The sequence below is a fragment of the Oncorhynchus clarkii genome, chromosome 5 (genome assembly GCF_045791955.1).
Source record: "Oncorhynchus clarkii lewisi isolate Uvic-CL-2024 chromosome 5, UVic_Ocla_1.0, whole genome shotgun sequence".
NCBI classification, from domain to species: Eukaryota; Metazoa; Chordata; class Actinopteri; order Salmoniformes; family Salmonidae; genus Oncorhynchus; species Oncorhynchus clarkii.
This window is the reverse complement of record NC_092151.1, coordinates 78,395,056-78,467,144: the sequence shown is the minus strand read 5'-3', so window position 1 is coordinate 78,467,144 and position 72,089 is coordinate 78,395,056. Positions and strand designations below refer to the sequence as shown.

Genomic DNA, 72,089 nt, shown 5'->3' with positions numbered 1-72,089 from the left:
TCCCACTGGGCATGGATCACTGATTGTCAACTTGATGAAATTCAAAGGACCGTACCCACCTGTCGCGGTCGCACTCAAATCACCCAAGCACATTTGGTGTATGCTAATGGTGCGACGCTACCGTCTGTGGGATTATTACTGAACGCCTCTAAGTCAGAATCCCCCCTAAACGTAACGATACCGTAGTGTAACAGTATAGACTTTACGTCCGTCCCCTCGCCCCGACCTGGGCGCGAACCAGGGACGCTCTGCACACATCAACAGTCACACTCGAAGCATCGTTACCCATCACTCCACAAAAGAGCAAGAGCAAGGGGAACCACTACTTCAAGGTCTCAGAGCAAGTGACAAATGGCCTGTCCCATGACGCCAGACTATAACTGTGCTCATGGGTCGTCCACTGATTTAGTTAAACTCCAAAGGGAATTGGAGTTTCCTTCATTAAACAGTCCAAAATCACATTACACAATTTCACAAACAGTATCATCCTCACTCATTCATCTTATACAACAATTAGATGTTATCCTCATAACTGGGGCTATTGTATAAACAGCGTTATGGTAATGTGGCCGTATTGTCTCCCATGAGTTTCACAAAATTGTACCAAACGGACCAGTTCGTAGCTGGATTCTTCACCGATCTTTTATACCTTCTCCAGAACATAAATGTCGTTCGGTTCTCCAGTTCTGTGAGGTGGAAGAAATTCCTTTGTTCTCTCTATGAAACTCACTCTCTCTCTATACTGTGGCCATGAGGATTTAATCTCCTCCAGGAATTTACGACTTCTCTGACAACAGCAGCCTGGTTGTAGGAGACAGAGAGAGATGGTGCCAAGGTAGGGAGATGGTGCTCGCGGTGTCCAAAGAGGGCAACGTCATGACAGTGGCCATTCTGAACCTTGGTTGAGGTCAGCAGGTCACATGACCAAGGAGCTATTGAAATGTAAAATTTAGAAAAATTAATGTAAAATTGAGTGAGATGAAAATGGAAAAATTAAAGGGTGTGCAATGTGTAGGCCCACTGAGTGTACATTCTAAACCTTGTTTGAGTCAAGTTGGTCACATGATCAAGGAGCTATTGAAATGTACAATTTTGACAAATTCATGTAAAATCACCTGACATGAAAATGGACAAACAAAAGGGTGTGCAATATAGAAGGGTCATTAGTGGCCATTCTGGACCTTGGTTGAAGTCAGTAGGTTACATGACCAAGGAGCTATTGAAACGTAACATTTTGAAAAATTAATGTAAAATCGAGTGAGATGAAAATGGACGAACTAAAGGGTGTGCAATGTGTAGGCCCACTGAGTGTACATTCTGAACCTTGGTTGAGGTCAATAGGTCACATAACCAAGGAGCTATTGAATGTAACATGTTGAAAATTAATGTAAAATCAAGTGAGATGAAAAGGGACAAACTAAAGGGTGTGCAATATAGAAGGGTAGTTCATTGCCATTCTGAACCTTGGTTGAGGTCAGCAGATCACATGACCAAGGAGCTATTGAAATGTACAATTTTGAAAAGTCTATGTAAAATCACCTGAGATGAAAAGGGACAATCAAAAGGGTGTGCAATATAGAAGGGTGGGTTAGTGGCCATTCTGAACATTGGTTGAGGTCAGTAGGTCGCATGACCAAGGAGCTATTGAAATATAAAGTTTTGAAAAATGCATGTAAAATCGAGTGAGATGAAAATGAACAAACTAAAGGGTGTGCAATGTGTAGGCCCACTGAGTGTACATTCTGAACCTTGTTTGAGGTCAGTAGGTCACATGACCAAGGAGCTATTGACTGTAACATGTTGAAAATAAATGTATAATCGAGTGAGATGAAAGTGGATAAACGCAAGGGTGTGCAATGTGTAGGCCCACTGAGTGTACATTCGGAAACTTGTTTGATTCAAGTAGGTCACATGACCAAGGAGCTATTGACATTTTAAAAAGTGAAACATTAATGTATAATTGAGTAAGATTAAAATAGACAAACTAAAGGGTGTGCAATGTGTAGGCCCACTGAGTGTACATTCTGCACCTTGTTTGAGGCTAGTAGGTCACATGACAAAGGAGCTTTTGAAATGTTTTATTTTGAATAATGTATGTAAAATCACCTGAGATGAAAGGGACATACAAAAGGGTGTACAATATAGAAGGGTAGTTGGTGGACATTCTGAACCTTGTTTGAGGTCAGTAGGTCATATGGCCAAGGAGCTATTGAATATAACATGTTGAATATTCATGTATAATCAAGTGAGATTAAAATGGACAATCTAAAGGGTGTGCAATGTGTAGGCCCACTGTGTACATTCTGATCCTGGTTTTAGGCAAGTAGGTCACATGACAACGGAGCTATTGAAATTGAAATGTATAAATGATTTTAAAATCGAATGAGATGAAAATGGACAATCTAAATGTTGTTTAATGTGTTGGCCCTCTGAGTGTACATTCTGAACCTTGTTTGAGTCAAGTAGGTCACATGACCAAGGAGGTATTGAAATTAGAAAGTTTACATAATTAATGTAAAAATGTGTCAGATGTAATGAGACAAACCAAAGGGTGTGCAAAATAGAGGGGTAGTCAGTGGACATTGTGAAAATTGTTGTGTCATGTAGGTCACATGACCAAGGATCTATTGAGGAGCTATTGACATTTTAAATGTAAACAATGTATGAATAATCGAGTGAGATGATAATGGACAAACTAAATGTGTGCAATGTGTAGGTGCACTGAGTGTACATTCTGAACCTTGTTTGAGTCAAGTAGGTCACATGACCAAGGAGCTATTGACAATTTAAAAAGTGAAAACAATTATGTATAATTGAGTGAGATTAAAATGGACAAACTAAAGGGTGTGCAAATTGTAGGCCCACTGGGTGTACCTTCTGAACCTTGTTTGAGGCAAGTAGGTCACATGACCAAGGATCTATTGAAATTTAAATATAAAAAATGCATGTAAAATCGAGTGAGATGAAAATTGACCCACTGAGTGTACATTCTGAACCTTGTTTGACTTCAGTAGGTCACATGACCAAGGAGCTATTGAAATGTAACATTTTGAAACATTTATGGAAAATCGTGTGAGATGAGAATGGACAAACTCAAAGTTGTGCAATATGGAAGGGTAGTCATTGGACATTCTGAAACTTGTTTGAGTCCAGCTATATATAAGGCTTGTCAGTGGATATTCTGACAGAAGTTTGAGGGTTGTAGGTCACATGACCAAGGAGCTATTAAAATTTGAATGTTTGAAAACTGTCAAATCGTTTGAGATGAAAATGGACAAAGAGGGTGTGCAATATGTAAGGCTTGTCAGTGGATATTCTGACAACAGTTTGAGGGTTGTAGGTCACATGACCAGAGAGGTATTGAAATCCAAAACAATAAAAACATAGAAAAATGTATGTAAAATCACCTGAGTTTAAAATTGACAATTCAAGGGTGTGCAATTTAGTGACTGGATGTTCTGAAAGTAGTTTGAGGGTTGTAGGTCACATGGCCAATGAGATATTGAAATGAGCAACAATGAAAAACATTGAAAATTAAAGTAAAATTGTGTGAGATGAAAATGGACCAAAAATATTATGTACTACATCATTTCAAGGGTGTGCAATTTAGTGACTGGATATTTTGAAAGTAGTTTGAGGGTTATAGGTCATAAGACTAAGGACCTGTTGATAAAAAATATCATAAAATCTCATGAGATGCAAATGGACAAACAAAAGGGTGTGCAATGTGTAGGCCCACTGAGTGCACGTTCTGAATATTGTTTGAGGTGTGTGGGTCACAAGACCAAGGCACTATTGAATTAAATGTTTTTAAATCAATTATTTAAAATAGTGTGAGATGTAAACCAACAAAAAAAGTGTGTGCAATGTGTGTCTATGCCATCTGGTTAGCTAGAACCAGTTTTTAAAGTTTTAGGAGTAATTGTTAAAGAGCTATTGAAATTAGAAAAAATTGTTGACGGTCCCTAACTGCTGTTGGTGGATTTAAGGAAAACTGCCGGTGAATAGTTGAATATCCAACCTGAATGTTCTCTTTACCTTGTTCAACCACAAAGGTGTTCTAGTGGTAATTGCACGTAACGATGCTTTACTTGCTGAACATATGGAACTTTCTACTGTCTTCTATGTAATCATTCAGAATAATTTGATAGCTTCCATCGCATCAACGATTAAAAGTTAGAGGTTGATGCAGCACATGTTTTTAACGCGGCTCAAGTAGGCTTTCCACTTTCCATCACTTCGGACAGACACAAGCAAAAACAAATGAAATAAATGCAGCAGCAGCCTAGGCTACACCTAAACATTCAAGATTTGACTTGCTGCATGGGATGACAACGAGACCATTTTTCCATCTGATCAACTGTAGGCTACAAATAAGAGCATATGCATACAGCCTATGTGCGCTGTCCATTTGGTCAGGGTAACTAATTGGTAACGTTATATATTTATAGTCCATTTGTGTGTCAGGAGAAAATGTGAATGTGATCAAATTTGGTTTATATTCAAAATTAGGTTGGCTAGGCTGCCTATACGTTTTCAATCCCAAATTATTGCCCCCCCCCCTGTTTTGAGCCCCAGGTTTGCAAATAATGTAAAAGATATATATATACTCTACCATTCAAAAGTTTGGGGACACTAAGAAATGTCCTTGTTTTTGAATAGAAAAGCACATTTTTTGTCTATTAAAATAACATCATACATTGTAGACATTGTTAAAACCTGTTGGGGCTAGGGGGCAGCATTTTCACTTTTGGATGAAAGGCGTGCCCAGAGTAAACTGCCTCCTACTCTTTCCCAGATGGGAATATATGCATATTATTATTACTGGTGGATAGAAAACACTCTGAAGTTTCTAAAACTGTTTGAATTATGTCTGTGGGTATAACAGAACTCATATGGCAGACAAAAACCTGAGAAGAAATCCAAACAGGAAGTGAGAACTCAATTTTGAAAACAGTGCCATTTGATGTCCATTTTAGATATGGATGAGCATGCACTTCCTAGGGCTTCCACAAGATGTCACCGTCTTTAGATGCTGGTTGTATGATTCTACTATAAAGGATGGGCTCATAATAGCTCTTTGAGTGGGTTGTCTGGCAGAACGCCTCGGTCTCATTGCGCACGGTCACGAGAGAGTGTTCTTCCGTTCCAATGCGTTTCTTCAGACAACAAAACTCTCCGGTTGGAACCTTATTGCTGATTAATGTTTAAAACATCCTAAATATGGATTGCATTCATCATTTGACTTGTTTCTACGACCTGTAACGGAACTTTTTTAGTTTTTGTCTGGAGGAATTGCTCGTGCTTTTTTAGGATTGAATGCAGGGCTGAACGAGCTAACAACAAGTGGCTAAATGATGGGCTTTATGGAACTTTATGGAACAAATCAGTCATTTATTGTCGAACTGGGATTCCTGGAACTGCCTTCTGATGAAGATATTCAAAGGTAAGTGAATATATATAGTGTTTTTTGTAGCTTCTGTTGACCCAAAATGGCTGCTATTTCTTTGGCTAGTTTGGGTTCTGAGCGCCATTCTCAGATTATTATTTTTCCTTAAAGTGTTTTTGAAATCTGACACAGCGGTTGCATAGAGGATACATTTATCTTTAATTATGTGAATAACACTTGCATCTTTTATCAATGTTTATTGTGAGTATTTCTGCAAAATCACCAGATGTTTTGGAATCAAAACATTACTGCACGTAACCCGCCAATGTAAACTGAGATTTGTTATATATATATATATATATATATATATATATATATATATATATATATATATATATATATATATACAGTGCCTTGCGAAAGTATTTGGCCCCCTTGAACTTTGCGACCTTTTGCCACATTTCAGGCTTCAAACATAAATATATAAAACTGTATTTTTTTGTGAAGAATCAACAACAAGTGGGACACAATCATGAAGTGGAACGACATTTATTGGATATTTCAAACTTGTTTAACAAATCAAAAACTGAAAAATTGGGCTTGCAAAATTATTCAGCCCCTTTACTTTCAGTGCAGCAAACTCTCTCCAGAAGTTCAGTGAGGATCTCTGAATGATCCAATGTTGACCTAAATGACTAATGATGATAAATACAATCCACCTGTGTGTAATCAAGTCTCCGTATAAATGCACCTGCACTGTGATAGTCTCAGAGGTCCGTTAAAAGCGCAGAGAGCATCATGAAGAACAAGGAACACACCAGGCAGGTCCGAGATACTGTTGTGAAGAAGTTTAAAGCCGGATTTGGATACAAAAAGATTTCCCAAGCTTTAAACATCCCAATGAGCACTGTGCAATATTGAAATGGAAGGAGTATCAGACCACTGCAAATCTACCAAAACTTGGCCGTCCCTCTAAACTTTCAGCTCATACAAGGAGAAGACTGATCAGAGATGCAGCCAAGAGGCCCATGATCACTCTGGATGAACTGCAGAGATCTACAGCTGAGGTGGGAGACTCTGTCCATAGGACAACAGTCAGTCGTATATTGCACAAATCTGGCCTTTATGGAAGAGTGGCAAGAAGAAAGACATTTCTTAAAGATATCCATAAAAAGTGTCATTTAAAGTTTGCCACAAGCCACCTGGGAGACACACCAAACATGTGGAAGAAGGTGCTCTGGTCAGATGAAACCAAAATTGAACTTTTTGGCAACAATGCAAAACGTTATGTTTGGCGTAAAAGCAACACAGCTCATCACCCTGAACACACCATCCCCACTGTCAAACATGGTGGTGGCAGCATCATGGTTTGGGCCTGCTTTTCTTCAGCAGGGACAGGAAAGATGGTTAAAATTGATGGGAAGATGGATGGAGCCAAATACAGGACCATTCTGGAAGAGAACCTGATGGAGTCTGCAAAAGACCTGAGACTGGGACGGAGATTTGTCTTCCAACAAGACAATGATCCAAAACATAAAGCAAAATCTACAATGGAATGGTTCAAAAATAAACATATCCAGGTGTTAGAATGGCCAAGTCAAAGTCCAGACCTGAATCCAATCGAGAATCTGTGGAAAGAACTGAAAACTGCTGTTCACAAATGCTCTCCATCCAACCTCACTGAGTTCGAGCTGTTTTGCAAGGAGGAATGGGAAAAAATATCAGTCTCTCGATGTGCAAAACTGATAGAGACATACCCCAAGCGACTTGCAGCAAAAGGTGGCGCTACAAAGTATTAACTTAAGGGGGCTGAATAATTTTGCATGCCCAATTTTTCAGTTTTTGATTTGTTAAAAAGTTTGAAATATCCAATAAATGTCGTTCCACTTCATGATTGTGTCCCACTTGTTGTTGATTCTTCACAAAAAAATACAGTTTTATATCTTTATGTTTGAAGCCTGAAATGTGGCAAAAGGTCGCAAAGTTCAAGGGGGCTGAATACCTTCGCAAGGCACTGTATATATAAATGCACATTATCGAACAAAACACACAATACATGTACAACATGATGTCCTATGAGTGTCATCTGGTGGAGATAATCAAAGGTTAGTGATTAATTTTATCTATATTTCTGCTTTTGTGACTGTGAAAAATGGCTGTGTGTGTTTTTGAATTTGGTGGTGATCTAACATAAATATATGTTGTGTTTTCGCAGTAAAACATTTTAAAAATCGGACACGATGGGTAGATTAACAAGATGTTTATCTTTCATTTGCTGTATTGGACTTGTTAGTGTGTGAAAGTTACATATTTCTAAATAATATTTTTTGAATTTCCCGCGCCACCTTTTCAGCTGAATGGGGGGGAGGGGGGTGTTCCCCTAGGGGAACGCTAGCCATAACAGTTATAAATGACTAGTGTAGCTGGAAATGTCTGATTTTTAATGGAATATCTTCATAGGCGAACAGAGGCCCATTATCAGCAACCATCACTCCTGTGTTCCAATGGCACGTTGTGTTAGCTAATCCAAGTTTATCATTTTAAAAGGCTAATTGATCATTAGAAAACCCTTTTGCAATTATGTTAGAACAGCTGAAAACTGTTGTCCTGATAAAAGAAGCAATAAAACTGGCCTTCTTTAGACTATTTGAGTATCTGAAGCATCAGCATTTGTTGGTTCGATTACAGGCTCAAAATGGCCTTTCATCTGAAACTCGTCAGTCTATTCTTGTTCTGAGAAATTAAGGCTATCCCATGCGAGAAATTGCCAAGAAACTGAAGATTTCGTACAACACTGTGCACTACTCCCTTCCCAGAACAGCTCAAACTGTATCTATCCAGAATAGAAAGAGGAGTGGGAGGCCCCGGTGCACAACTGAACAACAGGACAAGTACAATAGATTGTCTAGTTAGTTGTGTTGTGTAGTGGCTTTGCTGGCATGCATCCCACATAGTTTATTTTTTTCCCCACCAAGATGTACATGCTAAAATCACCACTGGTCATACGGGGATGATAGCTGGTCTGTTGATCCCTAGCCTAGTTTCGTGGTCCCAAATAGCACCCTGTTCCATACATAGTGCACTACTTTTGACCACAGCCCTATAGGAAATAGGCTGTAATTTGGGACGCAGACAAAGTTTCTCTGATCTGCTGGATAAAGTGGACAGATCAGCAGTTGCGTTTCAAATGGAACCCTTTTCCCTACACTATGAATGGAACGTAGTGCCATTTCAGACAGACCAGTAGTTGAGGTTTTCTTTCAGTTTCCTCCTTCTTCCTGCTAATGTAATTGGACACCATTGTGGGAGGTTGTCCTCTCGTCGCCCCTAGTTACAAGCTACAAGTCAGAAGGGTGGAGGCCCCGGGGTGGGAAGCTAAGGGTGGAGTTGGACCTGAGGGAAGGAAGGGAGAGAGAGAAGAGGGAGGAGGGAGACACTTCCCAAATATCAGAGTAGTGATACATTCCAGGCTCTGCTGGGGCCGCACCCTGTGAATCCTGCGGCTCTGCCCTGGCAAATCTGTGTGTGTGTGTTTACCGTCGCATTTATTGTGTGTGTGTTCTCTTCAGCTGTGTGATGATATATGCTTCAGAATGACTGGAATAAAATGTTGTTGGGAAACAAATTGGATTTGCAGGCGCAGTGCCAGGATTCACACACCATCTCCTCGACCTCAACTGAAAACCTGTCAATCTCTCAGTTATAATTTTCGCAAACAACCATCTGGTTAGATAATATGTTCCAGACAGTTATTTGGACCAGGCTGCTGTGATGATTGTCATGCAGATTGCTGTTCTTGTGTTAATACTTTTTCATAATGAAAGGACAACTTTTTTGCCGGACAACAACGATAGAATGTTAAAGATATGAGTCAGAAACATTTTGACTACAAGGTGTAAATAGGATCATTTTGGTCATAAGTTCAGCCTCGTCTGAAACAAAGTTTGGAACCTTAGTTCGTCACAAGAGTAAATGAAGGTTGGGTTTGGATTAAAATCATGTCAAAAAATCATGCCCCCTTTTGCTAAGCTCCACGTTCAAATCGCCCCTCCGCCCACTTTGCTTCCCATCATTTAATGGGGCTCCGTTGTTTCATGGCCCCCAACGCATTCAAAGGACGGCAGATTGAAAAGCGCTAAACAGATTGACCATGCCTCCACAGCCAAAGTTCTATTTTTAGCATGCCATGCCGAAGGACCCTAGTACGCAGAATAGGTGGTTGGAGTTGGTCAGCCCCCAAGTCTGCACCAGTAACGGTAGCTTTGTGTGCAATGACCGGTGGTGGTGAGTATAATCAGAGATACTGGAATATAATGACCTCTCTGGTATAACTTAAGTAACGACGTAAGCTACCTACATAACCAGCAATAACATTATCTATCTTTTGATAAAGCAGGCAGGCTTGCTAACGTTAGCTAGCGAGGCAGGCTAGCTAATGTTTTATTTAACGTTAGCTACCTAGCTAGCTCATTACAACTTAGTTGGGTCGTAGCTCATACAAGTTTATTGTATATTATCTAGATACTGCTGGTTATGTAACGTTATCATTTGATAATGCTAGCGAGGCAGACTAGCTAGCTAGCTACAAGGTAGTTCGTTGCTCATAAAATGTATTCTGTATTGTCTAGGGCAAAACAAAATAATAGATGCAGCTATGGCGGCAGCCAATTCATGTCTGAGTCTGACTAATACTAGACAAAAGCCCCAAACGATGCCAAATCAGCGGGTGCAGTTCCCCTTTAATAATTGAATGCGTGCTAACGACGGTAATATGAAAGTTTACATTTATACATTGGAAAATACAGTGGAAATAGAAGTACAGGCTCTGTGGTGGGCAATGTTAAAGTTGTCAGGTTCTCGTCTCTGTTTGAAAGGAATATTAGTTTGCTCTCTCTCTCTCTGCTCCCGCCAGTGTCATGCACCCTGATCAGCTCTTCATAAAGAGGTGGGAGTGAGGTCACCATTCTGCTTTCTCACTCCCTCTCAACTCCCCTGTCTGTGCCCCTCACTTAGCCTACCACACACATTGACACACAAACACACACACACACACACGTATATGAATTTAGATGCGCACACATATTCCTCACACACACTCCTCAAGGGCCTGGAGTGGTGGATGTGCATTCCTGGAGTCTGGGCTATGAGGTCTAAGTGGGCTAGGTGGTTTATTTTCAAGGATAACAACTACTTCAAGGTCTCAGAGCGAGTGACGTCGCCGATTGAAACGCTATTAACCCGCTAACTAGCTAGCCATTTCACATTGGTTACACTGTAATGACACATAATAATGAATTATAATAATTGATTGGAATAACTTTTCCACCTAGGTGCTCAAAGCACTTTACATAGTAAGGGGGAAACTCTCGTCATCCACCACCAATGTGTGGCACCCACTTGGGTGATTCATGGCAACCATTTGTGCCAGGACTCTCAGCACACATCACCACACATCACATTTGTACTCTCCCTCAGCAGGCTTCTGTTTGTCTGTATGTCAAGGTGTAGACTAGACTGTAACTCATGTATTATTGTTCTGTCTGATACACCTGTATGAATGAATTAAGTAAAGGTCAACCTGTTTATGTCTGTAGATAAAGGTTTTATTATGACTTCACTCTCTCTTTCTCACACATGCATACCGTACGTTATTTTATCCTCGTGGGGACCTAACGTTCATTCAAATCCTAGTTTCCCTAACCCCTAACCTTTACCATAACCTAACCTTAACCCTCCCGAGTGGTGCAGCAGTCTAAGGCACTGCTTCACAGCACAAGAAGTGTCACTACAGTCCCTGGTTCAAATCCAGGCTGTATCACATCTGGCCGTGATTGGGAGTCCCATAGGGTGGTGTCCAGTGTTGTCTGGGTTTGGCCGGGGTCGGCTGTCATTGTAAATACGAATTTGTTCTTAACTGACTTGCCTAAAGGTTAAACAAATTAACCTAACCCCTTAAGGTGTCTGCATGCTTGCCAGCTGGAACATTTTGGTAGAGTTCATATTATGACTTTTTGTTTGTTTTGGACTTACGTGAGGTTTATATTGGTTGTTCGGGCACACACATTTTTATCTGGAGTCAAGCCGAAGTTCGGAGCGGAAGTCTATGCCCTTCGTCTGTGATTGGTCAACAGTATGAATTCTTCAATAAAGTCTTTGTTGTCATTCAATGAGAGACAACTCATTTTCTTGCACATTTTTTCATTGAAAAAACACATTTTAGTTAGATGTAAAATTGCACGATTACGATCTCTTTGGCAAAAACATCAAAATGAATGCCTGATTTCTTTAGTTATCTTAGATTAATTGGGACTTTTGAGGAACTGTATACTGGCTACGGCATCTCAAAATGGTGTGGGAAATGTCCCCACGAGGGAGAATTTTCCTTGTTTTCCTATCTTTGTGGGGACTTTTGGGGATTTTAGGTCCCCACAAGGATAGAATAACCAACACACACACCTAACAAGGGAACGATACTTACTATACATGGCTGTCAGACTTCTTACCTGCAAAGAGATAAAATCACACCTCTGGTCTACACTTAAGCCTCTGTTTCCTTTCTGGTTGGTTTGGTCAATGACTCACTCTGTATCCATTAAAAAACATAGGCCTAATATACAGGGTGACACTTTTATTACAATAGCACATTTTGAAATGTTGGATAATAACTTAGATAAACACTTATAGTCAACATAGACAGTAAAGCACACATAGTTGGGAAGGTTTGGCGTGGGTGGAGTCCAGACCCCGAGATAAGACAGGACAGGAGGCGGGACAGTCCCTCCCCGTAAACCTGTAGGTGGTGATCGTTACGGCCAGCCCCAGAGCGGACTCCGTACCCCCTTACAGCCTGTCTCTCTCTGTCTCAATTCTTCCCGACACACCTTGGAATTAATGTGTGAGCTAAAATAATTACCAAGGCTCTAGAGCCAAAACCTCCACCCATCCCTCGCGCCGTGCTGCACCCGGGACTTCACCGAACGACTTCAGTCATTTTAGGTAGGGCGCGATTCTCCAGACTTCTGTTTATTCATCCCGCCGCACAATGGCCCCGGGCGTCTTTTGCGTCAGCCTGCTCACTGTGGTAAGTGACGGTAACCGCAAACAATAGGTATTGTAACTTTCAAGACAAATTTGTCTTGGAGAATAGCGCTGATGTAGGCTAGACTATTTAACACACAAGGCACACACTGGTTGAATCAATTTAGTTTCCACGTAATTTCAATGGAATAGACGTTGAATGGACGTCTGTGCCCAGTGGAACGGTATTCTTCACTGGGATCCGTTGTTTTCGTTATTTTCCTGAATAAAAGTGTTGAGGGACTAAAGTTCAGGTTTAAAAGTAGGTGGGCAGTCCAGTCCTCAATGGCTGACCACTACGCGTATCTCATGCAGACGTTTCGTGAGCAAATCGGTGTGGAATGTAAGCACAGAAATGACAGACGTATGTTGTTGAGCTGAAACTTTGTATAAAATGAGCATGATCCGTGTTCTCTAGTCTCCTGTCCTAGTCTCTTTCTCTGACGTGTGTTTAGGCTATAGGCTACTTATTTGTCAAACTGAGTAGGCCTGTCTAGATCTTTTGCAAATGCATTCATTAGTTATACATTTCACTGATACAGCACTCTCGCTGCGAATGGGGTTAATGATTATCGAAGGCACTACGGGTTATAAAAGAAACAAAGGTCTGGGAAATGCGAATCCAGATAATACTTTTTTGATAAACCCGTAAAGCTCAAATATTTTCAAATAGCGTAGTGAGTGGCGGCCCATGTTGACATTTTGTTTTGAGCCATTATGACCAGGCTACTCCATATAGGAAAATAATAAGGTCATTTGGGGGCCTCAAACAAACAGCATAAGGCCTACTTACTCAATGCTCAACAATGCCCCACCAAAACATCCTATACTGTTTCAGAGACAAATATTAGAAATATTGCTTAAAATAACCCATATCCCAATCTGGGATTAAAAAACAAAGGAGTCACCTCACAACTTGTTTTGATAAACAGTTGATGTGGAAAAAAAATGGATGTACCAATCTCACATTGAAGATTAAACTTGAATAAGTAGTATTGCCTTTGACTCGGGCTACATTTATCATTGTATGTTATTCACACGTCTACTGGTTTCCTCACACTTGCTAGAATTAGTTAGGCACTCTTCAGCAGTAGTATTACTATAGGCCTATTAGTTCAAACACATTTCAATGATGTGAACAGAGTGTGATTGGAAAACTGATCTGTCCAACAAGAGGAGTGTCTTTTTCCTAGCCACCGTGCTTCTACATCTGCATTGCTTGCTGTTTGGGGTTTTAGGCTGGGTTTCTTTATAGCTGCTGATCTAAAAAGGGCTTTATAAATACATTTGATTGGTTAATAAAAAAATGTGACTAGGCAAGTCAGTTAAGAACAAATTCTTATTTACAATAATAGCCTAGGAACAGTGGGTTAACTGCCTTGTTCAGAACGACAGATTTTTACCTTGTCAGCTCTGGGATTTGATCTTGCAACCTTTCGGTAACTGACCCAGAGCTCTACCTGCCACTCTAAAGGTTAGGTATTTTCAGTGAAGCTAGAATCCCTAGTATCTACATCCATTTTTGGACTTATATAATAAATGGTATATAACAGGGGTATTCAACTCTTACCCTACGAGGTCCGAAGCCTAATGGTTTTCTGTTCTACCTTATAATTAATTGCACCCACCTGTTGTCCCAGTTATAAATCAGTCCCTGATTAGAGGGGAACAATAAATGCAGTGGAACAGGTTTCGAGGTCCAGAGTTGTGTTTGAGGGAAATATACCCTTTCATTCTTGAAGAATATAACTTAATATAACTATCATGAGCGAAGTTCAACTGTCATACCCCATCAGAATCCAAAATATAAGCTTGTTTTATTTCAATGTTTGTAAACAACAGAAATGTGAACAAACATCGTACAGCCTCAACTAAAGATGGGGAAAGAAATTGATGAAGTTACATATCAAAATATTATTTGGGATGATATTATATCGATACTTTGACTGCAAGTATAGATTTGTAGATTATTATGTTTTGGCTTGGTAGCGTTAGCAAGCACTAGTCGGCTGTATCTATGCCAAAACTGAAGTATTTTTCATCCTATAGCTTTTTAAATAGTGATCCAACAAGTTTTCAGCACTTATATTTCCATGACTGATCAATACTCATTTTTGTTATGGGTCTCACTTGTCTCTCTGCAGTAGACATACACTGAGTGTACAAAACATTACAAACACCTAATATTGAGTTGCACCCCCTTTTGCTCTTGGAACAGCCTCAATTCACCAGGGCATGGACTCTACAAGGTGTCAAAAGCATTCCACAGGGATGCTGGCCCATGTTGATGCCAATGCTTCCCACAGGTGTGTCAAGTTGGCTGGATGTCTTTTGGGTGGTGGACCATTGTTAATAAACACGGAAACTGTTGAGCATGAAAAACTCGGCAGCATTGCAGTTCTTTACACACTTAAATCAATATCTCAAGGCTTAAAAATCCTTCTTTAACCTGTCTTTTCCCTTTCCTCTGCCACGAGTCACATCAACAATAAGGGATCATAGCTTTCACCTGGATTCATCTGGTCAGTCTATGTCATGGAAAGAGCAGGTGTTCCTAATGTTTTGTACACTGTGTACAATGAGCAGTACATATCGTATCGGCACCTGCGTATTGTGATAATATCATGAGTTCCCTGGAAATTGTATGGTCAGTCCATGCATTTGTATGGTCAGTCCATGCATTTGTATGGTCAGTCCATGCATTTGTATGGTCAGTCCATGCATTTGTATGGTCAGTCCATGCATTTGTATGGTCAGTCCATGCATTTGTATGGTCAGTCCATGCATCCATAGATCTGTCTGAATTTGAGTGGTTACATTTCTCCAGACCAATCCCTAATCGTTTTAGGAAAACAGAGGCAGTGTGCCTGCTTTGTTATTGTTTTAATGAAGGATTATAGCTTTAAGGTTAGGGTTAGAAGACATGCATCTGTAGCCAGTCTGTCTGCTCTCTTGACAAGGAGTTGGCAGATAGCAGAAATGGATTTGGGGGTTAATGCATCACTGCCAATAATGAATTGAAAATATGGACTGTAGGAGAAGGAGAGTGACAAAGACAGGATGAAAGACACGTGTAAACCCTGTTCTCTCTGTTCTCTCTCAGATCATAGCTCAGTCTGAGTGCTGTGTTCCTCATTCCATCCAAGCCCAGGTCCCAGTGGAGGTCAGGCCTGGCTATGTCATCTCTCAAGGTAGGCCTATAACACCTGCCTATCTGTGTGTAGCCTAGTCAATGTAAACTTCAAAAAAGAAATGTCCTTTCACTGTCAACTGTGTTTATTTTCAGCAAACTTAACATGTGTACATATTTGTATGAACATAACAAGATTCACAACAACTGAGACATAAACTGAACAAGTTCCACAGACATGTAACTAACAGAAGTGGAATAATGTCTCTGAACAAAGGAGGGGGGGGGGGGGGGGGGGGGTCAAAATCAAAAGTAACAGTCAGTATCTGGGGTAGCCACCAGCTGCATTAAGTACTGCAGAGAATCTCCTGCTCATGGACTGCACCAGATTTGCCCGTTCTTGCTCTGAGATGTTACCCCACTCTTCCACCAAGGCACCTGCAAGTTCCCAGACATTTCTGGAGGGAATGTCCCTAGTCCTCACCCTCCGATCCAACAGGTCCCAGACATACTCAATGGGATTGAGATCCGGGCTCTTCGCTGGCCACGGCAGAACACTGACATTCCTGTCTTGCAGGAAATCACACACAGAACGAGCATTATAGCTGGTGGCATTGTCATGCTGGAGGGTCATGTCAGGATGAGCCTGCAGGAAGGCTACCACATGAGGGTGGAGGATGTCTTCCCTGTAACGCACAGCGTTGAGATTGCCTTCAATGACAACAAGCTCAGTCCGATGATGCTGTGACACACCGCCCCAGACCATGACGGACACTCCACCTCCATCACCCCTGATGAGACAAAACCACGACTCGGAAGTGAAGAGCACATTTTGCCAGTACTGTCTGGACCAGCGACGATGGGTTTGTGCCCATAGGGGGCATTGTTGCCAGGTCTTTTTATTATTTTACCTTTATTTAACTAGGCAAGTCAGTTAAGAACAAATTTGTATTTTAAATGACAGCCTAGGAACAGTGGGTTAACTGCCTTGTTCAGGGGCAGAATTACAGATTTTTACCTTGTCAGCTCGGGGATTCGAGCTTGCAACCTTTTAGTTACTAGTCCAACCCTCTAACCACTAGGCTACCTGCCACCCCTCACTCAGCCTATTGCGGACAGTCTGAGCACTGATGAAGGGATTGTGCCTTCCTTTGTGTATCTCAGGCAGTTGTTGTTGCCATCCTGTACCGTAAGTGTGATGTTCGGATGTACCGATCCAGTGCAGGTGTTGTTACACGTGGTCTGCCACTGCAAGGACGATCTGCTGTCCGTCCTGTCTCCCTGTAGCACTGCCTTAGGCGTCTCACAGTACGGACATTGCAATTTATTGCCCTGGCCACATGTGAAGTCCTCATGCCTCCTTGCATCATGCCTAAGGCACGTTCACGCAGATGAGCAGGGACCCTGGGCATCTTTCTTTTGGTGTTTTTCAGAGTCGGTAGAAAGGCCTCTTTAGTGTCCTAAGTTTTCATAACTGTGACCATAATTGCCTACCGTCTGTAAGCTGTTAGTGTCTTAACGACCGTTCCACAGGTGCATGTTCATTAATTGTTTATGGTTCATTGAACAAGCATGGGAAACATTGTTTAAACCCTTTACAATGAAGATCTGTGACGTTATTTGGATTTTTACGAATTATCTTTGAAAGACAGGGTCCTGAAAAAGGGGTATGTTTTTTTTTTTTTTGCTGAGTTTAGTTAGTGACAGTGTTTTATGTGTGTGTGAGTTATGTCTGACTCACTGCCTGTAGTTACCGTTGCCTGTATTCACAAAGAGTTTCAGAGTAGGATATAGGATCAGATTTCCCCTTTTAGATCATACTGAATAAGTTTATATGGATAGAGAAGACCTGATCCTAGATCAGCACTTCTACTCTGAAACTATTTGTGAATACGAGCTTGAGTGTTCTGTCCAAAGTTCTATGTTTTGTTCCGAGTGTGTGTGTGTGTGTGTGTTGCCCAGTGTAGTAACTGTCATGATGTGCACTGTGGGAGCCCCCCCCCCCCTCTCAATTCAATTCAAGGGGCTTTATTTGCATGGGAATCATATGTTAACATTGCCAAAGCAAGTGAAGTAGATCATATCCAAAAGGGAAACAAATAATAAAAATGAACAGTAATCATTACACTCACAGAAGTTCCAAAAGAATAAAGACATTACAAATGTCATATTATTTTTATATACAGTGGGGCAAAAAAGTATTTAATCAGCCACCAATTGTGCAAGTTCTCCCACTTAAAAAGATGAGAGGCCTGTAATTTTCATCATAGGTACACTTCAACTATGACAGACAAAATTATATATTTTTTTCTCCAGAAAATCACATTGTAGGATTTTTAATGAATTTATTTGCAAATTATGGTGGAAAATAAGTATTTGGTCAATAACAAAAGTTTATCTCAATACTTTGTTATATACCCTTTGTTGGCAATGACAGAGGTCAAACGTTTTGTGTAAGTCTTCACAAGGTTTTCACACACTGTTGCTGGTATTTTGGCCCATTCCTCCATGCAGATCTCCTCTAGAGCAGTGATGTTTTGGGGCTGTTGCTGGGCAACACGGACTTTCAACTCCCTCCAAAGATTTTCTATGGGGTTGAGATCTGGAGACTGGCTAGGCCACTCCAGGACCTTGAAATGCTTCTTACGAAGCCACTCCTTCGTTGCCCTAGCGGTGTGTTTGGGATCATTGTCATACTGAAAGACCCAGCCACGTTTCATCTTCAATGCCCTTGCTGATGGAAGGAGGTTTTCACTCAAAATCTCACGGCCCCATTCATTCTTTCCTTTACATGGATCAGTCGTCCTGGTCCCTTTGCAGAAAAACAGCCCCAAAGCATGATGTTTCCACCCCCATGCTTCACAGTAGGTATGGTGTTCTTTGGATGCAACTCAGCATTCTTTGTCCTCCAAACACGACGAGTTGCGTTTTTACCAAAAAGTTATATTTTGGTTTCTCCCAATCTTCTTCTGGATCATCCAAATGCTCTCTAGCAAACTTCAGACGGGCCTGGACATGTACTGGCTTAAGCAGGGGGACACGTCTGGCACTGCAGGATTTGATTCCCTGGCGGCGTAGTGTGTTACTGATGGTAGGCTTTGTTACTTTGGTCCCAGCTCTCTGCAGGTCATTCACTAGGTCCCCCCGTGTGGTTCTTGGATTTTTGCTCACCGTTCTTGTGATCATTTTGACCCCACGGGGTGAGATCTTGCGTGGAGCCCCAGATCGAGAGAGATTATCAGTGGTCTTGTATGTCTTCCATTTCCTAATAATTGCTCCCACAGTTGATTTCTTCAAACCAAGCTGCTTACCTATTGCAGATTCAGTCTTCCCAGCCTGGTGCAGGTCTGCAATTTTGTTTCTGGTGTCCTTTGACAGCTCTTTGGTCTTGGCCATAGTGGAGTTTGGAGTGTGACTCTTTGAGGTTGTGTCTTTTATACTGATAACAAGTTCAAACAGGTGCCATTAATACAGGTAACGAGTGGAGGACAGAGGAGCCTCTTAAAGAAGTTGTTACAGGTCTGTGAGAGCCAGAAATCTTGCTTGTTTGTAAGTGACCAAATACTTATTTTCCACCATAATTTGCAAATAAATTCATTAAAAATCCTACAATGTGATTTCTTTTCTCATTTTGTCAGTCATAGTTGAAGTGTACCTATGATGAAAATTACAGGCCTCATATTTTTAAGTGGGAGAACTTGCACAATTGGTGGCTGACTAAATACTTTTTTGCCTCACAGTACAGTGTTGTAACAATGTACAAATGGTTAAAGTACAAAAGGGGAAATATGTTTATTTATATGGCTTGTATTTACAATGGTATTTGTTCTTCATTGGTTGCCCTTTTCTTGTGGCAACAGGTCACAAATCTTGCTGCTGTGATTGCACACTGGTATTTCACCCAGTAGATAAAAGAGTTTATCAAAATTGGATTTGTGGATCTGTGTAATCTGTGGATCTGTGTAATCTGAGAGAAATATGTGTCTCTAATATTGTCATTCATTTGGCAGGAGGTTAGGAAGTGCAGCTCAGTTTCCACCTCATTTTATTGGCAGTGTGCACATAGCCTGTCTTCTCTTGAGAGCCAGGTCTGCCTACGGCTGCCTTTCTCAATGGCAAGGCTATGCTCACTGAGTCTGTACATAGTCAAAGCTTTCTTTAAGTTTGGGTCAGTTACAGTGGTCAGGTATTCTGCCGCTGTGTACTCTCTGTTTAGGGCCAAATAGCATTATAGTTTGCTCTGTTTTTTTTGTTAATTACTTGACACATTGGAAATAATTATCTTTTTGTTTTCTCATAATTTGGTTGGGTCTAATTTTGTTGCTGTCCTGGTGCTCTGTGGAGTCTGTTTGTGTTTGTGAACAGAGCCCCAGGAACCATTTGCTTAGGGGACTCTACTCCAGGTTCATCTCTCTGTAGGTGATGGCTTTGTTATGGAAGGTTTGGGAATTGCTTCCTTTTTTGGTGGTTGTAGAATTGAACGGCTCTTTTCTTGATTTTGATCATTAGCGGGTATCAGCTTAATCCTGCTCTGCATGCATTATTTGGTGTTTTGCATTGTACACTGAGGATATTTTTTTGCAGAATTCTGCATTCAGAGTCTCAATTTGGTGTTTGTCCCATTTTGTGAATTCTTGGTTGGTGAGCAGACCCCAGACCTCACAACCATAAAGGGCAATGGGTTCTATATCTGATTCAAGTATTTTTAGCCAGATCCTAATTGGTCTGTTGAATTTTATGTTCCTTTTGATGGCATAGAATGCCCTTCTTGCATTGTCTCTCAGATCGTTAACAGCTTTGTGGAAGTTACCTGTGGCACTGATGTTTAGGCCAAGGTATGTATCGGTTTTTGTGTGCTCTAGGGCAACGGTGTCTAGATGGAATTTGTATTTGTGGTCCTGGCGACTGGACCTTTTTTGGAACACCATTGTTTTGGTCTTACTGAGATTTACTGTCAGGGCCCAGGTCTCGCAGAATCTGTGCAGAAGATCTAGGTGCTGCTTTAGGCCCTCCTTGGTTGGTGACAGAAGCACCAGATCATCAGCAAACAGTATACATTTGACTTCAGATTCTTTTAAGGTAAGACTGCAGGTTGTTCAAGTGCCCTTGCCAATTCTTTGATATATATTTTGAAGAGGGTGGGGCTTAAGCTGCATCCCTGTCTCACCCTACGGCCCTGTGGGAAGAATTGTGTGTGTTTTTTTGTCAATTCTAACCGCACACTTGTTTGTGTGCATGGATTTTATAATGTTGTATGTTTTTTCCCCCAACACCACTTTCCATCAATTTGTATAGTAGACCCTCATGCCAAATTGAGTCGAAGGCTTTTTTGAAATCAACAAAGCATGAGAAGACTTTGCCTTTGTTTTGGTTTGTTTGTTTGTCAATTAGGGTGTGCGGGGTGAATGTGTGTCTGTACTACGATAATTTGGTAAAAATTACAATTTGACATTTTTTCAGTACATTTTTTTTCACTGAGGAAATGTACGATTCTGCTGTTAATGATAATGCAGAGGATTTTCCCAAGTTTGTATATCCCACGGTAGATATTGGGGTTAAATTTGTCCCCACTTTTGTGGATTGGGGTGATCAGTCATTGATTCCAAATATTGGGGAAGATGCCAGAGCTAAGGATGATGTTAAAGTGTTTTAGTATAGCCAATTGGAATTTGATGTCTGTATATTTTATAATTTCATTGAGGATACCATCAACAACACAGGTGTTTTTGGGTTGTAAGGTTGTTTAATTTTTGTCCTGTTGTTCATTCACGGTAATTGGAGAATCCAGTGGGTTCTGGTAGTCTTTTTTTAGTTGATTCGAAGATTTGTATTTGATTATGTATATGTTTTTGCGGTTTGTTCTTTGTTATCGAGCCAAAAAGATTGGAGAAGCGTTTTACCCATACATCTCCATTTTGGATAGATAATTCTTCATGTTGTTGTTTGTTTAGTGTGTTCCAATTTTCCCAGAAGTGGTTAGAGACTATGGATTCTTCAATTAATTTGAGCTGATTTCTGACGTGCTGTTCCTTCTTTTTCTGTGGTGTATTTCTGTATTGTTTTAGCGATTCACCATAGTGAAGGCGTAGACTCAGGTTTTCTGGGTCTCTATGTTTTTGGTTGGACAGATTTCTCAATTTCTTTCTTAGATTTTTGCATTCTTCATCAAACCATTTGTCATTGTTGTTCATTTTCTTCGATTTTCTATTTGAGATTTTTAGGTTTGATAGGGAAGCTGAGATGTTAAAAATTTCTACTTGGATTTTCATTTGTTGTTGCCTAATTGATTTTTGGTAGGTTTCCAAACTACATTTCTTCCATCTATAGCATTTCTTAATATTACTCAGTTCCTTTGGCTTTGATGCCTCATGATTGAGTATTGCTCTGTTCAAGTAGACTGTGATTTTGCTGTGGTCTGATAGGGATGTCAGTGGCCTGACTGTGTACGCTCTGAGAGACTCTGGGTTGAGGTCAGTGATAAAGTAGTCTACAGTATTACTGCCAAGAGATGAGCTGTAGGTGTACCTACCATAGGAGTCCCCTAGAAGCCTACCATTGACTATGTACATACCCAGCGTGCGACAGAGCTGCAGGAGTTGTGACCCATTTTTGTTGGTTATATTGTCATAGTTGTGCCTAGGGGGATATAGGGGAGGGAATGCGGTCACCTCCAGGCAGGTGTTTGTCCCCCTGTGTGCTGAGGGTGTCAGGTTCTTGTCCGGTTCTGGCATTTAGGTCGCCACAGACTGGTACATGTCCCTGGGCCTGGAAATGATTGATTTCCCCCTCTAGGATGGAGAAGCTGTCTTCATTAAAGTATGGGGATTCTAGTGGGGGGATATACAGTGAGGGAAAAAAGTATTTGATCCCCTGCTGATGTTGTACGTTTGCCCACTGACAAAGAAAAAAATCCAGAAAAACACATGCCAAAAATGTTATAATGTTATAAATGTTATATAATGTTATAAATATATGCTCACGTAGGCGTAACTACTAGACATTACCTCAGTGTCATGGACCGCCCTTTTCTTTGAAGTGTATAAAACCCACTCGTGACGCAATTCACACCAGACCACACAGACCACACAAACCACAGTGTAAGCTGAGGTTGCAAATGGTTGAACTACAATACTACCTAAAGAAATTGACATGAGACTAGAAAACATGCAGCTGACGCGACATGTTGAAATAGTTGCCACTACAACTCTACCAAAGGACAAGACCATACCACGTGGCACATTGGCTACACGGCTGGAAATGGTTCAACTCTGAGACCATTGATCACTACAGAATAAGAGCAAATCTTAGACTAATAATGTCTAGTCTGCAGCTAGAAATTAAGTCTAGAACGAGAATACCGACAACCGCCGAAACATCTATTCTAAAAGCATTTCTGAATGATACTCTGAAGTATCAATTCCAACAACCTTCGACTTTGATCTCTGGTGGACAAACCAGAGGCTTTCTGTCGACTCTCTCCAGCCGATGGACCGGCGACCATAGAGAGAGACGACATACATTCGTAAATATGTAAATTGCAATTTCCTTTCAAATTAAAGGTAGTTCATGTAAGGTATTATCAATTTCTATGAGTAGTTATCAGCTATCGGTTTTGTCCGCCAGGGACATTTTTTTGTATCATGTAAATACCCCATGTATGAACTAATTGTGTCTATTTTCATGTATTTCTGTGACTTGATTAGTTATTTAGTAAATAAATAATTAAACCAATTTGTATATCGCTGATTCATAATTTATGCTAGGGTTCGTGCAGATAACCAATAATTTTACGACGTTTGGAATGAGACTAACGGAAGGTAAAGATTAATAATCATTAATAGAACACTGTACTCAATAACATATGAAAGCATCTGAAGAGTCGATTTGGGAAAAATCCGTGGTGCCCCGACTTCCTAGTTAAAGTTTACATGATTAGTTAAATCGCGTAATAATAATTACACCTAGAAAATTGTTTTGATAAAATGTCTTCACTTTTAATGATAGTTCAATCGACTTAACAAAGTGTGGTGTCTGTGTTCTCTGTTGTCCAGTACCAGTGACAGGGTGTCACATACAGGGACAGTGGCTGACCTCCAGTGACCCCCACTTCGCCATGCGGAGCGACGGCACCATTGTCACGGTGGACGTCACAACGGTTACAGCGGAGGGCAGGTCCTTCTGGGTGAGGGGGAGGGACGGGGGAGGACGGCGCTGGAGGATGGAGGTCCATCTGTCCCCAGATCTTGAACAGGTGAGGAATGCCAGGGAGGGAGGGAGGGAGGGGGAGAGGGAGGGAGGGATACTTCTGAATGACTTTACTGTAACATTACTGAATCATGCAATGAATCATACATGCAACATACAGTATTGAATCACAAACAGAAGACACACCCAGTACTCCCCACCAACCCTTTTACTCAAACTGCCCTCTACAACAGAAAAGCAATAACAGAGTTACAGTAGATATGTGAGTCTTCCTGTAAGGTTTAGAAAGTAGACTGCTTGTATCTTTACTTATCACTGTGACACTGTCCTTGTAGGAGCATATTCAAGTACCCATGAGGGTGCCCTTCAATGTGCCTGCACATAAAGGGGTTCAGAGGGGTCCGTCTGAGGTCCTGAGGCGCTCTAAAAGGAGATGGAGTCCTCTCCCTTTCAGCATCATAGAGCAGGACATCCCTCCTTTCCCCAAAGATGTAGAACTGGTGAGGACATGCATTCATCATTATCACTGTCCTCACATCCTCCCTTCTGTTTCCTCATGTATCCCATCAGTCTTACTCTTCTATCCCTCTTCTGTAATCCCCCCCCTCATCTCAATCACCTTCCTCCAATCTTGAATTCCCCCCTTTTGGAATCATCATTCACTTCTCTCCTTGGCTCTTGATTTATGTGTCAGTGTGTTAGAACTGTACTGGTGTTATTTTAGGCTATTTCTGTAAGTTTGTCTGTCTCTCTCCCTCTCCCCCTCCCCCTCCCTATCTGTAGGTGGGGTCAGATTCATCAGTGAATTTCACAGTGTACTATATAATCAGTGGTTCAGGGGTGACCATGCCCCCGGAGAAGCTTTTCTCTGTGGATCGTGACACAGGCATGGTGCGTGTGCACTACCCTGTTGACCGGGAACAGTACCCCAAGTTTGTGGTAAGTGTGACAGACCTTCAATACAGGCCATAAAGTTGGTCTAAATGAACGCACAATGATTATAGGCAAGATAATAGCAGTGGCGTCATCTTGTCTGTCTGCTGTCTGTACCTCAGACCAAAAGTGTTCAGTATGTGTGTTCTTAATGAGTGGTGTGTAGTTCACAGCCCAGGTGTTTGACAGGCGGTCGGGGAAGGAGACAGATCGGCCTCTGGACATTACTGTTCTGGTGGAAGATATCAATGACAACGCACCAACCTTCTCTGGACCACTCACCTTCTCTGTGTTAGAGCAGTGCAAACCTGGTGAGTGAGTGAGTGAGTGAGTGAGTGAGTGAGTGAGTGAGTGAGTGAGTGAGTGAGTGAGTGAGTGAGTGAGTGTGTGTGTCAGATCAATATTGTATTTTAACTTTCTTTCTCTCTCCCCCTCCCTCCCTCTCTCCAGGTACTGAGGTAGGAGAAGTGAAATCCACTGATAAGGATGAAGCAGACACCCCCCACACTAAGATCAGATACACCCTTCTGACTGGTGGTCAGTTCTTCACCATCGGGTCTCACAGTGGGCTGATCACAGCTAAGACCAGCACTCTTGACAGAGAGGTACCATAGGCAGGGCGTCCTTCCTTATTCAACACCCACCTGTTTCCCTCTAAATACACCAGCATCACTGTAATATAGAGTTTGCCTATTGTATTGTTGGGCTATGTTAATATTGTGTAACAAGTGATTGTTAGTCTCTGACATTCTAGCTAATTTAACGGTGTACTGAATTTGAGGTATAAACCAGAGCAGACTTGAGTACTCTTGAATGATGATACTTCACTGAGGTTTTCTGTGGTGGAAATGTTGTATGTCCCGTGTGGCTCAATTGGTAGAGCATTGAGCTTGCAATGCCAGGGTAGTGGGAGACCAGTACGAAACAATGTATGCACTCTCGATAAGAGCGTCTGCTAAATGACTAAAATGTATATGTAGTAGAAATGTTTCTCTGTGTGTTTGGGTCTTTCCAGACGCAGGTTGTCAATGCTGTTACCGTGGAGATCCGGGACATGGATGGAGCTAAGAACGGTCTGTTTAACACTGCTACGGCCACCATTACGCTACTGGACATCAATGACAACCCTCCCACCTTCAGGGAGACCACCGTACGTCACTCCTCCCACTTGTGTTTAAGATGACGACTATGGTTGCATCCTAAATGGTACCCTATTCCCTATATAGTGCACTACTTTTGACCGGAGTCCGTCTGGATATAGGGAATAGGGTGCCATTTGGAATGCAGTCAATAAATCACTCATCTTTGACGCAAACTCAACGATATAGCACACAAATAATAGCAATAGAGTGAATATGTGGAAAACGTTACATTTTGACAACACTTGAGCAATATTTATTTTTTATTTTTTTGTCCTTTATCCCAACCCCCCACCACAATGCATTAGCCTACAGCATTTGAAAATGGTAAATAGATTTTCACTTTTCTCAAACATGCTGAGATATTCGGGTAACATCAAAGCTGTAGAGAGTGATTGTCTGGACAGGTTACCAGTTCTTTAACCTGAGGTCCTATTCTAACCTCTCAACCCTTCTGCCATGAGACAGCACTGTGTTTGTGTTCCAAATAGCACACTATTCCCTGCATAGTGCCCTATGGGCCCTGGTCAAAAGTAATGCACTATAAAGGAAATTATTGACATTTTATTGGCTGTCGGAAAATAACACTGCTGGCTAATCTCTGCGTTACAGGCCATTTAGAGTGTATTAGTTAACACATTATTTTGATTGGAAGCAGACCTGCAAAATGTGTTTTAATGTAAAGAGAATAACACATAGTAAGGTTGTAAAATTCTTGAAATGTTTCCTAAATGACCAGATTTCCTATAAATCCTGGATGAAAGGTTCCCGGAATCAAAAGGGAGTAAGCAATAAACCTGGGAATTTGGGGAAACGAGTTGTGCAATCCTTCACAGAAGTGGTATTGTCTGATATCTTGGTTATAAAGACTACTGCCCTCTTTTACCCTTTTGACCTTTCGTACCTGTCCATATGTGTCTAATCAAAACAGGTATGCGGTGTTAATAATGCAGTCAACAAATCACCTCAGGGTATTTTCGGTAGGTGCTAAGTGGTCATTATTGAAACGCTACTTAAATAGTCAAATGTATTCAGGCGATGCTATTTATTTAATGTATTTATTTGCACTTAAAAGAAAACATTATACTAAAAAAATTAGGTGAAATATAACCGGGCAAAAACAACAACGACAACAAAAAAAGAGTGCTCCACTTATTTGACAAAATGTTTGTTTCTGCCTGACAGTACAAGGCCACTGTAAAGGAGAACCAAGCAGACATGCTGGTCCTGAGGATTCCTGTGGATGACAAGGATGAGGAGAAGACTCCAAACTGGAACGCCAGGTTTGTCATCACCCAGGGCAACGAGAATGGGAATTTCCGGATCGACACGGACCCTGAAACCAACGAGGGCCTGCTCTATGTCATCAAGGTGACAGAGATAACAACAACCACAGACCAAAGCAATGACAAACAAAGATAGTCACATACTTGAAATATGTTTCAAATACTTTTATGGCTATACTACTATGATTTCATAACTTTACTATTCCATTAGTCAGCACATGTCCATCTCGTTTGGGTGTGTCAACTCTTGCTTTTTACTTGACTGACACAAATAAAAAGTCTGCTACAGAGAGAGAGACTGACATAATGACAAAGACAGAGCGACATTGACTAAAAGATGAATGATGATATTAATCTGCTCACACTGTTATAATTCAGAGGCAGCTCTCTGGAGAGTTGAGTGTGGAATTTGTCTTGGCAGACTTGTCTCTCTCTGTGTGTGTCACACAGTGTCACACACAGAGACACTCACAAGCAGTTTTTCTTAGTAAAGGGACAGTGCAGTCAAAAACATGATTTCCCTGTGTTTTATATATATTTCCGCAATATGAGGTTGGATGGACTTTTGGCCTGCCTGGTGAGTGTGGATTAGTCTTGTCAGACTTGTGTGTGTGTGTGTGGGGGGGGGGGTATGTGTGTCTAAGTTGTAGCAGTGATAAGAAGTGAGCGTGGTTGTTATTATTAGCAGGTCACAGTGCGTCTCTGCTCTCTGGTAGGTGGGTGTTAAATGTGTCAGAGGATGGAGACTTCAGCTTGACCTGAGTCGTAACAGGAACATTTTGCGCAGGTTATGTCACAAATGGAACCCTATTCCCTATATAGTGTGCTACTTTTGACCAGGGCTCATTGGGCTCTGGTCAAAAGTTGTGCACTTGGTTGGGAATAGGGAGCCATTGGGGATGCAGCCACAGAGCTCAGGCTAATGCTGACAGAATGACAGCCAGGCCAGTCTGAGTTAGTCATGAGCCTAACCTGTTTTTTTCCCCTCTTCCCTACTCTCCAACCTCTCCTCCAGCCTCTTGATTATGAGAAGGGGAAGACAGTGAAGCTGATGATCTCTGCCCAGAATGAGGCTCCCCTGGTGGGCATGGCAGGGACCTGGCTGTCCATCCCTGTGGATGTCAGTGTGGGTGATGAGGACGAGGGGCCAGAGTTTACCCCTCCTAACATGGTGATCAGGGTTAAAGAGAACACTCCCAACGGGACCCTCCTCTCCACGTACACTGCACTGGACCCAGAGACCAAGAGTAGCAAGGGGATCAAGTACGGACCACTGTCCCTAGTGCACACTAGCGACCCCCTGTCCCTACACATCCAGTAACAGTAGAGTAAAGGAAGAATATAGACCAATGACTACCCTAAAGCTGGTTATAGTAGAGTAGATTGGGAGTAAATTATATTTTCCTTTATATTAAATTAGTTGTTTTCTCGTGTCTTTCGTACATTCTTCTATTCATGTTTCTACATGCATATCAATTTGCACTTATAGTTTGGAATGCATCAATAGCTCTATGCTATCTGTTAAACCTGTTCTCTCTCTCTCTCTGTGTGTAAGATCGTGCTGACAGACATGGCAGGTCTGCTTCTAGCTCCTAAGCAACTTTGTAGTACTTAATTTTTTTACGCAACATCATCTGCATGTTACCAATACAAATGTTGATTTGTGTGTTGTAGGTACTACACAAAATTTGACCCTGGCTCATGGATAGCTGTGGGAGAGACCACGGGAGAGCTGAGGGTAGCTAACACCATCGACCTTGAGTCTCCTCTAGTTACCAACGGAGCCTACACGATCACTATCAAAGCTGTGGACGAGAGTGAGTGTGGTTTTCACCCAAACTGTTATTACACATGGGCAACCGCACTGGAGAGTGTATGAAGGATATTTCATACATGTATTAGTATGAAATGACACATCTGCCTTTTCGTGTTTATTAACATTTCCCTGTTAGGTTTACAGCGTTACTCTGTGTAGGTGAACATGCAGTGACACAGTAAAACATGACTTTATTGGTGTTCATAAAGGACCACTTCCTTACAGTATAACATACTTGCTATGCCGTTGTGAGTCGTTGGTGAGAACACCTGGAGTAGCTGAACTGGGGTGTGGCTGATCAGTGTTGTTGGGTTGTCAGTCAGGGTGTGGTAGGCGGAAACTCTCCTTTGTGCTCAGTGTACTAACTGTTTGTGTCACAGTCGTCATAGAGAGGAGACCAAGGCGCAGCGTGGTAAGCGAACATAAATCTTTAATAAAAGAGAGCACACTGAACAGTACTAAACAAAACAACAAAACGAACCGTGAAGCAATATGGCTAGTGCAGAACAGGCAACTAAACATAGAATAACAACCCACAAAATAACCAAGGAATATGGCTACCTAAATATGGTTCCTAATCAGAGACGACGATAAACAGCTGCCTCTGAGAACCAATCTAGGCAACCATAGACATATAAACACCAAGACTAGAAAACCCCTAGACATACAAAAACCCCTAGACAATACAACAACTAAACTAACCACCCTTGTCACACCCTGACCTAACCAAATAAAGAAAACAAAGATAACTAAGGTCAGGGCGTGACAATTTGCACATTGTTACAACACTGTATATATAACATAATATAACATTTGAAATACCTCTGTTTTGGAACTTTTGTGAGTAATGTTTACTCTTAATTTTGCATTGTTTAGTTCACTTTGGGTTATTCTCTTTCACTTGCTTTGGCAATGTAAACATGTTTTATGTATATATTATATATATATGTGTGTGGACACCCCTTAAAATTAGTCAATTCAGCTATTTCAGCCACACTCGTTGCTGAAAGGTGTATAAAATTGAGCACACAGCCATGCAATCTCAATAGACCTCATTGGCAATAGAATGGACTTACTAAAGAGCTCAGTGACTTTCAACGTGGCACCGTCATAGAATGCCATCTTTCCAACAAGTCAGTTCTTCAAATTTCTGCCCCGATCAACTGTAAGTGCTGTTATTGTGAAGTGGAAACATTTAGGAGGAGCAACGGCTCAGCCGCAAAGTAGTAGGCCACACAAGCTCACAGAACGGGACCGCCTAGTGCTGAAGTGCGTAAAAATCGCATGTCCTCGGTTGCAACACTCACTACCGACTTCCAAGCTGCTTCTGGAAGCAATGTCAGCACAATAACTGTTTATTGGGAGCTTCATGAAATGGGTTTCCATGGCCGAGCACCCGCACACAAGCCTAAGATCACTATGGCCAGGAGTACGCTACCTGCCCCAATGCATAGTGCCAACTGTAAAGTTTGGTGGAGGAATAATGGTCTGGGGGTGTTTTTACATGGTTTGGGCTAGGCCCCTTAGTTCCAGTGAAGGGAAATCATAACTCTACAGCATAAAATGACATTCTAGACGATTCTGTGCTTCCAGCTTTGTGGCAACAATTTGGGGAAGGCCCTTTCCTGTCTCAGCATGACAATGCCCCCGTGCACAAAGTGAGGTCTATAGAGAAATGGTTAGTTGAGATCGGTGTGGAAGAACTTGACTGGCCTGCACAGAGCCCTGACCTCAACCCCATCGAACACCTTTGGAATGAATTGGAATGCTGACTGTGAGCCAGGGCTAAGTGCCCAACATCAATAATGCCCATGTGGCTGAATGGAAGCAAGTCCCCACAGAAATTTTCCAACATCTCGTGGAAAGCCTTCCCAGAAGAGTGGACGCTGTTATAGCAGCAAATGGGGGACCAACTCCATATTAATGCCCATGATTTTAGAATGAGATGTTTGACGAGTAAGTGTCCAAATACTTTTGGTCATGTAGTGTATGTTTCCCATGCCAATAAAGCCCATTGAATTGAAAGGGTTAAGCTAATCTGTATTATCTGAATGTCTACCATTCCTGAGAGTGATATGTGTGAAAGGGTCACGCAACACCATAGTGTAAATTAGATCAAAACCGTTAGCTGCTATCTGTCTCTATCTAGTCTTGCTTTAAGTACAGAGTCACATAGAATGTGGCAGGAGGACATTCATGAAATACACTTGAACTGTTTTATCTTCATTAGGGCTGAACTGTTCTAAACCCCCAAAGGAAATCTACACAACAGAACACTCACAAGCTGTTTTTCTTATTAAAGGAGCAGTGCAGTCAAAAACATGATTTATCTTCTTTTTTAAAAATATATATATATATTTCACAATATGAGGTTGGAATAATACTGTGAAATTTAGAAAATTATGATAATACCTTTTTATTATAAGAGCTGTTTGAAAAGACAGCCTGCAATTCCAACTAACAGAGTTTCAAACCTCTCCACCCATAACTGCTAGTTTTCAGGTTACATATCCCTCCCATTAGGCCCCTCACTCAGGCCACTCCCAGGCAGTCCTAGCTACATTCTTGCTTGAGAAATATAAATATTTCTGATTGACCATTTTAATTTAAATCAATCACAGTAAGGTACTTTATTGTTAACCATAAATGATTTCATATTTAGATAATAATGGCTACATTTGACCTTAACATAAATGTGGATGTGTGTGTACAGCACTTCAACTGTTATTACATATTCCACTCAAAGTATTGTACTTTTGTTATGTGGCACTATTGTATAATACAATGGATTTTAGATGTAACACAATAGTTGAATGGATTACTGAATGAATAGACAAATTAATTCAGGTTACAGATGACATCATGTTTGAATGAATGGATGAGAGATTCCAGGTTTGAATGAACGAATGGATGAATAATTTCAGTTTTGAATGAGTGAAACCTGAAAAGTTACCCAATCGGCACTGCCGCTCAGAACTTGACCTTGTTCACCTGACCCCTCCACCTTCTTTCTGTCTCTTAGGTAGGAAGTCTGGCAATGGCAATATAACGCTGCTGATCGAGGACGTTAATGACAACGTCCCGATGATCGTCCCGGGGACATACCTGACGTTGTGTGAGGGGGAGGACGGGCAGATGGGCTCCGTAACCATAGAAGCAGAGGATGCTGACCTATCACCTTATGCCAGACCCTTCAACTTCATGCTGCCAGAGGGGCATGATGGGAAATGGAGGCTGAGAGACATTCAAAGTGAGTAGAGTGGGTTGGGGTTGAATTGTGGGTATAGTATGTCTACATCCAGAGCAGTGGCGGTCGGTGACGTTTAAGATGAGGGAGGAAGATATATTTTTGAATGAGCTTGGCCTTATTTCTATTACAGCATATGACTGTCATTCATATTCTATTCACCCAGCTCAATGTAACATCGATAGGTTTAGGCTATGTTCCCTATACCCATCATGAGGTTGCTACAGTCTAACCTATGAATTAAGGTTTACAATGTAGGTGCACAGGTCAAGATCATTTTTAGTTGTCAGTGACAGAGAGTAAATAGTGACAGTACACACTATTTACCAAGAGCAGTCTATTTAAGATGAGAAAAAATAAAGCTGTATTTACCACCACAAACCGATGCTGGCACTAAGCCCGCACTCAATGAGCTGCATAAGTCCATAAGCAAACAAGAAAATGCTCATCCAGAGGTGGCGCTCCTAGTGGCCGGAAACTTTAATGCAGGAAAACTTAAATCCATTTGGCCAAATTTTTACCAGGATGTCACATTTGCAACCAGAGGGAAAAAAACTCTAGGCTACCTTTACTCCACACACAGAGACGCGTACAGAGCTCTCCTTCGCCCTCCATTTGGCGAATCTTACCATAATTCTATCCTCATCCTGCTTACAAGTAAAACCTAAAGCAGGAAGTGGAAGTGATTCCATCAATGCGGAAGTGGTCAGATGACGCAGATGCTAAGCTACAGGACTGTTTTGCTAGCACAGACTGGCATGTGTTCTGGGATTCATCTGATGGCATTGAGGAGTACACCACGTCAGTCACCGGCTTCATCAATAAGTGCATCGATGACGTCGTCCCCACAGTGACCATACGTACATACCCCAACCAGAAGCAATGGATTACAAACAACATCCGTACTGAGCTAAAGGGTAGAGCTGCCCCTTTCAAGGAGCGGGACTCTAACCCGGTAGGTAGCTTATAAGAAATGCCCCCCGTCAAACCATCAAACAGGCAAAGCTTCAATACAGAAGCTGCAAAGCACATACAGTGCATTCGGAAGTATTCAGACCTCTTGAATTTTTTCCACATTTTGTTACAGCCTTATTCCAAAATGTATTAAATAAATAAAGTCTTAATCAATCTACGCACAATACCCCATAATGACAAAACAAAAACGGATTAAGAATTTTTTGCAGAATTATTAAAAAATTAAAAAAGGAAATACCTATTCAGACCCTTTGCTATGAGACTCGAAATTGAGCTTAGGTGCATCCTGTTTCCATTGATCATCCTTGATGTTTCTAAAACTTGATTGGAATCCACCTGTGGAAAAATCAATTGATTGGATATTATTTGGAAAGGCACACACCTGTCTATATAAGGTCCCACAGTTAACCGTGCATATCAGAGCAAAAACCAAGCCATGAGGTCGAAGGAATTGTCCGTAGAGCTCTGAGACAGGTTTGTGTTGAGGCACAGATCTGGGGAAGGGTACCAAAACATTTCTGCAGCATTGAAGGTCCCCAAGAACAAAGTGGCCTCCATCATTCTTAAATGGAAGAAGTTTGGAACCCCCATGACTTTTCCTAGAGTTGGCTGCCCGGCCAAACTGAGCAATCAGGAGAGAAGGGTCAGGGAGAGAACCAAGAAACCGATGGTCACCCTGACAGAGCTCCAGGGTTCCTCTGTGGAGATGGGAGAACCTTCCAGAAGGACAACTATCTCTGCAGCACTCCACCAATAAGGCCTTTACGGTAGAGTGGCAAGACGGAAGCCACTTCTCAGTAAAAGGCACATGACAGCCCGCTTGGAGTTTGCGAAAAGGCACCTAAAGGACTCAGAACAGGAGAAACAAGATTCTCTGGTCTGATGAAACCAAGATTGAACTCTTTGGCCTGAATGTCAAGTGTCACGTCTGGAGGAAACCTGGCGCCATCCCTACGGTGAAACATGGTGGTGGCAGCATCATGCTGTGGGGATGTTTTTCAGCAGCAGGGACTGGGAGACTAGTCAGGATCGAGGGAAAGATTAACAGAGCAAAGTACAGAGAGATCCTTGATGAAAACCTGCTCCAGAGCGCTCAGCACCTCTGACTGGGATGAAGGTTCACCTTCCAACAGGACAACGACCCTAAGCACACAGCCAAGACAACACAGGAGTGGCTTAGGGATAAGTCTCTGAATGTTCTTGAGCGGCCCAGACAGATTCCGGACTTGATCCCAATCTAACATCTCTGGAGAGTCCTGAAAATAGCTGCGCAGGTGTGCCAAGCTTGTAGCATCATACCCAAGAAGTATTGAGGCTTTAATCCCTGCCAATGGTGCTTCAACAAAGTACAGAGTAAAGGGTCTGAATAATTATGTAAATTTAATATTTCCGTTTTTTCTTTCTCGTAATGGGGTATTGTGTGTAGATTGATGAGGGTAAAAAACTATTAAATCAATTTTAGAATAAGGCTGTAACAAAATGTGGAAAAAGTCAAGGGGTCTGAATACTTTCCGAATGCACAAACACACACACACTGTGAGGGGCACACAGCCACCACAGGAGACTACCAAATATGGAGGGAAACTCTCTGAACACTGAACATTCCAAAGGTTATCTCCTCACAAGGCATTTATACCCTGGTTACCAAAGTAATCTATCTCTAGCTTGCTCGGTCTCTCATTTTTTTTTCTCTCTCTCTACCTAACTCTCTAAATCCCCTTCCTCTATTCTTCTATCCCTCATATTGTCAATCACCTCCTAACTCCTGTCCTTCTTACACCCCGCCCCCTCTGTAGATGGGTCAGCTGTGCTGGAGCAGGTGGTGGAGATGGCCCGGGGTGTGTATACGGTCCCTGTGCATGTGACTGACCTCCAGAATAAGGGCGGGGTCCAGGTGTTGTCTTTAAGGGTGTGTCAGTGCCTGGGGGGAGAGTGTGTGGCCAAGAGGAGTTCTGTCTCTGTGGGGATCTGGGGCGTCCTAGCCATGCTGCTGGCCTTCCTGCTGCTCCTACTGCTCTGTGAGTAGGAATGATGGATACACACTAGCACATGCCCACACTTGTACATTCATCAAATATCTTATCCTGCATCACTTAGTCACATCGAATACTTTGTCAGTTTATTCCTGTATTAAATCAAATACCACTCAGAGTACTCATACCATGTTCTCAGGCATGAATATGACATATCCTACATTATACTTCACATCTATCATTTTAGTCAATTCTCCATTTATATGGATTTATGTAACTAACATATTTGTTCTCTCATATGCAGGTCTATTATTTGTGTTTTACTGCACCACTAAGGGAGAGAAGATCTACATGGAAGACTGTAGTGGTGGCATGCTGCTGAAGTCTAACACAGAGGCTCCTGGAGATGAAGTGGTGAGATCAGCTTTCCTCTGGACTAGCTCCTCTATCATTGATGAGTGCGTGTGTGTGTGTACTGTTTGCCTGTGTGTTTTGTGTGTGGATGTGTGTGTGTGTGAATGGGACTTTTATTGTCTCTTATCTCTGGTCAGAAATCTGCGGCCCTGCTGATTGTACCTTCCACCGGTGTTGCCGTGGACACAGTGGATGGCTCCGTGAAGGGGGCAGGGCTGGTGGGGCTTCTGGATCAGAATGGGGCGGGGTGTCCGGCTCCAGGTCCTCCTCTGATTGGTCAGAAGACGATCAATCTGAATCGGGAGAGCAGTAGGCGGGACTTCCTGACAGCTCAGGGACAGAGTAGCTTTTACTCCACTGGACAGTACGGGGGCGGTAACTTCTACACAGACACTACCTTCCTCAAACAGTCCCAGGCTTCCTCCACTCTCTCCGCCTTGCACACCTGGAAGACCAACGGACTCTACCTGGGCAAGGTATGCCATAGCCAAAGCAACATGTGTTTTTTGTTATTGTGGTTTTTGTGATGGTATTCAGATTGCAATACATTATTTGTAGATTTAGTCAATATGGGCTGTTTCAAAAGAATGCAATTTCAGCACTCAATTTGTCATTCCTGTCAAGTGTTTTTGCAATAAATATCTGAGTTGGTGTGACAACAGTCGGGACCTGGACACCCCTTTTCTCTATTCTGCAGAAGCTGGTCTATTTTGCAGATGAGTCAGAGGAGCGTTATGCGGACGACGTGGCCCGAGCGTACGGGTACGAGGGTGAAGGGTCACCGGCCGGGTCGGTGGGTTGCTGCAGTGACTTTGGTGACCAGGATAACCTGGACTTCCTGGAGTCACTGGGGTCAAAGTTCAAAACACTGGCCAACATCTGCATGGACAAGGAGGAGGAGATCTGACATGAGAACACGATTAAAGAACACAAGTAACGGGAACACAAAGCAACTAATAAGATCAGAACCTTTGGGAGAAAGACAACCACTAAAGTCAATGGAAGGTGAATGCCAAGAGCGTGTCGTCAGTATGTGAGACTGTCAGTGAGTGAGTCTGATGATAGATCTGTTGTTTTGGATGGGAGACAACGATATGGCAGGTATTCTTTCTCTCCTCAGCCTTCTACATTGCCTGTACCTCACTCTGAGGTACACATGCTACTGACTGTTAGTGCTCTGATCTGGTTTCTGTTGTGCTCTGCTTTGACACCAGGGGGCGTATGTCCCTGTTTTTACTGTAATACAACACTGGCCACGATCAGTGTGTTTGTGTGTGATAGAGATCAGATAGAGATCATATTTCTGCAGTTGTCATTGCTGAATGTGTAACATAATCTCTGAGTCAATTGGTTTCTGTAGGAGATGAGATAATGCTTCATAATTGCTGCCGTTTGTCAAGGGCTCACACTATCTTGTCTTTTTCTAATGAGAAAATAAATAGCAAATTTAAGCAGAAAGAGAAGAGCTTTGTTTTGTACATTTGTGCTTGAAGATGTTAATGCAGAGTATTTTTCTATTGTACTGTATACATTAAAACGGTCTGCTTCTTGAATGTTTGTTTCTCTTAAATTAAACCCAAAGGTATTTTGAAAGAGATAATAGAGGGGGAGAAGTGTGTCCTGCCAGCTGAAGAAATAGAGAAAATAAAACGGTAAAGAACGGTGATTGCTCTTTCTAACACAGCGGGTTGAGAGCTTCAAGTTCCTCCGTGTCCACATCATTAAGAAATTATCATGGCCCACACACACCAACACAGTTGTGAAGAAGGCACGACAACACCTCTTCCTCCTTAGGAGGCTGAAAAGATTCGGTATGGGCTGAGATCCTGAAAAAGTTTACAGCTGCACGATTGAGAGCATCTTGACTGTCTGCATCACCGCTTAGTATGGCTTCTGCTTGGCATCTGACCGCAAGACGCAACAGAGGGTAGTGCGTATGGTCCAGTACATCACGGGCCGAGCTCCCTGCCATCCAGGTGTCGGAGGACGGCCCTAAAAATGGTAAAAGACTCAAGACATAGACTGGAACCAACAGGTGGGGTTGTGGGCGGGTAAAATGGCGTGGTCTCCAACCAATATTTTTAAAGGCCCTCCTGTTGGGTGCAGAGAACATTTTGCTGTTTTAAAGCTAATTTCTTGCAATTCTACACATTTTGCCATGGTTTATGCTGTCCTTTTCTGCTATCTGTGTGACTCAAACATTTTTTAAATAATGGGGGGGCCATGACATCTTCGGAATTTTAGATGTTTCCTGAATATCTAGTTTTTATTTTGGTGATTTTTTGTTCTCAAAGATCTTATTTAAAAGTAAAGTACCAGTCAAACGTTTGGACACACCTATTCATTCAAGGGTTTTTCTTTATTTTGACTATGTTTTATATTGTCGAATAATAGTGAAGACATTACCATGAAATAACACATGGAGTCATGTGTTAACCAAAAAAGTGTTATACAAATTGTACTTTTTATATTTGAAATTCTTCAAAGTAGCCTCCCTTTGCCTTGATGACAGCTTTGCACACTCTTGGCATTCTCTCAACCAACTTCATGAGGTAGTCACCTGGAATGCATCTCAATTAATAGATGTGCCTTGTTAAAAGTTAATTTGTGGAATTTATTTCCTTTTTTAATCCGTTTGAGCCAATCAGTTGTGTTGTGACAAGGTAGGGGTGGTATACAGAAGATGGTATGGACTTGGTCTTTTACCAAATAGGGCAATGTCAAGAACAGTTCAAATAATCAAAGAGAAATGACAGTCCGTCATTACTTTAAGACATGAAGGTCAGTCAATGCGGAACATTTCAAGAACTTTGAAAGTTTCTTCAAGTTCAGTCGCAAAAACCAAGAAGCGCTATGATGAAACTGGCTCTCATGAGGACCGCCACAGGGAAGGAAGACCCAGATTTACCTTTGCTGCAGAGGATAAGTTCATCAGAGTTACCAGCCTCAGAAATTGCAGCCCAAATAAATGTTTAACAGAGTTCAAGTAACAGACTTTTCAGAGGAAACAGCGTGAATCAGGCCTTCATGGTCGAATTGCTGCAAAGAAACCACAACTAAAGGACACCAATAAGAAGTGACTTGCTTTGGCCAAGAAACACGAGCAATGGACAATTGGTCTGATGAGTCCAATTTTGAGATTATTGGTTCCAACCGCCGTGTCTTTGTGAGACGCAGTGTAGGTGAACAGTTGATCTCTGCATGTGTGGTTCCCACCGTGAAGCATGGAGGAGGAGGTGTGACTGTGATTTGCTGGTGACATTGTCTCTTTAAAAAAAAAAAAAATTCAATTTCAAAAAATCCCCAATTTCATAGTATTAGTTACTATCTTGTCTCATCGCTACAACCCCCGTACGGGCTCAGGAGAGACGAAGGTCGAAAGTCATGCGTCCACCGAAACCCAACCAAGCCGCACTACTTCTTAACACATCCAACCCGGAAGCCAGCCGCACCAATGTGTCGGAGGAAACACCGTGCGACCTTGGTTAGCGCGCACTGCGCCCGGCCTGCCACAGGAGTCGCTGGTGCACGATGAGACAAGAATATCCTTACCGGCCAAACCCTCCCTAACCCGGACGACGCTAGGCCATTTATGCGTCGCCCCGTGGCCTGGGCGCGAACCCAGAGTCTCTGGTGGCACAGCTAGCGCTGCGATGCAGTGCCCTAGACCACTGTGCCACCTGGGAGGCCCGCTGGTGACATTGTCAGTGAGTTATTTAGAATTCAAGGCACTTCTTAACCAGCATGGCTACCACAGCATTCTGCAGCAATACGTTATCCCATTTGGTTTGCGCATAGTGGGACTATCATTTGTTTTTCAACAGGACAATGACCCAAAACACACCTCCAAGCTGTGTAAGGGCTATTTGACCAAGGAGAGTAATGGAATGCTGCATTAGATGACCTGGCCTCCACAATCACCCGACCTCAACCCAATTGAGATTGTTTGGCATGAGTTGGACCGCTGAGTGAAGGAAAAGCAGCCAACAAGTGCTCAACATATGTGGGAACTCTTAAGACTGTTGTTAAAGCAATCCTCATGAAACTGGTTGAGAGAATGCCAATAGTGTGCAAAGCTGTCATCAAGGCAAAGGGTGGCTACCTTGAAGAATCTAACATTTGAAATATACGTTACAGGTTACTACAGGATTCCATATGTGTTATTTCATAGTTTTGATGTCTTCACTGTCTTCACTATTATTCTACAATGTAGAACATAGTAAAAAATAAAGAAAAACCCTTGAATGAGTAGGTGTGTCCAAACTTTTGACTGGTACTGTTTATAGCTCCATTATCTTTTCTACATACTTCATATCTAGTTTTAGTCAGTTAAGTTTACACTGAAAATATTTTATCAACTGGTTTTTTTTTTGTTAAAATCATTCAATCATATTTTTGTGAGTGGCGGAAACAAATTAATATAAGCGAAACACTGGTGTGTGTGTGTGTCTGTGTCTTAGTTCCTCTGGGATGGAGATTTTGGGATATTGTGGAGATGGGAGTGATAACCTGTTAATACGGTAGGTGCTATCCGACGTTCATGGATAATGTTGAACATTTTTAGATGAGATTTTTCCATAAAAAATATTGTGTTGATTAATTCAGCTACCAGTAATTGGAAGCAAGCCAATTTTGACAACATATAAAATATCTTGTTTAAAATATTTTTTATATATATACTTTTTATATATATATACTTTTTTATATATACTCCTAAATTGTGCTTTTTGTGGGTGATTATTTAGTTTTGCTGTAAACAATGTGGTAATGGTGTCATGAGTTGTTGAAATGTTAATTTGTGTTCTCTAAGTGTTTCACTTACCAGATAAACATTCATTACTATTAGATAGCAGAGTAGATGGAGGCAGACCGGCAACGAGCAAATCTCAGAGAAAATGTGACTGTTCCTATCAGGCTGAAACTCAGTACTGTCATGTTCGACTGTCACAGTAAGACATGCTTAAATGTTAATGACCTAACCCACTGGGTACACACTGGTTGAATCAACGTTGTTTTCTATGTCATTTCAATGAAATGATGTTGAACCAACTTGGAATAGACGTCTGTGCCCAGTGGGACAGATCACTACTGTTATGCAAATGCTGCCTTTGAAAATATGTTAATGATAGTAGAGGGGGTAGATATTTCTTACCGCAAACAAACCAAAGGCACACTTAAAATATACTCTGTCGTTATGCTTAATAAACCACCCAAAAGCATGATAGCTCTCAAAGGCATGTTGATGTTATTCTGCTCATGCTCTCTCTCATTTTGAACTTGTGTGTGCGAGAGAGATGTTGACTCAAGATGGAGATAGCACGCTGCAAAATCATGAAAGAAGAAAGCCTTCAAGGATTATTTCAGGTCATTCCCAGTGGGTGCAATTAGGACGTTTTTAAGAGCTCAAACACCTCTAAATTCACCAGAGCTTCTAACACTGGCCCTGAGCACTCATTTTGGGTCCGAGTAGGCAGTGGCCAGGGGCGGGATACAGGCAGTAGACATCTCCTCTATAGTGTAGAGGGGGGGGGGGGAGTGTGTGTGTGTGTGTGTGTGTGTGTGTGTGTGTGTGTGTGTGTGTGTGAGAGAGAGACCCTCATACAGTGAGATGCAGAGAGAGAGAGGGCGAGAGAAAGAGAGACAAAAAGATGTTGACTCAAGAGGGAGATAGCAGGCTGAACAGTTAGTTTGAGGGAGAGTTGTTCATCAGGTACCAGCTGATGTGAGTCAGCAGCATTAGGGATTAGGGAGTCATTCCTTCATAGCCACCCATTATTCATTCAGCTGCTCTGCCACTGGGGAACCGAGTGGAGGAAGAAAGCTATTACAAAACTTGTGATATGTATACAAACACAAGGCACAATAAGGAACACAGACATAGTATAGCCATACAGAAATGTGTTTCTTTAATGTTAAAAATATGCATTTAAAGACACTTCCACATAACCACCATTATGTATTATGTAGGAAAATGAACATAAACTGCTCACAAAACTGTTCTTCATTCGCTGCAAAGTCATGAAACCAAAAAGCCTTCAAGGATTATTTCAGATCATTCCCAGTGGGTGCAATTAGGAAATTTTGAAGAGCTCAAACGCCTCTCTAAATTCACTGGAGCATCTTCCCTGAGACTGTAACACTGGCCCTGAGCACTCATTTTGGGTTTCAAGTAGGCAGTGGCCAGGGGCGAGATACAGGCCCTGATACAGGCAGTCTCCTCTATAGTGCAGAGGGGGAATGTGTGTGTGTGTGTGTGTGTGTGCGTGCTTGCGTGCATGCGTTACATGTATTTTTGTTGAGTAAAACTTTTTGTGGAAGGTATGAGAGCATTCAGACAGGTTTAAACGACTTTCCTCACGGAGCTGCCAGACAGCCGTCGTTCCAAAGCCTATCACACACTCGCAAATGAGTCGGCGAAAAAGGAGTTTGCTTATGCGGCAGCCTTTGCTGTAAAATATAACACGTTGTGTGTGTGTGTGTGGGGCTGGGTCCACATCAGTAACGAGGAGAAAGGATGGTTGACAAGGCCAGGGCTGGGTCTACATCAGTACAGAGGAGAAAGGATGGTTGACAAGGCCAGGGCTGGGTCTACATCAGTACAGAGGAGAAAGGATGGTTGACAAGGCCAGGGCTGGGTCTACATCAGTACAGAGGAGAAAGGATGGTTGACAAGGCCAGGGCTGGGTCTACATCAGTACAGAGGAGAAAGGATGGTTGACAAGGCCAGGGCTGGGTCTACATCAGTACAGAGGAGAAAGGATGGTTGACAAGGCCAGGGCTGGGTCTACATCAGTACAGAGGAGAAAGGATGGTTGACAAGGCCAGGGCTGGGTCTACATCAGTACAGAGGAGAAAGGATGGGTATGTTTTAAATTTATTTTTATTTCACCTTTATTTAAACAGGTAGGCAAGTTGAGAACAAGTTCTCATTTACAATTGCGACTTGGCCAAGATAAAGCAAAGCAGTTCGACACATACAACAACACAGAGTTACACATGGAGTAAAACAAACATACAGTCAATAATACAGTAGAAAAATAAGTCTATATACAATGTGAGCAAAATGAGCTGAGATAAGGGAGTTAAAGGCAAAAAAAGGCCATGGTGGCGAAGTAAATACAATATAGCAAGTAAAACACTGGAATGGTTGATTTGCAGTGGAAGAATGTGCAAAGTAGAGATAGAAATAATGGGGTGTGAAGGAGCAAAATAAATAAATACAGTAGGGAAAGAGGTAGTTGTTTGGGCTAAATTATAGATGGGCTATGTACAGGTGCAGTAAGCTAGTGAGGGAGATAAATGTTTCCAGTTTCAGAGATTTTTGTAGTTCGTTCCAGTCATTGGCAGCAGAGAACTGGAAGGAGAGGCGGCCAAATGAAGAATTGGTTTTGGGGTTGACCAGAGAGATATATATACCTGCTGGAGCGCGTGCTACAGGTGGGTGCTGCTATGGTGACCAGCGAGCTGAGATAAGGGGGGACTTTACCTAGCAGGTTCCTGTAGATGACCAGTGGGTTTGGCGACGAGTATGAAGCGAGGGCCAGCCAACGAGAGCGTACAGGTCGCAGTGGTGGGTAGTATATGGGGCTTTGGTGACAAAACGGATGGCACTGTGATAGACTGCATCCAATTTATTGAGTAGGGTATTGGAGGCTATTTTGTAAATGACATCACCTAAGTCGAGGATTGGTAGGATGGTCAGTTTTACAAGGGTATGTTTGGCAGCATGAGTGAAGGATGCTTTGTTGCGAAATAGGAAGCCAATTCTAGATTTAACTTCGGATTGGAGATGTTTGATGTGAGTCTGGAAGGAGAGTTTACAGTCTAACCAGACACCTAGGTATTTGTAGTTGTCCACATATTCTAAGTCAGAGCCGTCCAGAGTAGTGATGTTGGACAGGCAGGCAGGCGCAGAAAGCAATCGGATGAAGAGTATGCATTTAGTTTTACTTGTATTCAAGAGCAATTGGAGGCCACGGAAGGAGAGTTGTATGGCATTGAAGCTCGCCTGGAGGGTTGTTAACACAGTGTCCAAAGAGGGCCAGAAGTATACAGAATGGTGTTGTCTGCGTAGAGGTGGATCAGAGACTCACCAGCAGCAAGAGCGACATCATTGATGTATACAGAGAAGAGAGCTGTTGACTGGGGTAGGGGGAGTCAGGTGCAAAGCATGGCCAGCTGTAGAAAAATGCTTATTGAAATTCTCAATTATAGTGGATTTATCGGTGGTGACAGTGTTTCCTATCTTCCGTGCAGTGGGCAGCTAGGAGGAGGTGTTCTTATTCTCCATGGACTTTAGTGTCCCAGAACTTTTTTGAGTTTGTGTTGCAGGAAGACAATTTCTGCTTGAAGAAGCTAGCCTTCGCTTTTCTAACTGCCTGTGTATATTGGTTTATAGCTTCCCTGAAAAGTTGCATATCACGGGGGCTGTTCGATGCTAATGCAGAACGCCATAGGATGTTTTTGTGTTGGTTAAGGGCAGTCAGGTCTGGAGAGAACAAAGGGCTATATTTGTTCCTGGTTCTACATTTCTTGAATGGGGCATGCTTATTTAAGAAGATGAGGAAGGCATTTAAAAAAATTAACCAGGCATCCTCTACTGACGGGATGAGATCAATATCCTTCCAGGATACCCCGGCCAGGTCGATTAGAAAGGCCTGCTCACTGAAGTGTTTCAGGGAGCGTTTGACAGTGATGAGTGGATGTCGTTTGACCGCTGACCCATTACGGATGCAGGCAATGAGGCAGTGATCCCTGAGATCTTGGTTGAAAACAGCAGAGGTGTATTTAGAGGGGCTGGGCAGGGGCTTCTGTCCAGTGGTTATTGTTGCATCACTAATCAGATAGTTTTGTTCTCTTCCGGCACCACTGATCTATAAAAAGCCTCGGAGTATCAGCCTTCTGGGCTGGATTATGTTTGGTTGGGCTGGACTGGTTTGGGCTGGGTTAGGCTGGACTGGACTGAGCCTATCTGGGCTGCCAAACAACAGGATTCAGATCTAGTGGAATTCAGGTCTAGTGGGAAAGATCTAGTGGAATTCAGGTCTAGCTGAACAGGGCAGTTGGGCTGAGTTGAGGGTGTTGGATTTGATATAGGGGTGACTTGGCCTGGTGTTGCTCCCCTTACTGTCAGTGTTACTGGGGGGGTAGTTATTGATTGTTGGCTCGTTTATAACCCAGTCATAGAATAGGCATCACCTGCCTCCTCCATGCTACTCCCTCCTGCTGTTGTAGAATGTCACACACAGGCTGAATGAATTATCTCAGGGACTAGAGAAGACGGGTATGTCCCAAATGGCACTATATTCCATATATGGCACACTACTTTTGACCAGAGCCCTATGGTCAAAAGTAGTGCACTATAAATGGAATAGGCAGACATTTGAGACACCGCTGAAGACTTGGGGGGCAGGGAGATTCTGCTTCCATGTGCAATTATTCCATATGCTGATGAGGTGTCAGAGGAGGGCTATGTTGGGGGTTAGGGTGGGGTGGGGAGGGTTCAGGGCGGTGTGTGTGTGTGTGTGATTTTGTGTGTGCGTGCGTGCGTGCATGCGGCTGTGTTTGCGTGCGCATGTGTCTGTGGAATGGGTTGACTGACTCAGTATGACAGGATAAAATAGTGACATGATACGGTTTGTATATTATTACATCCATACCATCACTGTAGAGTTATAGTCCACCTGTACACTGTATTTTAGCTCCATACCATCACTGTAGAGTTATAGTCCACCTGTATATTAGATACATACATAACTGTAGATTTAAAGTCCACCTGTATACTGTATATTAGATCCATAAATCACTGTAGAGTTATAGTCCACTTACATACTGTATATTAGATCCATACCATCACTGTAGAGTTATAGTCCACTTGTATATTAGATCCATACCATCACTGTAGAGTTATAGTCCACCTGCATGCTGAATATTAGATCCATACATTACTGTAGAGTTATAATCAACCTATATACTGTATACTAGATCCACATCACTATAGAGTTATTGTCCACCTGTAAACTGTATGTTAGATCCATACTGTAGATCCATCACTGTAGAGCTTGTGGCAGACCAGGGGGTTGGGTCAAAACGTTTACACAGATCAGACAGGGACAGAGTAAGATTAGCTCAGTTTCAAAGGTGTTTATTAAAATTATAGTTCAAAAGAAAATAATAGGTCTCCCCCATGAGACCCTCTCCGGGATGTCGTCTTCCTGTGGGGATCAAAAACTGAACTCACTTCTGTTACCTCTGCAACCGTCCCCAACTCTGCAACCGTCCCCGTACGCAGTAATTGACAGGTCCCAGCTTCTCGATCACCTCATAATTTGCCATGTTGTCAGGAACTTACCACATTAGGTGGGGTAGTAGCTGATCCCAGTTCTTCCCGTCCTGCTTGATGACCGTCCGCAGCATTTGTTTGAGCATTTTATTGAAGCGCTCAACGAGCCCATGCGTCTGCGGGTGAAAGACGGAGGCCTGGATCCGTTTGATCTGCAGGAGAGCACACAACTCTTTCATTAGGCGGGACATAAACTCTGTACCTTGGTCTGTCAGGATCTCATTCGGGGTGCCTACCCGGCTAAAGAGGTGGAACAGCTCCCGGGCGATTCCCTTGGATAACGCTGGCCATGGACTGGTGTTCTCGTGCTGTTTTTACCAGGGGTCCAATTATATCCATGGCGATGCGTTCAAAGGGCACCCCGATAATCGGTAGGGGGACCAGTGGGTTTCGGCAGTGTGCTTTTGGGGCAGTGTTGACACTCCGGGCAGCTGCGACAGTAGTTATCCACGGCCCTCGTCATCCCGGGCCAATGGAACCGGGCGGCGATCCGTTCTCGGGTCTTCTCCATTCCCAGGTGCACCCCCAACAGGTGGGTGTGGGCCAGCTGAAGAACGGTTCCCACGTACCGTCGGGGCAGTAACAATACCGCTCGAAGTTCCCCCTGTTGGCGCGACACCTGATACAAAAGGTTATTCTTGATTTGGAAATGATGGTATCGCCAGTCACTCACCCCTAGAAGTAGCTGTCCATCCACCGCTATCACTTGGGCTGCGAAGGCTTTCAAGTTCGGATCCTCCCACTGGACCGTTCCGAATTGTCCCCTCAGTCGGCCCCCAGCGAGTGTCTCGACTGGCCCCTCGAAATCGAGCGGGGGGGGGGGGGTCAGGTTCCGGCGCCCCCTCTGACTCCGACTCCGAACCCGTAGATACAGGTTGGTCAACCGGTTGCTTCCGGGTTGCACAGGCAATGGCTCGTCCCCGCCCTCTTCTTCGGCCGGCTCGTATCTTTTTCTTCAGCTCGTGACCCCATGGGGCCGTGAACAGCGGACAATCTCGTCCCACTAGGAGAGGTACCGGCAACTCTGGTACTGCACCCAGGTACTGCAGCTCCCTTGTGGTGTCACGATGTTGGTCCGTACGGTTGGATACCGCTTTGTGTCACCGTGAACACAGGAAATGGACATCTCCCTACCCCGTTCGGTCTCCTGGTTCAGCAGGCTCGTGGTTACGAGCGTAACCATACTTCCGGAGTCTAATAGAGCTTCCGTGTCGTGTCCGTCAACCTTCACCAGGACCATGGGTGCAGTTATTTCACGGTGCACCCAACAGGAGGTGACAGTTCACGGCGTGACCCACCTCGCCTCCGGGGCTTGCTGATGGCATCGACTCCTCTCGAGCCGGGCAATTCCAGGCAATGTGCCCCGGGCGCCACACTCAAAACACCTCCTTTGGTCTCCATCTAACTGAGGTCGTCGGTGGCGGTTCGGCCCTATCCCAGCCGTCTCTCCATGGGTTTGCGGTCCCTTCACCCTGCCGACTGTCGGTTTGGGGTACACAGCGGTGGGGCTGTCCTTCTGTCTCCTCAAACGGGTCGCCGACACAGCCCGGCTCCCACTCAGCAGGGCCTGAGTGTTCTGATGCGTCTCCACTGCTTCCAGGAGGCGCTCCAAGGTCTGGGGCGCACATAGACTCACTGCCCTCTTCATGTCAGGGGTAGCGATCCAGGACCACTTTATCGAGGATGGAGAGGGTGGATACGTTGGTTAGGAGCCATGCCCTGGTGACGCGCAGTAGGTTGCTCATCTGGGCTCGGGGGGATGTGTCGGGTACGAACCTCCAGTCGTTGAACAGTTGAGCCCGATGGGCCAGGCTGTACCCGTAGCGGCTGAGTATCTCCCGTTTGAGTCCGTCGTAGTTAGCTGCCTGTTCGTCATTCAGGTCTCAATACGCTTTTTGGGCATTCCCAGAGAGGAACGGGGCCAGCAGACTTGCCCACTTCGGCCTTGGCCATTCTTCCCGTAGCGCTGTCCGTTCAAACGTACAGAGGTATGTTTCGATGTCATCGTCTTCCGTTAGCTTGATTAAAAACTGGTTGGGATGTAATTCAGGAGACGCTCCTCCTTGCAGCTTCCTGATGTCCTCAACGAGGCGGATGTTTTGTAGTCGCTTTTCCTCCAGCGTTCGTTCCTGAACAGCCTGTTGTGCTTGTTGGGCCCGGACGAACTGAGCTATCATCTCGTCCATGCTGATGCTGTGTAAACGTCAACCCTGATCTGACCACGTTATCAGAATGCCCGCATTCTCCACCACTTGTGGCATACCAGGGGGTTGGGTCAAAACATTTACACAGATCAGACACGGACAGAGTAGGATGAACTCAGTTTCAAAGGTGTTTACTAAAATAATAGTTCAAAAGAAAAGAATAGGTCTCCCCCATGAGACCCTCTCTGCGATATCGTCTTCTTGTCTCCGGGTCTTGCAGTATCCTGTGGGGATCAAAAACTGAACTCACTCCTGTTACCTCTGCAACTGTCCCCAACTATATGGGAGTCCTTTCTTCCCCCACTCTCTCCCCTGTGTGCTGTTCTTCTGGCAGCTTTATGGGCCTTGCACAGCTGGTGAGCAATCAGCCCTCGATTACTCACCAACTCCCAATCAGACCCAATTAGTCTTGGCTGGAGAGCCCATCGAGACCTGGCACGTCCAGCAGATGGAGCCATTTCCTCATGATGTATACTCCGTCTGTAACCAGGCCTCGACGAGTCTCCCCCTGGTGGCTGACCTGCTGTATGCCACAAGCTACAGTCCACCTGTATCCTGTATGTTAGATCCATACATCACTGTAGAGTGATAGTCCACCTGTATAATGTATATTAGATCCATACATCACTGTAGAGTTATAGTCCACCTGTATACTGTATATTAGATCCATACCATCACTGTAGAGTTTTAGTCCACCTGTATACTGTATATTAGATACATACATAACTGTAGAGTTATAGTCCACCTGTATACTGTATATTAGCTCCATACCATCACTGTAGAGTTATAGTCCACCTGTATACTGTATATTAGATCCATGCATCACTATAGAGTTATAGTCCACCTGTATACTGTATATTAGATCCATGCATCACTATAGAGTTATCGTCCACCTGTATACTGTATATTAGATCCATGATGGCACTGTAGAGTTATAGTCCACCTGTCACAAGTTGTATGTTGTTAAACGGTTACACACAGATTTAAATTGACAAGATGAATAGGATGGGGTAGATGCAATGTGTGTGTGTGTGTGTGTGTGTGTGTGTTGCTGAGGGTGGAGAGGTGGTTCGTTCAGTATGCAGGCAGTTAGCTAACTGCCATCCTCAGCAGGATGCTATCGTAACCCTAAGTGAACCATGGTGATCATGAATTTAATTTTCGTCCCCCCTCCTCCCCCTTAACTCCCTATATTCCGCCATGGCTCCAGTTCTTATCAGAGTGAGTCAGAGCTCTCTCTACGGTCGCTGCCTCTCTTTCTCTCGCTCTCTCTCCCTCTCCCCATCTCTCCCTCTCTGTCCTCTCTCTCTCGAAGAGAAGAGGAGCCTCACAGACGCCACAACACAGCGCCTCCCCTGACTATGTACTGGGAGGAGATGATCACGCCATGCGGCTGTGTGTGTGTGTGACTGTGTGTGTGTGTGTGTGTGTGACTGTGTGTGTGTGTGTGTGTGTGTGTGTGTGTGTGTGTGTGTGTGTGTGTGTGTGTGTGTGTGTGTGTGTGTGTGACTGTATGTGTGTGTGTTGTCTGTGTACAGGGAGGAGATAACTATGTAGCTGTCTGTGTTCTGCATAGCAGATAAGATTGACTGAAATGCTGGAATTGTATTTTGTGCTTTCCGCTTAATACACTACAGCACAATCTTAATTCAATCACCATTATCCCTCGATGGAGCATCTAGGTAATGAGTTGGATTAAGGGACTCGGTGCACTAGCAAAGCAGACTGTGTGTGTTTGTGTTGTGTGGGCTCATCAAAGAAATGTGTCTTTAAATGCCTAGAAAGGGAGGGGGGGAATAATCATTAATCATAAAGTTATCAAAACTTGTGATGCTCTCCGTTGTCGTGTGGAGCCTGATTTGTTGGGGGACTAGGCTCTACTTCTCATCTTATTTCTCCATAGGCCTCCATTATTTATTCATTTCACATGTACATGTGGAAAATATGCCTGTGGGCTGTTCTAATGTGTGCCGCTTTGTTGAATCAACACTACTGAACATGTGTTTGTACAAAATGTAAGATCACTGATAGTATTACTTCTAACAGCATTACTAGAGATGGTCACAGACACATTTATTAGGTACTCAGGATTCAATTGGGATTTTTAGGTGGTGTGAGCAAAAATCTGTTCCAATTCCCCCAACTAAACTACTTTGAAACAAAAGTATGCACCTCACACACAGGGTTATAGGCTTTAAAAAAAGAAGACACCTACCTGTACCATGTTGAAATGTATTACATTTAGAGTTTGCATCCCAATATAACACTTTATCTACATCACAGAAGACTGAAATACAACTAAAGTGGATTTTCTGCATACATTTTTGTTGTTGTTGTGTTGATTAATTATGAAATTATGAAAAATATTAATAGCATTCCACCCATGAGGCCACTAGGTCATTTGACTACAAGAAAGGGTTACATCTCATTGTGACTGTGTGTTTGCAACTGGTGGAAAATGCAGGTATCTTCCCCGCTCAGCATCTACCCCCTAGCTATAAGACTGCTAAATAGTTAGTTAAATAGTTAACGAATAGCTACAGAGAATGTCTGCATTGACCCTTTTCGCACTAATCAGTGGTGTAAAGTACATAAGTAAAAATACTTTAAAGTACTACTTAAGTTGTTTTTTTTGGGGTATCTGTACTTTACTTTTATATTTATATTTTTGACAACTTATACTTTTACTTCACTACATTCAAGAGAACATCCCTGGTCATACCTACTGCCTCTGATCTGGCAGACTCACTAAGTGAGTTGAGTTCAGTGAGTTGGAGTGTGGGGGCGGGGGGGGGGGGGACTTTCACTTTTACTTAAGACATTTCCTATTATGTTATCTTAACTTTTACTCAAGTATGACAATTGGGTACTTTTTCCTCCACGGGCACTCATTTCTTTTGACTCATCACATACGCAGCTGCTACTGTTTACCATCTATCCCGTTGCCTAGTCACTTTATCCCTACTTATATGTACATACAGTATCTACCGCAACTACCTTGCACATCGACTTGCACATCAACTTGGTGCTGGTAAACAGTGTATATAGTCAAGTTATCATTACTCATTGTGTTATTATTTTTCTTTTTATTCCTTGTGTTATTATCTTTCAACAGTTTTTACTATTTCTTTTTTTTTCTTCTCTCTGCATTGTTGGGAAGGGCCCAAAGTAACATTTCACTGTTAGCCTTTTTACTAAGCATGTGACAAATAAAATGTTTTTTCTGCTTTTTCTCTCATGAGTGTAGGACCCAGTATCACCACTAGATGACACTGTGTCCTCTTCTGAGTACTTTCAGGTCAGACAGAATGAAATACATCCTTATATGGAACTCGTCCAAGAGGACACAGCTTTAGAAAGATCTGACAGGGAATAGATGTGTATGTGGGCGTGGGTTGACATGAGGTACGTAGTGTATACACTGCATCAGTACACATATGTACTGTAGTTCCATATAGCATGTGGCACATCAGGGTCCTTATTAGGATTATCGTCTTCTTGAGACATATTGTGCCACCATTTAATTCCTAACTTCCTTAGTGTATAACCCCCCACGTGTTTGACTCATTTGACGCCATAGATGCAGCCATATGGCATAAAGTAACTATACCTTTGCAGTACATGACACTTTTCATATCTCTGACTCTGTGTCACTGATAGCTTTGTAGACTGGTACCTTGCAGTGCGCTCTGCACAGCATCTCTGACTCTGTGTCACTGTTGATCAAGAGTGAGAGAGTGCATGAGTGCGAGGGAGAAAAAGGGAGAGCAAGAGTGAGAGAAAGAGAGAGACCTCCACAACAGACTCAACAGTGAAACCTTTCACTCTTTTACTTTTCTGTACCTCTCAGTCTGCCCTGCTGTTCTTTCTGACAGTGTTCAATTGGAACAAGCAACACACATGAGCAATCTCTCTATGACTGAGATGAGCTCTATCGGATCTATCTGAAGCCTCTCACTGTGTTGATCCTCCATCAGTCAATAGGAAAGTTTACTGTATGTGTTCCAGGCCTGGTTGTCAGAGGAGAGTTGTGAGGCAAAGTGGGTTTCTCACTAAAGTCAACAACTGGTGGGACTTTACTCCAGGGTACATCAGCTACCATTTGGACCAGTTGTCAAGGGTCCCCTTTCAAAATGGAGACAGGCTTTCCTATCATAGTAAAGGGCATTTGTCTTTTCAAAACCTGGAATGGGCTGTTTGGTTTCACATGAGTTGCAGGGACGGAAGAATAAAGATATGTACAGGTTTTAGAATCATTATGAAGGTATTAGAACGTGTTTGGCAGTGTGTGACATTTTCATTCTCAGGAGAGAATGCAAGGTGTATTTTCTGTGTGTGTGTGTGTTTGTTTACATTAAAATGCATTAGAAAACCCTGTCATCAAAGACACTGTATAACGCAAATACAGCCTACTTTGTAGGGTTTCTGATCTATTTCCTTTACTAACACAAAAAGAAAAAGGATAATCAAAGGTATCTTACTGTAAGCATCGTATAAACATACTGTATATATGTAGATATATACAATTAATGAACATGCACCTGTGGAACTGTCATTAAGACAAAAACAGCTTACAGACGGTAGGCAATTAAGGTCACAGTTATGAAAACTAAGGACACTAAAGAGGCCTTTCTACTGACTCTAAAAAACAAAAACAAAAAGATGCCCAGGGTCCCTGCTCATCTAAGTGGACGTGCCTTAGAGATGCTGCAAGGAGGCATGGAGACTGCACATGTGGCCAGGGCAATAAATTGCAATGTCCAAACTGTGAGATGCCTAAGACAGCGCTACAGGGAGACAGGACAGACAACTTATCATCCTCGCAGTGGCAGATCACATGTAACAACATCTGCCCAGGATCGGTACATCTGAACATCACACCTGCGGGACAGGTACAGGATTGCAACAACAACTGCACAATCTCTCCATCAGTGCTCAGGCTGTCCGCAATAGGCTGAGAGAGGACTGAGGGCTTGTAGGCCTGTTGTAAGGCAGGTCCTCACCAGACTTCACCGGCAACAACGTCGCTGGACCAGACAGGACTGGCAAAAAGTGCTCTTCACTGACAAGTCGCAGTTTTGTCTCACCAGAGGTTATGGTCGGATTTGCGTTTATCGTCGAGGGAATGAGCATTACACCGAGGCCTGTACTCTGGAGCGGGATCGATTTGGAGGTGGAGGGTCCGTCATGGTCTGGGGCGGTGTGTCACAGCATCGTCGGACTGAGATTATTGTCATTTCAGGCAATCTCAACGCTGTGCGTTACAGGGAAGACATCCTCCTCCCTCATGTGGTACCCTTCCTGCAGGCTCATCCTGACATGACCCTCCAGCATGACAATGCCACCAGCCATACTGCTCGTTCTGTTCGTAATTTCCTGCAAGACAGGAATGCCAGTGTTCTGCCATGGCCAGTGAAGAGCCCGGATCTCAATCCCATTGAGCACATCTGGGATCTGTTGGATTGGAGGGTGAGGGCTAGGGCCATTCCCCCCAGAAATGTCAGATAACTTGCAGGTGCCTTGGTGGAAGAGTGGGGAAACATCTCACAACAGGAACTGTAAAATCTAGTGCAGTCCATGAGGAGGAGATGCACTGTAGTACTTAATGCACCTGGTGGCTACACCAGATACTGACTGTTGACCCCCCCTTTGTTCAGGGACACATTATTCCATTTCTGTTAGTCACATGTCTGAGGAACTTCAGTTTGTCTCAGTTGTTGAATCTTGTTATGTTCATACAAATATTTACACATGTTAAGTTTGATGAAAATAAACACAGTTTTTTTTTATTGTTGCTGAGTTTATGTATATATATATACACAGTTGAAGTCGGAAGTTTACATACACCTTAGCCAAAAAATTCCCTGTCTTAGGTCAATTAGATTCTCCACTTTATTTTAAGATTGTGAAATGTCAGAATAATAGTAGAGAGAATGATTTATTTCAGCTTTTATTTCTTTCATCACATTCCCAGTGGGTCAGAAGTTTACATGCACTCAATTAGTATTTGGTAGCATTGCCTTTAAATTGTTTATCTTGGGTCAAACGATTCGGGTAGCCTTCCACAAGCTTCCCACAATAAGTTGGGTGAATTTTGGCCCATTCCTCTTGACAGAGCTGGTGTAACTGAGTCAGGTTTGAATGCCTCCATGCTCGCACACGCTTTTTCAGTTCTGGCCACACATTTTCCATAGGATTGAGGTCAGGGCTTTGTAATGGCCACTCCAATACCTTGACTTTGTTGTCCTTAAGACATTTTGCCACAACTTTGTAAGTATGCTTGGGGTCATTGTCCATTTGGAAGACCCATTTGGATCAAGCTATCACTTCCTGACTGATGTCTTGAGATGTTGCTTCAATATATCCACGTAATTTTCCTCCTCATGATGCCATCTATTTTGTGATGTGCACCAGTCCCTCCTGCAGCAAAGCACCCCCACAACATGATGCTGCCACCCCCGTGCTTCATGGTTGGGATGGTGTTCTTCGGCTTGCAAGCCTCCCCCTTTTTCCTCCAAAGATAATAATGGTCATTATGGCCAAACAGTTCTATTTTTGTTTCATCAGACCAGAGGACATTTCTCCAAAAGTATGATCTTTGTCCCCATGTGCAGTTGCAAACCGTAGTCTGAATTTTTATGGCGGTTTTGGAGCAGTGGCTTCTTCCTTGCTGGGCGGCATTTCAGGTTATGTTAATATAGGACTCGTTTTACTGTAGATATAGATAATTTTGTATGTGTTTCCTCCAGCATCTTCACAAGGTCCTTTGCTGTTCTGGGATTGATTTGCACTGTTCGGACCAAAGTACATTCAGCTCTAGGAGACAGAACGCGTCTCCTTCCTGAGCGGTATGACGGCTGCGTGGTCCCAAGGTGTTTATTATTGCGTACTATTGTTTGTATAGATGAATGTGGTACCTTCAGGCATTTGGAAATTTCTCCCAAAGATGAACCAGACTTGGCTGATTTATTTTGATTTTCCTATGATGTCAAGCGAAGAGGCACTGAGATTGACAGTAGGCCTTGAAATACATCCACAAGTACACCTTCAATTGACTCTAATGATGTCAATTAGCCTATAAGAAGCGTCTAAAGCCATGACATCATCTTATGGAATTTTACAAGCTGTTTAAAGGCACTGTCAATTTAGTGTATGTAAACTTCTGACCCACTGGAATTGTGATACAGTGAATTATAAGTGAAATAATCTGTCTGTAAACAATTGTTGGAAAAATTACTTGTGTCATGCACAAAGTAGGTGTCCTAACCGACTTGCCAAAACTATAGTTTGTTCACAAGAAATTTGTGGAGTGGTTGAATAACGATTTTTTAATGACTCTAATAGAGGTCGACTGATTATGATTTTTTAACGCCGATACCGATTATTGGAGGACCAAAAACGCTGATACCGATTAATCGGCCGATTAAAAAAAAAAAAAAAAAACGTTGTTTGTAATTATGACAATTACAGAAATACTGAATGAACACTTATTTTAACTTAATATAATACATCAATAAAATCAATTTAGCCTCAAATAAGTAATGAAACATGTTCAATTTGGTTTAAATAATGCAAAAACAGTGTTGGAGAAGAAAGTAAAAGTGCAATATGTGCCATGTAAAAAAGCTAACGTTTAAGTTCCTTGCTCAGAACATGAGAACATAAGAAAGCTGGTGGTTCCTTTTAAAACATGAGTCTTCAATATTCCCAGGTAAGAAGTTTTAGGTTGTAGTTATTATAGGACTATTTTTCTCTATACCGTTTGTATTTCATATACCTTTGACTATTGGATGTTCTTATAGGCACTTTAGTATTGCCAGTGTAACAGTATAGCTTCCGTCCCTCTCCTTGCTCCTACCTGGGCTCGAACCAGGAACACATCGACAACAGCCACCCTCGAAGCATCGTTACCCATCGCTTCACAAAAGCCATGGCTCTTGCAGAGCAAGGGGAACAACTACTCCAAGTCTCAGAGCGAGTGACATCACCAATTGAAACGCTATTAGCGCTCACCCCGCTAACTAGCTAGCCATTTCACATCGGTTACACCAGCCTAATCTCGGGAGTTGATTGGCTTGAAGTAATAAACAGCTCAATGCTTGAAGCATTGTGAAGAGCTGCTGGCAAAATGCACAAAAGTGCTGTTTGAATGAATGCACACGAGCCTGCTGCTGCCTACCATCGCTCATTCAGACTGCTCTATCAAATATCAAATCATATACTTAATTATAACATACAGAAATACGAGCCTTTGGTCATTAATATGGTCGAATCCAGAACCTATAATTTCGAAAATAAATTGTTTGTTCTTTCAGTGAAATACGGAACCGTTCCATATTTTATCTAACGGGTGGCATCCCTAAGTCTAAATATTGCTGTTACATTGTACAACCTTCAATGTTATGTCATAATTATGTACAATTCTGGCAAATTAATTACGGTCTTTGTTAGGAATAAATGGACTTCACACAGTTCGCAACGAGCCAGGCGGCCCAAACTGCTGCATATACCCACGGAAGGCAAGAGAAGTGACACAATTTCCCTAATTATAAGAAATTCATGTTAGCAGGCAATATTAACTAAAGGAGGTGCAGGTTAAAAATATATACTTGTGTATTGATTTTAACCTCTTGGGGCTAGGGGGGAAGAATTTTCACTTTTGGATAAATAGCGTTCCCAATTTCAACTTCCTGCTACTCATGCTAAGAATATAAGATATGCATATTATTCATAGATTTGGATAGAAAACACTCTGACGTTTCTAAAACTGTTTGAATCATGTCTGTGAGTAGAACAGAAATGATGTAGCAGGCAAAACCCAGAGGACTAACTGTTCAGATTTTTCTGATTGTTCCTCTCTCTGTTCCCTGAGTTGTCATTGCCCAGGGATATTTCTTCTTATTTCTTATTTCTTATTTTCTCTGTTTTCAGTTCCTACCGCTTCCACTGGACGTCACCAGACTTTGGAATTTGGTTGAGGTTATTCCTTTGTGCAATGAAGAAGTAGGCCAACTAGGAACTGGGTACACTGTTGAGAGTTGCACAAGACGTAAAAAGTATTGCTGGTTTGTTTTCATTCCTGTATTGAACACAGAAAGACCCGTCTACAATTTGATCGATTATTAACGTTTAAAAATACCTAAAGTTGTATTGCAAAAGTAGTTTGAAATATTTTGGCAAAGTTTACAGGCAACTTTTTAAATATTTTGTAGTGACGTTGTGTTTTTTGTAAGCTGTTTTTTCTGGATCAAACACGCTTTATAAATGGACATTTTGGATACATATGGACGAAATTAATCGAACAAAAGGACCAATTGTGATGTTTATGGCACATATTGGAGTGCTAACAAAAGAAGCTCGTCGAAGGTAATGCATGTTTTATATTTTATTTCAGCGTTTTGTGTGGCGCCTGCAGGGTTGAAATATGCTAACCCCTTTGTTTACTGCTGGTGCAGATAATAGCTTCTTATGCTTTCGCCGGAAAGCATTTTTGAAATCTGACATGTTTGCTGGACTCACAACGAGTGTAGCTTTAATTTGGTATCTCACGTGTGATTTAATGAAAGTTTGAATTTTATAGTATTTTATTTGAATCTGGCGCTCTGCATTTTCCCTGGCAATTGGCCAAGTGGGATATTTGCGTACATCAAAGGCATTGATGTTTATGGTTAGGTTTGGTGCAATGACAGTGCTAAATTATCACCCGCTTGGCGAAGTAGGCTGTGATTCGATGAGAAATTAACAGGCACCGCATCGATTATATGCAACGCAGGACACACCAGATAAACTAGTAATATCATCAACCATGTGTAGTTAACTAGTGATCATGTGAAGATTGATTGTTTTTTATAAGTTTAATGCTAGCTAGCGACTTACCTTGGCTTCTTGCTGCCCTCGCGTAACAGGTAGTCAGCCTGCCATGCAGGCTTCTCCTGGAGTGCAATGTAAGGCACCTGGTTAAAGCGTTGGACTAGTAACCGGAAGGTTGCAAAAATGAATCCCCGAGCTGACAAGGTAGAAATCAGAACAAGGCAGTTAACGTTCCTAGGCCATCATTGTAAATAAGAATGTGTTCTTAACTGACTTGCCTAGTTAAATAAAGGTGTAAAAAAAAAAAGATGTCCAAAAATACCGATTTCCGAAACTTGAAATCGACCCTAATTAATCGGCCATTCCGATTAATCGGTCGACCTCTAGACTCTAACGTAAGTGTATGTAAACTTCCGACTTCCACACATATACACACAGTGCCTTTTTCCACATGTTGTTACATTACAGCCTAAAATGTTATATGTAGTTTTTTTTCCCTCATCAATCTACACAAAATACCCCATAATGACAAAGCAAAAACTGTTTTTTCCCCACATTTTTGCAAATGTATTACAAATAAAAAAATCTGAAATATCAGATTTACATAAGTATTCAGACCCTTTACCTGGTACTTTGGTGAAGAACCTTTGGCAGTGCTTACAGCATCGAGTCTTCTTGGGTATGACGCTACAAGCTTGGCACACCTGCATTTGGGGAGTTTCTCCCATTTTTTTTTGCAGATCCTCTCAAGTTCTGTCAGGTAGATGTTCTGTCTTGTTCAAGTCTGGGCTCTTGCTAGCCCACTCAAGAACATTCAGAGACTTGTCCCAAAGCCACTCCTGTGTTGTCTTGGCTGTGTGCTTAGGGTCGTTGTCTTGTTAGGTGAACCTTCGCCCCAGTCTGAGGTCCTGAGCACTCTGGAGTAGGTTTTCATCAAGAATCTCTGTGTACTTTGTTCTGTTCCTTTTTGCCTCGATCCTGACTAGTCTCCCAGTCCCTTCCACTGAAAAACATTCCCACAGCATGATGCTGCCACCACCATGTTTCACCGAAGGGATGGTGACAGGTTTCCTCCAGATGTGGTGCTTAACATCCAGGGCAAAGAATTCCATCTTGGTTTCATCAGACCAGAGAATATTGGTTCTCATGTTCTGAGAGTCTTGAGGTGCCTCTTGGCAAACTCCTAGTGGGCTGTCATGTGCCTTTTACTGAAGAGTGCCTTCCGTCTAGCCAATCTACCATAAAGGCTTACATTTTTAGAGTGCTGCAGAGATGGTTGTCCTTCTGGAAGTTTTTCACATCTCCATTAAGGAACTCTAGAGCACTGTCATAGTGACCTCCCCGAGTCACCTCCCTGACCAAGGCCCTCCTCCCCTGCTTTTTTGCTCAGTTTGGCAGGGCGGCCAGCTCTAGCTCTACAGACAATTCGTTCAACCTCATGGCTTGGGTTTTGCTCTGACATGCACTGTCAACTGTGGAACCTTATATAGACAGGTGTATGTATACCTTTCCAAATCATGTCCAATCAACTGAATTTACCACAGGTGGACTCAAGTTGTAAAAACATCTCAAGGATGATCAATGGAAACAGGATGCGCCTGAGCTCATTTTCGAGTCTCATAGCAAAGGGTCTGAATACTTATGTAAATAAGGTATTTCTGTTTTTTATTTTTAATACATTTGCCAACATTTCTAAAAAACTGTTTTCACTTTCTCATTATAGGTTAGTGTGTGTAGATTGCTGAGTTTTTTGAATATATTTTTTATTATAATCAGTTTTAGAATAAGGCTGTATTGTAACAAAATCTGGAAAAAGTCAACGTGACTGAATACTTTCCGAGGGGCACTGTATAGCTCTCTCTCACCCAGGCCTGTACAGTTCCTGAGCGGTGACTCTAGGACAAACATAAGGATAATCAACTTTATTTTAGTGACTAAGGCCATATTCTATACAGATATCTTTCTCGCCCATGTTTGTAGAGTTCCTGAGCCGAGCCCTATACTGTGAAAGACTCTGCATGCCTGTCTTTGTGGCTGCCTCCTTCTCTTGCATAACAATGGTGTCTCAGATGGAATGGGTTGTAAACAAGTGAACTTAATGAAATCGGTTATCTCAAGAGCTGCACTCGCCGCTGGGGACGCGTAGTGCCTAATATTGCAATTCATTCTGCAAATGAGTTATGAGTGAGTTGTGCAAGGCAATATTCCCCATTACAGCAGAGATGATTGCATTATGACTGGGGGATAATAGAAATATGGTGCTCCCGTAACAGACCCCATGGTACAGTCCTCTGTGAGGCATTGAAGGCTCCACCAAAGCTTACACTATTATACAGGGAGTCATCAAAAAAAAAAAAAAAAAATCTGGGAATCAACTCACAGATTCCCAATTTTACAGGGAATCATATGGAAATCAACTCACTGATTCCCCTTTAATACAGGGAAGCATTTTATAATCAACTCGTTGATTCTCCAATTTTACAGGGAGTTCTCTGGAAATCAACACACAGAAATCAACTCATACTCATGAACTGACTTACGATTTACGAGTCATGATCCTGGGCAAACTGAAATCCATCCGATTGATACTTGTCTTTTTATTTTTTAAATTTGATTTAACTAGGAAAGTCAGTTAAGGACAAATTCTTATTTACAATGACGGCCTACACCAGCCAAACCCGGACGATGCTGTGACAATTGTGCGCCGCCCTATGGGACTCCAAAACACGTCTGGTTGTGATACAGCCTTGATTCAAACCAGGGTGTCTGTAGTGATGCCTCAAGCACTGAGATGCAGTGCCTTCGACCGCTGCACCACTCGGGAGCCCATTTGTCTGATCAAACTTACTCACAATCTGTTTCCAGGAAAACAGCTTCAACTCAACTAAAGGTAAAATGGGGCCATTATTGGTCACATCAGCTCAAAATGTTTGCTGTAAGTCTGTCTGCTAAACAGATGCAATATATGGGTTTTCTTCGAATAAGTGACAAACAGAGATGCAACATAAGGCCAGAATCAGAGAGGATCACTAACTCCATCAGTGTTGTTTGTCATCAGAGAAAGTTACTGTGACCATCTATTGGAGACATTCCCAGATATACTGTAGGTTTAGGAATGTTGATCAATTCTTTAGGCAAGTCTTATAGTGTAGCCTATGTTTAGGCCAGTTGATGTTCGTTGGTGAAATGTTTGTTAACAGCTGGTTTTTGTCTGTTGAGAGTTGAGTTTCTCAGTTGATGAGAGAGACAATGCTGGATGGGAGCCGAGTTGTTTTCGTCAGCTGAGAGTTGAGAAGACTGTGATGTATGTTAACAGTTGGTTGTGTCAGTTGAGAGTTGAGTTTCTTTCCAGTCGATATACATTTGAGAAGACAATGCTGGATGGGAGCTGAGTTGATTTTGTCAGATGTGAGTTGAGGAGATGAAAGAGGTTTAAAGAGGTCAGCCTCATGGCTCTGAGGGCAGCCATTCCACCCACACACCACCAGTGTTATAGAACACTCCACGCCAGTGGATTTTCATGCCAGGTCACATGGTCAAGCTGCCCACAGCTAAGTTATCACAGAGATTCAGGGCCCTGTCTCCTCCCAGGAAAAATACCTGTGGAAACCATGTTAACAATGGCCGAGGGGATGAGTCACTGCTTAGCGACAGAGGTGACAGGGACATGTGGTGCAAAAACCTATTTCTCCAATGAAAGACAGAATAAACATTTGTAATATTACAGAGAGAGAGAGAGAGAGAGAGAGAGAGAGAGAGAGAGAGAGAGAAAGTGAGCAACAGAGAGAGCAATAACGTGAGAAAGAGAGAGAACGTGAACAAGAGAAAGAGAGAAAGTATGGAATAGAGAGAGAGAAAGACAGAGAGATGATAAAACCTTGTCAGCGTTAGAAAAACATTACAGATAAAGGAGTGAAATGAAAATTAAATTAAACTGTAGAAAGTACTGCACTGCGGAACTGAAAGCAACCTACTGTAAGGTACTCAAAGCTCTAAGCCAAGAAGCCAAAAAACAAACCAACTGTATCTAGAGAGGGTGAGAGGTGGTCTGGATTGGTCCAGTCAGACCTTCGGAGTTCTAACCCATCCGATCAGAGCTGAGAGCTGACAGAGAGAGGCTCTGTAGCACTATGGTCTTTGGCCAGACCTCTGTCTGCTTTAACAAGTCAGGCTCTCTGAGTGTCAGTCAACTGAATCAGCCACAGAGCCGGACTGTCCTGCTTTAATTCAACATGTTTCATCTGTCAAACACATACAAACACAGAAAGAACGGATGGCTGGTCATAGTATTCTTTCTGTTCTGTTTCGTCTGAGAATCAAACAGTGGGACACATTGTGGCACTGACACCCAGACTCATTTCTTTCTTTAGGGCTCAGTCTTTTGTTGTTCTTCTCTACCCCTTTATTCTTTCATCACAATCTCTTTCTATATTTTGGCACCCAAAGAAGGAATACGCTGTGAGCCTGAAGCACTGACCAGACACAAAGAAAGAGAGTCTTTGAATGGACTGTCTGTGTGTATTTAGTATTTTATTAGCTAGTGCTAAAGCAGAAGCTACTCTTCTTGGGGGTCCACACAAAACATGAAACAGAACATTAATAGACAAGTACATCACGAGGACAGAACTACATACATTTAAAATAAGAATACACACTTTCAAACATTTATGTTTTCATAATCATGTGATTCATATATGCTACTTAGTGCAACACACACAAACACAAATAGAAATGCAGTAACAAGGTGTTTTGCAAATAGGCTGACATTATTAGCTAAATTCCCCGGACGTGAACATGGCAACCTTGTTTCACTAAATTCCCCGCGGAGGTGAATAAAGCTACCTTGTTTCTATAGTTACCGCCTGTAATGGGTATCCTGGGGTAAAGTATAGACTTTTTACAAATGGATTTCCTGCTTTTACCTGTGATCACATTTTGTTACAGTTAAGTATCAGTTTTATGAGTTTCCTTTGGTAAAATGCAACATGAACATACATAAATAACCAGGACGGTGTTCAGTTCATATTAGACTTGTGTGTGAGCTTACTAGATATTTCCTTTTGCAATATTGGTCTGTCTCTCGCTGCATAGCTGTGTTTCTGTCCCCTTTCTCTTCCCCCCACCTGCTTTTCTACTTTAGTCTTAACATTTTCTCTCTCTCTCTAGTCTGCCAACATCCTTCTCTTCTCAGTTCAGGAAACAGCAACACTTGATTCAAGTTTCTCTGTTTCCAAAGAGGAAGTTCAATGGCTCCAGTGTCCTTAAAACGTTGTCTGACAAAACACATCAAACTGAAACGCAGTGCTGCATAAAGCCCTGTGTCTACAGAAAAGCACACACACATAGAAAACTTTAAATAAAAGCAATACTTTCAGTATAAACAAAAATAACAGCAAAGGAGGAAATCGTGTTATAGATCACAAAGAAGCTCTGGTGTCAACATCAGGATGAGGAACACACAAAGCATTCAAATCTCTTCCACTGCATGACAGTAAAGAACCTGCTGTGTTACGTTGGCAGTGTCCCAAATGGCACCCTATTACCCAGATAGCGCACTACTTTTGACCAGAACCCACTGGTCAAAAGTAATGCACTATGTAGGGAATATGGTGCCATTTGGGATGCAATCACTTAGTTATCTGAGTTCCTACTGTCTCCCTGTCCCCCTGATCCAACACCCCATAGGTATATGTTATGGGGCTATTGGCCCTGGTCAAAAGTAGTGCAATATATTGGGAATTGGGTGCCATTTGGGGTGTAATCCATGGGTCTCTGTTCTTGGGACCCTAAACCTGATTACTTCAGTCAATATGACAGCGTCCAACTCTGTAACCATAAAAACAGCATTAGAATTAAAGTGAAATATTCTGTAACATAAGTCACCTTGATGAAGGGCCCACCAAAAACGTCATGAATAAATAATGCGGATTAATATTCCGGTAAGCATTCCACAGGGGAAAAGCGACGCACATTAAAACAAATGTGACAGCCATCGATTGTTGCAGGATTTATGTGAATATGAGTCATGGCCCTGTTATGTATAGAGCAGGCCATAGACGGTAGGGAAGCCTACGGTACAGTACAACTCTATTGGACCTTGGAGGAACAGGTAGGTTTTTAATAATGGCAAAACAGTTGCATCAACTCCCCAATACCAAAACAGTCAAAATGTACACAACAATACCAAAAGAGCTACACCAAGACATATATACACCAAACATTTCTGTAAAAACATTCCTACCCATAAGATACCATAAGGGCTTGTAAGTAAGCATTTCACAGTAAAGTCTACACCTGTCGTATTCATTGCATGTGACAAATAAAAATGTATTTGATACCTGCAACATACTTAACCTAGGCCTATATCAAGACCTTCCTGCTTACCAAACACCCCAACATGGTCTCAGGGCAATTCGTAGGATTTGATACGTACATTTGTTCTCTCCATTTGGTATGATATATAGGTTACACTATCAATGAAATAGGACTTGTACAATATCATACGAATCAGAGGACATACAGTTCATTCGAAAAGTATTCAGACCCCTTCCCTTTTCCCACATTTTGTTACGTTACAGCCTTATTCTAAAATGGATTACATTTCCTCATCAATCTACACACAATACCCCATAATGACAAAGTGAAAACAGGTTGGTAGAATTTTTTGCAAATGTATAAAATAATAAAACAGAAATACCTTATTTACATAAGTATTCAGACCCTTTGCTATAAGACTCGAAATTTAGCTCAGGTACATCCTGTTTTTATTGATCATCCAGGAGATTTGTCTACAACTTCATTGGAGTCTATCTATGGTAAATTCAATTGATTGGACATGATTTGGAAAGGCACACACCTGTCTATATAAGGTCCTACAGTTGACCGTGCATGTCAGAGCAAAAACCAAGCCATGAGGTTGAAGGAATTGTCCGTAGAGCTCCGAGACATGATTGTGCCGAGGTATAGATCTGGGGTTACCCAAATTTTTTTGCAGCATTGAAGTTCCCCAAGAACAAAGTGGCCTCCATCATTCTTAAATGGAAGAAGTTTGGAACCACCAAGACTCTTCCTAGAGCTGGTCGCCCGGCCAAACTGAGCAATCGGGGGAAAAGGGTCAGGGAGATGACCAAGAACCCGATGGTCACTCTGTCAGAGCTCCGGAGTTCCTCTGTGGAGATGGTTGAACCTTCCAGAAGGACAACCATCTCTGCAACACTCCACCAATCAGGCCTTTATGGTAGAGTGGCCCGCTTGGAGTTTGCCAAAAGGCACCTCTCAGACCATGAAAAAATAATATTCTCTGGTCTGATGAAACGAAGATTGAACTCTTTGGCCTGAATGTCAAGTGTCACGTCTGGAGGAAACCTGGCAACATCCCTATGGTGAAGCATGGTGGTGTCAGCATCATGCTGTGGGGATGTTTTTCAGCAGCAGGGACTGGGAGACTAGTCAGGATCGAGGAAAAGATGAACGGAGCAAAGTACTGAGAGATCCTTAATGGAAACCTACTCCAGAGCGTTCAGCACCTCAGAATGGTGCGAAGGCTCACCTTTCAACAGGACAACGACCGTAAGCACACAGCCAAGACAATGCAGGAGGGGCTTTGAACAAGTCTCTGAATCTCCTTGAGCGGCCCAGCCAGAGCCCGGACTTGGAACCGATCAAACATCTCTGGAGAGACCTGAAAATAGCTGTGCAGCGAGTAAAGGGTATGAATACACATGTAAATGTCATATTTAAGTTTTTTATTTTTAAGAAATTTGCTAAAATGTCTGAAAACCTCTTTTTGCTTTGTCATTATGGGGTATTGTGTGTAGATTGATGAGGAAAAAACCCAATTGAATCCATTTTAGAATAAGGCTGTAACGTAACAACATTTGGAAAAAGGCAACAGCTCTGAATGCACTGTACATATGGATTTACAGTATTAATTTATATTTGGTTAATGTACAGGGTCCACTTTGACCTAAGATAACAATCCAGATTTAGAATTTTCAAAAGGTAAGATCATCATGAATACTATTAACTGGACAGAGTGGACCTGATCCTAAATCTCATGGTGAATTATCTCTCTCCCTCATCCTTTCTATAACTTCAGATTGACCCCCTGTTCTATGATTAGTAGATGAGGGTGAGTGGACATACAGATCTGGGATTAGCCTAGCAACAGAAGCTCTTCTCAACTATTGGCTAGGATTTATCTCACATTCAATCACCATTAAATATGCTTTATTCTGCCTTCAACACTTCTATTGCAGGAGAGGTGAGTACCTATCAGTTCCCCTTACTGTCCTTCACCCCTCAGTGCAGTCTGCTGACCATAGCTGAGGCCAGGAAAAGTCTGCCAGTCGAAGTAGGAGCCAAGTTCATTGCCATGCAACGCTCTACTGACCGAGGTAGACTATGCTTTGAGTAGCAACTGACTGACAGTCAGGCAGGCCGGCCGGCAGAGACACACACCCACACTCACATTTGACTTGACCTTATATTGACAGCACTCTACTCACATATACACCCCTCTCGTTTTCCCACCCCTCATTTCCACCCTAGGTGCCAGGTAATCTTCCATCTCCTTCATAGTAGCCTCAACTGGACCCCATTGCATAACCTCTCGGTCAGCTGGACCCTACCACATAACATCTAGCCAGGTGAATCAAGAGCTTCACCAGAGACGGCAGAGGAAGTTAAACATTCCTCTCCATCATTTTTTTCTCTTTAATTTAAAGTCAATGGACTAAGTAGACCAGACCCAGCTGCTATCACATTGGTGTCTATGGGAGAGCCACCACCTTAAGTATACAATGGTAAATGGCGTGAACCCATCTTTGGGTTCACCCTGGCCCAGCCGGGGACTCCGAAACTCCACCCTCAGTGCGTCTTGGGATCCTGAGTGGCGCATAGGTCTAAGGCACTGCATCTCAGTGCTAGAGGTGTCACTACAGACCCTGGTTCGATTCCAGGCTGTATCACAACCGGCCATGATTGGGAGTCGCATAGGGTGTACACAATTTACCCAGTGTCATCCGGGTTAGTGTTTGGCTGGGGTAGGCAGTCATTGTAAATAAGAATTTGTTCTTAACTGACTTGCCTAGTTAATTAAAGGTAAAATAAAAAAGATTCCCAAATATGGAGGAAGCCCACCTGCTTGCTCTGCCCCTCCAGTACTGGTTACATCATATTTGCTTGAACAATAAAGTTGTTGCTTGAGTCAATACTTTTAAAGATACAGTTGAAGTTGTAAGTTTACATACACCTTACATACACCATCATTTTATTACGTTTGCAATCGCAACAAATAATCTGCTCAGAGCCCAACCAAGGAGCATCAATAGTCGTGCTATAAATTCTCAGACAACCCAAAGATTCCTTGATGCCCTTCCAGACTCCCTCTGCCTACCCAAGGACGTCAGAGGACAACAATCAGTTAACCACCTAACTGAGTAACTCAATTTAACCTTGCGCAATACCCTAGATGCAGTTGCACCCCTAAAAACTAAAAACATTTCTCACAAGAAACTAGCTCCCTAGTAAACAGAAAATAGCCGAGCTCTGAAGCTTCCAGAAAATTGGAACGGAAAGGGCGCCACACCAAACTGGAAGTCTTCCCGACAAGCTTGGAAAGACAGTACTGTGCAGTATTGAAGAGCCCTCACTGCTGCTCGATCATCCTATTTTTCTAATTTAATTGAGGAAAATAAGAACAAACAACATTTATTTTTGATACTGTCGCAAAGCTAACTAAAAAGCAGCATTCCCCAAGAGAGGATGGCTTTCACTTCAGCAGTAATAAATTCATGAACTTCTTTGAGGAAAAGATCATGATCATTAGAAAGCAAATTACACTCTCCTCTTTAAATCTGCTTATTCCTCCAAAGCTCAGTTGTCCTGAGTCTGCACAACTCTGCCAGGACCTAGGATCAAGAGAGTAACTCAAGTGTTTTAGTACAAAATCTTCTTAGAGCTACCCCCCTACTTTTTTCAATTTCCGCCTGAAGACATACCCAAATCTAACAGAACCAGGATATGCATATTCTTGGTACCATTTGAAAGAAAACACTCTGACGTTTGTGTAAATGTGAATTGAATGTAGGAGAATATAACACAATAGATCTGGTTTAGATAATACAATGAAAAAAAACATATGTTTTTTATTTTTATTGTTGTATCATCATCTTTAAAATGAACAAGATAAAACAAACATTCAGATAGGATGATGGGGACAATTTCAGTGAAAAACACAAGAGGGCAACATTACTTGTGCAAAGTTTCAGAATGATAACTTCCAAAATGAGTGTGCTTACATGACATTTATCATGAAGTCAGCCAGGTGTCCCACACAAGTAGCCCAAATGTACCCAAGTGGCCAAATTGGTGAAGTTATACATTTTGAATGGAATAATTATATATAATATATATATATTTTAACACCCCCCCCCCCCCTCCCCAAAATTGAGAAAAAAACATGAAAAAAATATACACATTTACAAAATAACACTTCAATATTTGGAAGACCCTCAATCCTCTTCACAATATTATGCTGCTGATGCCAGGTGCCATAGCACATCCATTTCTGCAGAAATAAATTTGGGCAGATGAACACCACTTGTGGCAGGAGCTGGATGAACCAGCTTCAGTGGGGGATGGACACCTTGGCACTGGGGGCTCCCATTCGGAGTCAGTGTCACTGTGAAAGAAAATGTTCAGTTAGAATTGTTTCACATATGAGCCCTGTATCAACAGGTATAATAAACAGATATATTTAGAGTACAGGGAACATAAGGTTGAATATATTATTAAAGACCTGCTAGATCTACTGTCTCATTTATATTATGACATTTCAGCTAGATCTACTCTCTATTATATTATGACAGACCAGCTAAATCTACTGTCTTTATTATATTACAACAGACCAGCTGTATCTACTGTCTCCATTTCACTTTGGCCAAATAGGCTATTTCATTTCACAAATAATATTTTGTATTATTAATTTCAAACAACGGCATTAGCATGAAAATAATTTACCAGTCCAAAACGATGTCCTCTCCGTTCAAAAAATATTCCTCCATTTGGGAATTGCTAAATGAATCGTCCTCGATCAATTTCTTCTAAAATTGTGTGTACATCTGTATATCTAGACTTAGATTTAGCTTTTCCTGACTTAGTTGCCATACTGATTGATATATAAACAGCTGAATATGCGCTTTACCAAAACAATGCTGTGCGCAACATTAAAATACAGTCAATCAACGAAACAGCGGGCAAATCATTGGTGCACAATGATGTCATTACTTGTTGTCTTCAAATCGGTTTCTTTCAGTCAATACGTCCCGCGAAATGACCCATCAGGTTTGGTTGTGTTACAAACAAACCAGTTGACTGCAATGAAACCAAACATGACTGGAAAAGTCACGTTCTGTGTATGTATTTACCTCGAATGTGTCTTCGAAAATGGAATGAGACGGAATTCACGACAAGCGGTTCACAAAATGTTTCGTGTTAGGCTATAAAAATGTATTTTATCAAACAAAAAACCATTCATTGTGTAACAATGAGCATTGGGATTGCAAACAGAGGAAGATCGTCAAAGGTAAACTATTTATTTTATTGCAGTTTGTGAATTTGTTACGCCTGTGCTGGTTGAAATAGTTGTTTTTTTGGGGGCTCTAACCTCAGATAATCGCATCGTATTCTTTCGCAGAAATCCTTTTTTAAATCTGACAACGCAGTTGGATTATCAAGATTCTAGGCTTTCGAAACATGTGAGACACTTGTATTTTCATGAATGTTTAATATGACTATTTGTCATATGTTGTCGAATTTCAGCCCGCTACCGTGTTCCGTGCGCAGAGGGGATATCTCTTGACACAATGATGAAAATACTCATGGCTTCAACCTTCAAGCTGCATACTGGACCCTATTCCAACTAAACTACTGAAAGAGCTGCTTCCTGTGCTTGGCCCTCCTATGTTGAACATAATAAACAACTCTCTATCCACTGGATGTGTACCAAACTCACTAAAAGTGGCAGTAATAAAGCCTCTCTTGAAAAAGCCAAAACCTTGACCCAGAAAATATAAAAAACTATCGGCCTATATCGAATCTTCCATTCCTCTCAAAATTTTTAGAAAAGGCTGTTGAGCAACAACTCACTGCCATCCTGAAGACAAACAATGTATTTGAAATGCTTCAGTCTGGTTTTAGACCCCATCATAGCACTGAGACTGCACTTGTGAAGGTGGTAAATGACCTTTTAATGGCGTCAGACCGAGGATCTGCATCTGTCCTCGTGCTCCTAGACCTTAGTGCTGCTTTTGATACCATCGATCACCACATTCTTTTGGAGAGAAGTACTGGCCTGGTTTAGATCTTATCTGTCGAAAAGATATCAGTTTGTCTCTGAATGGTTTGTCCTCTGACAAATCAACTGTAAATTTCGATGTTTTTCAAGGTTCTGTTTTAGGACCACTATTGTTTTCACTATATATTTTACCTCTTGGGGATGTCATTCGAAAACATAATGTTAACTTTCACTGCTATGTGGATGACACACAGCTGTACATTTCAATTAAACATGGTGAAGCCCCAAAATTGGCCTCGCTAGAAGCCTGTGTTTCAGACATAAGGAAGTGGATGGCTGCAAACGTTCTACTTTTAACCTCTACTCCCTGTACAGGGATCAACATCAGGGGAAATTTCAGAGTGACAACTAAAAATACAACTTCGTAACATTAAACATTCTTGAAAATGCAAGTGTCTTACACCCTTCAAAAGATTAGAATCTTGGTAATCAAACTAAGTTTTTCCATTTAAAATAGCTATTACAGAGAACAAATACCATGCTTTTGTTTGAGAAGAGCAATCAACAACAAACATTTTCCGCCATGAAAGTTTTTACACATTCACATCTGAAGGTAAAGATATGACTTACATTCTGATATCTTGCTCTTATTTCTCTTCCTGAGGGTCCCAGTGATCAAATGAAGTGCCGTTTTCTTTGATAATTTTTTTTATATAGCCTAAATCGAAACATTTTGTGACCCGTTTGTGATGTGAATTCCATCTCTATCAATTTTTTTTACAGAGCACTCGACGTAATTACACACCGTAAACAATCGTTTATCTAGTCATGGTTGGTTTCAGTGCATTCCTCTGGATGTTTGCAACACAGCCAAACATCATCTTTTTTTGCGGGGAGTATTGACCGAAGTGAACTTATTTGAAGACTAGCAATTACTACCTTGCGCACCAATAATTTTAGCGAAGCTTCATTGATTGACTGTATTTCTGCCCAATGACCACTGATCTTCTTGAAATCTAGCTGGGTAGATAGCCAATGAGCTGAGGTAAACGCCAGTATGTAATGGTTTTGGGTTGGACCACCATTCCTTGTTTGTAAATGCACGCGTAACGAACTCCATTCTCGCCTTGACTATCAGAGGACTTGCTGTGACGCTTGTTATGCGCAGCAGTATTTCGGAAAGTTGTATTTTCAACGATTTAATTGAAGATATCATGGCGAATAAATCAGGAAAAGCAAAGTCTAAAGTGAAAAAGTGAAAGTGAGACAGATTTTTTGTTTGAGGAATCTTTGAGTGTTATGATTCAAACAGGAACTGAGGAGTTGTTTCTGCAAGGACAGGACGTACTTCTGGACGGGTAAGTGCTAATGCCGTTTTATGAAATATAAATATATATATATATATATTTTTTGCAAAAATTTGCAATGAAATGTGTGTGTGTGTGTGTGTGTGTGTGTGTGTTGGTTTGTTTGGGTGTGTGTGTGTGTATATGTATGTGTGTGTATATATATATATATATATATATATATATTCCATGTCAGATATATATATTTTCCATGTCAGATTATATTTTCCATTTTTTTATTCAAATGGAATGGAGTAGAACAGCAAACACACACATGGCCACTGCACCTGCTACTCCTCTCAATCTCTATATGAAATAGCAATTGGGTGCTGTTCAGGGGAGGGCAGGCCCACAACAATGAGTTGAATGGAACACCTTAGTGATTGTTCCCTCTGCTCTATACAAGACATATCTGTTTATTTTATGTGATGATAAAAGGCTCATACAATACAAATGTTTTTTTTAATGTTTTCTCTTTCACAGTGATAGCGACTCCGACTGGGAG

The 72,089-nt window shown here is 42.2% G+C and overlaps 1 protein-coding gene across 1 annotated transcript; it reads left to right on the top strand.

Annotated features, from left to right (window-relative positions):
• Nucleotides 1-12,136: 12,136 nt before the first annotated feature.
• LOC139409411 (desmocollin 2-like protein) lies at nucleotides 12,137-39,833 on the top strand. The gene is made up of 17 exons (XM_071154539.1): nucleotides 12,137-12,470; nucleotides 15,570-15,657; nucleotides 23,648-23,847; nucleotides 24,137-24,301; nucleotides 24,585-24,740; nucleotides 24,901-25,045; nucleotides 25,185-25,339; nucleotides 25,750-25,884; nucleotides 27,059-27,244; nucleotides 28,175-28,422; nucleotides 28,834-28,976; nucleotides 31,998-32,225; nucleotides 34,994-35,215; nucleotides 35,475-35,584; nucleotides 35,722-36,060; nucleotides 36,282-37,573; nucleotides 38,808-39,833. The coding sequence occupies exons 1-16, from the start codon at nucleotides 12,432-12,434 to the stop codon at nucleotides 36,489-36,491; spliced, it is 2,769 nt and encodes a 922-aa protein (XP_071010640.1). The 5' UTR covers nucleotides 12,137-12,431; the 3' UTR covers nucleotides 36,492-37,573; nucleotides 38,808-39,833.
• The last annotated feature ends 32,256 nt before the right edge of the window (nucleotides 39,834-72,089 follow it).

Bases quoted from the DNA above. Each gene is read 5' to 3' on its own strand.
- LOC139409411 (XM_071154539.1), top strand. From the start codon at position 12,432: ATGGCCCCGGGCGTCTTTTGCGTCAGCCTGCTCACTGTG. The intron at 28,423-28,833 runs GTACGGACCACT...TGTGTGTTGTAG, and splicing joins AAGAGTAGCAAGGGGATCAA to GTACTACACAAAATTTGACC. The intron at 32,226-34,993 runs GTGAGTAGAGTG...CCCCCTCTGTAG, and splicing joins GAGGCTGAGAGACATTCAAA to ATGGGTCAGCTGTGCTGGAG.